At 34.2% G+C, this 68,086-nt stretch overlaps 5 protein-coding genes, 1 long non-coding RNA gene and 1 pseudogene across 9 annotated transcripts in view; 4 read left to right on the plus strand and 3 right to left on the minus strand.

The window, feature by feature from the left end:
• LOC127961760 (uncharacterized) overlaps positions 1 to 2,037 on the minus strand; it is a 2,208-nt gene extending 171 nt beyond the window's left edge. Inside the window, exons 1-6 of the mRNA XM_052561006.1 lie at positions 1,955 to 2,037; positions 1,523 to 1,870; positions 1,067 to 1,420; positions 878 to 988; positions 755 to 789; positions 1 to 654 (exon numbers count right to left, since the gene is read on the minus strand). The exon at positions 1 to 654 is cut by the window's left edge and continues 171 nt beyond it. Coding sequence (XP_052416966.1) covers positions 565 to 654; positions 755 to 789; positions 878 to 988; positions 1,067 to 1,420; positions 1,523 to 1,870; positions 1,955 to 1,997 — 981 coding nt within the window. The 5' untranslated portion in view covers positions 1,998 to 2,037 and the 3' untranslated portion in view covers positions 1 to 564. The remainder of the gene's footprint in view (positions 655 to 754; positions 790 to 877; positions 989 to 1,066; positions 1,421 to 1,522; positions 1,871 to 1,954) is intronic.
• Positions 2,038 to 5,966: 3,929 nt separating this feature from the next.
• LOC127961751 (uncharacterized) lies at positions 5,967 to 7,920 on the minus strand. The gene is made up of 7 exons (XM_052560993.1): positions 7,851 to 7,920; positions 7,568 to 7,646; positions 7,092 to 7,439; positions 6,652 to 7,005; positions 6,411 to 6,518; positions 6,293 to 6,327; positions 5,967 to 6,151 (listed from the first exon to the last, which is right to left on the minus strand). Exons 1-7 carry the CDS (start codon positions 7,854 to 7,856, stop codon positions 6,032 to 6,034), a joined length of 1,050 nt encoding a protein of 349 aa, XP_052416953.1. The 5' UTR covers positions 7,857 to 7,920; the 3' UTR covers positions 5,967 to 6,031.
• A 4,573-nt stretch (positions 7,921 to 12,493) lies between these two features.
• On the plus strand, positions 12,494 to 22,842 carry LOC127961756 (uncharacterized). Of its 2 annotated transcripts, none has more exons than XM_052561002.1 (7): positions 12,494 to 12,664; positions 12,862 to 12,928; positions 13,017 to 13,373; positions 13,475 to 13,828; positions 13,953 to 14,057; positions 14,174 to 14,208; positions 14,564 to 15,401. In XM_052561002.1, the coding sequence occupies exons 2-7, from the start codon at positions 12,883 to 12,885 to the stop codon at positions 14,624 to 14,626; spliced, it is 960 nt and encodes a 319-aa protein (XP_052416962.1). In that variant the 5' UTR covers positions 12,494 to 12,664; positions 12,862 to 12,882; the 3' UTR covers positions 14,627 to 15,401. The 2 variants fall into 2 exon arrangements, with proteins under 2 accessions (XP_052416962.1, XP_052416961.1); XM_052561001.1 differs by lacking the exons at positions 12,494 to 12,664; positions 12,862 to 12,928; positions 13,017 to 13,373; ... (2 more) ...; positions 14,174 to 14,208; positions 14,564 to 15,401 and adding exons at positions 18,867 to 19,382; positions 19,672 to 19,738; positions 19,831 to 20,187; ... (2 more) ...; positions 21,013 to 21,047; positions 21,769 to 22,842.
• An 86-nt stretch (positions 22,843 to 22,928) lies between these two features.
• Positions 22,929 to 50,029, plus strand: LOC127961838 (uncharacterized). The gene is made up of 9 exons (XM_052561107.1): positions 22,929 to 23,159; positions 24,276 to 24,380; positions 25,214 to 25,307; positions 26,994 to 27,980; positions 28,077 to 28,238; positions 29,428 to 29,520; positions 29,634 to 29,854; positions 49,125 to 49,387; positions 49,971 to 50,029. Exons 3-9 carry the CDS (start codon positions 25,305 to 25,307, stop codon positions 50,027 to 50,029), a joined length of 1,788 nt encoding a protein of 595 aa, XP_052417067.1. The 5' UTR covers positions 22,929 to 23,159; positions 24,276 to 24,380; positions 25,214 to 25,304.
• A 7,960-nt stretch (positions 50,030 to 57,989) lies between these two features.
• LOC127961757 (uncharacterized) lies at positions 57,990 to 60,283 on the plus strand. Of its 2 annotated transcripts, none has more exons than XM_052561003.1 (6): positions 57,990 to 58,066; positions 58,238 to 58,588; positions 58,710 to 59,066; positions 59,442 to 59,558; positions 59,641 to 59,681; positions 59,887 to 60,283. In XM_052561003.1, exons 1-6 carry the CDS (start codon positions 58,036 to 58,038, stop codon positions 60,010 to 60,012), a joined length of 1,023 nt encoding a protein of 340 aa, XP_052416963.1. In that variant the 5' UTR covers positions 57,990 to 58,035; the 3' UTR covers positions 60,013 to 60,283. The 2 variants fall into 2 exon arrangements, with proteins under 2 accessions (XP_052416963.1, XP_052416964.1); XM_052561004.1 differs by having other exon boundaries at positions 58,713 to 59,066.
• Positions 60,284 to 61,981: 1,698 nt separating this feature from the next.
• Positions 61,982 to 65,088, plus strand: LOC127961762 (uncharacterized). 2 transcript variants are annotated; one of them, XR_008154499.1, is made up of 5 exons: positions 61,982 to 62,098; positions 62,202 to 62,365; positions 63,150 to 63,278; positions 63,390 to 63,445; positions 63,685 to 65,088. It is a non-coding gene; the product is annotated as an uncharacterized LOC127961762 (long non-coding RNA). The 2 variants fall into 2 exon arrangements; XR_008154498.1 differs by having other exon boundaries at positions 62,202 to 62,384; positions 63,685 to 65,082.
• Positions 64,872 to 66,977, minus strand: LOC127961761 (uncharacterized; annotated as a pseudogene).
• Between the last annotated feature and the right edge of the window lie 1,109 nt (positions 66,978 to 68,086).

Genomic DNA, 68,086 nt, shown 5'->3' on the forward strand with positions numbered 1-68,086 from the left:
TGCCAAAATGGTCACAATTATCAAATTTCAGTACCACGGACAGGGATTTTAACTTCTCCACCTCTTCTCAGCCTAATACATTTTCATACAAATCAATAAATCTAAATATATGTATATATACACACACACACGCATGCACGCACACACACACACACACACACCCACACACACATACACACACACATTACATACATACATACATACATATATCTACACTGATATGCTGTGTTGATGCAGGAATCCAACAAACAGGGTTCAATGAAGGTAACTTAAAATGCCAGTTCAGTTTATTTTATAGAATAATGTAACTTTTTCTTTTTTTCCCCTTGTTTTTGTCCAGAAACAATTTATCTCTCAGAAATATGTTGTAAATTTCATAATTAATAGAAACAGCAAGTAAAACTTTGACTTGAATGTGAAATTGTTAAGTATTAAAATCTTAATTTTACTACTGTAGTAATCTAATAGCACTTGAGTAATCATTATCAGTTAAAGCACTTTTTGTAAACAACAGAGAATTTATTTCTAGTAAAATGCATAGATTTCTCATGTGCAAATATTCAGTTATCTTGTATGCTTTTCTCTGGGTCTTCTAGCGCTGGACTTTTGTTGAAAGCTCAAAGCAGCATAATTCAGTGCATCTCTTTCTTCATCCTAAAACAGCAATTATGATACATTCAGCCAGATATATTACCTATAAAGGCAACATAAGCAATATATGGCATAAAAGCACTTGAAATATTAAATTGCTTACCATTAAGTGACCAATCTGAATATTCTGAGTATTATCTTGAAAAGCAATAAGAATTAATGCACTTAACTCTGAAAGATGTGAGTTTTCTTACACATTAGAGACATTTTATGCAGTAATTCCTACCTTTTCGTCGCTGCATGTACAGCTGTGTGCACAGAAATATGATCACAATCACTGATAAACAGTTTAAAGTTCCTAAAATCAGGGCAATTATACTCCAAGGTGTCTGAAAACCTTAAATAAAAATGAAAGTGATTAAAAATAGCAACAAATCTTTGAGCAGACAGGATTTTTTATAACTTAAATGGACACCTGGCAGGTCCGGTTTTCTTGCATCTCCAAACAGTATCTCTTCACATGCGGCCACAGCGCAGTAGTAAATCCCAGCATCAGAGAGACTGAGGTTCCTCTTGGGCAGGCTGTAGATACATTTGTGTGCAGTAGAGTTCACATCAGATCTCCTCTCACATTGAGCGTTCCTGCGCTCCTGAGTGAATATAATTCCTGGAGGAGATTCTCCAGATTCACGTCTGAACCAGTAGACGTTGTGTTCTCCTGCACAGCTCTGAGTGAGGACGGTGCACTGCAGCGCCACTGCAGAGTCTTCTGGATGCACTGGATCTGTGGCAGGTGTCTGATGATCAGACTGCATGTTCAATCCTCTGTCTGAAAAAAAAATGAACCACAACGACATGATGGCAATTTGACCAGACACAATATGCTACAATACATGTGCCACAGTAAAATGTAAATGAACAATCTGCTAACCTTTAACAATGAGATCAGTAGCTTCCCCAAATATGAACTGATATATAAATTTAGCACAATAGTATGTTGCAGTGTCTGATTCTTTTGCATTGGTAATGCTCAGATTAAAACTGCTATCATCTTTTGCTACAAAAAAACGATTATGTTTGTCAAAGCCATTTTCAAACACGACAGCTAAAGCTTGATATGATGAAGCAATTGAAAGGGGTTTCTCTCCAGCTTTTTGTTTGACCCAAACAACAGTGGTTCTTAACTCTTTTGGATAAATACAGGTGAAGGTAACTTTGTCTCCAGCTTGAACAATCTTCAGATGATTCTGAGCAGCTGCATCTACATTTTCTGAGCTGCCTACAATGTCATGGATGAGAAAATGGTTAGTATTGCTTGCTGTTGAATTGCTTAATTATGCAGTACAGGTATATAAATACTTACATTTTAAAAGGTAAAGCAAAAGGATGAAAAAATGATTAATCATTTTTAGAAGATTCTAAATGGGTTGATTCAGAACATCTAGGGTGACTCATCTAGAAAAAAAATAACAATAGTAAAAAAAAAAAAAAAAGTTTTTTTTTTTAATTTTTTTATTTGCTTTATTTATTTGAGTAAAAAAAGCTTATTTTAGATTTTACTAATTTTAAAGTTACCTGACAGCAGTTTTACATTGAGTGGATTAGAAATATCCTTTTAAACAAATGTTTTAATACAGGACTACATATCATTCGTGGATATGTGTTAAACATTTTGCTTTGTGAAGCTGATTTTACACAACAGAAAAAAAAAAATCTAAAAACAGCTCTATTTTAAATCTGTACTTACAAATTTCATTTAAGATCAAGGTTGGTTTTCATGCAGAGTCTGTGACAGGTTTATCTTCCTTCTCAACACAGCCCAAAAGAGAAAGACACACAGAGACTCACCTTTTTATACTGTACCTCCCTTTACAAAAGAAAATGTACATGATCCTATTGGCTGATTCACCATAATGTTCATCTTAATGGCATGTTCACAGTTACAGCAGATTTAAAGTTTTCTAGCAGACTGACACATTTACAGCAGAATGCAAATTACACATGTACAAAATATTTATTGACATAAATGAATATATTAACTCATTCAAGTATTTATGTTGATTTAAGCATGTGGATGGCATATATTATAGTGATATTGGATATGTTTGTTTGTTGCTTTTCAGTAGAATATGTTGTATCTATATCAAATAATACTGTAATTCTGAAAGGTGTTTTGTGGAAACTTTTTTAACACAGCAGTTGGCTGTGAACATAACTGAAGTGTGTGTTTTTCTTCCTTTCTGCTTTCACTCTTTGACCACAGCTGGAGGATTCTGCACCACTGTTATGCAACAACAGAAATTCATGACCAGAACTGAGGTCGGTACCAGTGTAAAACCTTGACCTTTAAACCCTAAAAGTGGTTTGTCAGTGCTTAAGCATTATAACATGATGTGCAGAATTATATTTAATCAAACTAAATAAAGTATTTGGACCATGAGGCCACTAAATTATGAATAAAATAATGTGATATATATGGACAGAAGAAATCATTCATCTACATTATTCATTATTTGGCATTTATATTCTGCCTTTTCTCAGTTCATTATTATTAATTACTACTCATATCTGTTTGTTAGTCACATCAGGTATGGCTTACTCTTTATCTGTGCATGTATTGAAGCATCTTTTCAATGTCCTATGGAAAAAAAAATTGCAAAGTTTTTGGCAGTTGTTGAACTTGCTGTATAATTACTGTCAGAAAAACAACAACAACAAAAGAAACGTGCATGTAATGGAAAAGTGCAATGAAAATAATTTCCGCTGAAAATGGTGTTGGTGGGCTGTCAATGAGAGTGGGAGGTAAGAAAAAAAGAACAAGGTGGCTAAAAGGACTAAAAATAAATAGATCACATGAGCTCCCTGATATATAAATCATTGATTTATTCACTCATTTATAAACTCCTTTGCATAAATAATTCAGTAATTCCTCTATCTTTTGTAAACAATTAAATTGCTGTTGTGGAATAGTGTCATTTATTCCTCTAATCCACAGCAACATTAGCAAAAGGAAACAGCAGTAATAAAACTTGGTAAATTGTGTATTGTTCTAAAGCCATTTACTAGAGTGAAGTACCTGAAATCTGTTTTTACTGAAGTCTCCCTTAACAAGTATATAAGTAAACTGAACAACTTCACACTTACAATATCTTTTTTGTTGTTGTTTACTTTCTGTGTTGTATTTTTGTAGTTGGACTAAGCATGTACCACACTGTATATTGAGGTGTCTCAGTTTGAATGAGAAAGGTGGAATTAAAGGGCATGGGTGAAACAAAATAAGGACTAGAGTATATCGACCTGGTTCTTGCTGCTGCTGACTGCAAAGCAGACCTTACAGACTTATGTTTATGGCCTCAAGGTAGTTTTACTTTTACTGTTTTTCCACCAGAGGGAGTTAATCTGCATCCTTTGTCCATCATACAGTACTTACTGTATGCTCACATGTCTCTCAGGGCTGGCCATCATGCACTATTTGAGATTTGCTGCTATTTGTAAGGACCTGTAATTAGGTCAACTGGCAAACATGGCAAAATGCATCCAGCAAAAGTATAGTTATTTAATAGTTAGAATATTAAAAGGTCCAATCTAAAACAATCAAACAAAATCATACATTTAATAATAATAATAATAATAATAATAATAATAATAATAATAATAATAATAATAATAATAATAATAATAATGTGTGAGTTAATTATACATTAACCATTACCTTGTGCATAAAAAATAATCTCAGTCATCATCTTTTATATTTGCATGTAAAAAGACAATACAATGTTACAATATTCCTTATTAAAATTATAAAATAATTGCTGTACGCTTGTTATCTACAGTGTTTGAAATCAATAAAAAAAGACTATTTGTACAATCTGATACTGAATGAATTGGACATGGGAAATGCACATGCTTGTTATTAATTATTAATGTCATGTCATCTCTTTGTGAACAAGCATGTTATCAGTTTCTAGATAGATATACTAATGAAGTCATGCTATTACATTACAAAAGCAGTATAACAATTTTTTTTTTTTTTCAGTACCACGGACAGAGATTTAACACAATTTCAGCACATTTTGTTGATATAATGTGTCCTTTACACAACAGCTTCTACAATTTATACTGTTACTATAAATCAGAAATATATGTACCAATATATTCCACAGAAGTGTGTGTATTTATGTATACATAAAAAAAATAAGGCTAATAATAAAAAATTCACTTTGACATACTTTGCCTCTAAATTGTACACCAAGGAAAACAAAACTCTGCTATATATATATTAGGAGTGTCCCCGACCAAGGATTTTCATAGTCGAATCAGAATTTTCGAATCTTGCTGATATTCGACTGATAGTCTAATTATATTTTGGGGGTCGGGCTAAATACATTGAGTCAAGTCAGATATTCAAGAGCCATAATTACTGAAGTTAACACACAGGGAAAATGTGTAACAATGCCTCGCAGATACAAACAGGGTAAATAATGTTTTTATGTTTTGATTAAAAATAGTTAACACTAAACGTCAGTGAAACACTAACAATTCACAATTTTTAAAATAGTGCTCTCATTATAAAGTTAGCCTATATGGCAGTATTAATTTTTTGCATTTCTGTTTTGAGCTGAACGCGCTGAAGATGACCAATAGAGTGAGCATTTGAATGCAAGTTTTTAATCAATGGGATTAAATTTATAATTTAATGTAGAAAATGCTTAGTTATTTATACAACATAACGTTAATATTAGGACTTATAGGCTATCTGCAAAAAGAGCCCAAAGGCAAATGATAATATCTGCGGGGATCTGAATGCGAACTCCTTTTGTGGATGCGTTCTTCACAAAACAATGTGCAGAAACAGCGCCTAAACTCTAAAAATTCACAGCGTTTTATTATAATGGTGTTATCATTATAATGGTATGGGTGTGACAGTCCAGTCATAGTTATTAATATTCTGCTTTGCCGCCAAGATAATCCTCTGTCGGTCACTAGCTATTTATTCATTTATATATTTATTGGAAATGAATATACTTTAAAATATTTATATGAAGCTTTATTTCTTTTTCAGATTCTTATTCACGGCTTTTTCGTAATTGACTGCATATTAACTAATTGGGAGAAAACCGCAAGTTATATGTGAAATCAGACATTTGAGCGCTCACAGTCAGAATGGCATAATCATAACAGCCCACGAATATTCGACTGTGGGATTGGTAGTCGAATCAGGATCCTCGAATCAAAACATCGAATCGTCGACTATTTGGTATTTGGTGTCACCCCTAATATATATATATATATATATATATATATATATATATATATATATATATATATATACACACACACACACACACACACACACACACACACACATACACACATATACTCGTTTAAATCCGGTGGAAATAGAAACCTTTGAACACTTTTCAATTGCTAGCATATTTATTTATATCTCACGTGTATATATTGTATTGTCTTGTAATATTCTTTCTCTGGGTCTTCTTGCGGTTGAGGGCTTTTGTTGAAGGCTCAAAGCTGCATAATTCAAAACATCTGCTTCGTCAGCCTGACATAGAACAGTAATTATGAAATATTCAGTCTGATGGAGAACATATAATTTGTTGTAATATTTTGATTGTTAACAGTAATCAAATTTGTGCACTGCATTTGTTACTGCATAATATCAAGAAAAAAGCATTTATCTTACCATCAACTGACCATGCTGAGTGTTATGCATCTCATCTTAAAGGAAAAATATGAATTTGCATATATTATAGATTCACTGATATTAAACACTGTATTAAAACTTAAGATTGGTATGTTACCTTTTTGCTGGTACTTGTACAACTGTGCACCCATAATGATAATCACGATCACAGATAAAGTTGCTATAATCAATGCGGCTGTATTCCAGTGTGTCTGGAAGCATTTGTCTGTAGTAATGCAAATAAACAAAAAATATTTTCACAAATAAATCCCAGATATTTCAGGAAATTATTTTAACTGAAACTTAAATAAGCACCGGGTAAGTCAACAGGATTTTTTTTTTATAACTTAAATGGACACCTGGCATGTCCGGTTTTCTTGCATCTCCAAACAGTATCTCTCCACATGCGGCCACAGCGCAGTAGTAAATCCCAGCATCAGAGAGACTGAGGTTCCTCTTGGGCAGGCTGTAGATACATTTGTGTGCAGTAGAGTTCACATCAGATCTCCTCTCACATTGAGCGTTCCTGCGCTCCTGAGTGAATATAATTCCTGGAGGAGATTCTCCAGATTCACGTCTGAACCAGTAGACGTTGTGTTCTCCTGCACAGCTCTGAGTGAGGACGGTGCACTGCAGCGCCACTGCAGAGTCTTCTGGATGCACTGGATCTGTGGCAGGTGTCTGATGATCAGACTGCATGTTCAGTTGTGCATCTAAAAAAAAAAATATAAATAATATTCAGTTGTTATTTAAAAAAGAATATGGAACAAGTAATAAAGCTTTTGATTGCTCATCTTACCTTTAACAATAAGATCAGTTCCATCTCCAAAAGTAAACGTAAAAAGATTTTTAATGCAATAGTATGTTGCAGTGTCCGATTCTTCTGTATTTATGATGCTCAAATTAAAACTACTATCATCTTTTACAAAAAAAAAGCGCTTTTGTTGGTCAAAGTCATTTTCATATTGACCAGGTAAACCTTGATATGATGAAGCAATCGAAAGGGGCTTCTCTCCAGCTCTTTGTTTGACCCAAACAGCACTGTTTTTTAGCTCTTCTGGAAAAATACAGGTGAAATTAACACTGTCTCCAGCTTGAACAATCTTCAGATGATTCTGGACCACAATGTCTGCATTATCTAAGCTGCCTAAATGAAATCAGCAGATAGGAACAGGTGAGATACCATGTTTTTGCTTGCTTTTAAGAACAATCATTTAGCAAAGTCAAAAACAAGTATGAATTTAGTCTGAAGTGTAACAAAATATAGTTACTTACACTTTGAAATGTTAACCATTAGGATGAAAAAATGAAGCATTTTGTAGAGCTGGCTACGAAGAGGCTGAAATGAAAATTTCTGCCATGAGCAAGAAGAGTGAGAGAACACATATCCAGATTTATAAATAGTAATAAGAATAACATACTTTCAGGAAACTGTTAGTAAACTTCAAAACATCCATTACAGTGGTCCATTATTGTAGTCAAGCAGTTTGACATAGTAAAAAGCAAACCACTTACTCTATCTAAAAAACACAACTCTGTTTTAAAACTGTTTACTTACAGGCATGATTAAAGATAATGAGGTTGTGCCATATAAATCATCAGACAGGTTTCGTGCCCCTCCTTGATGGTGAGACTGAAAGAGAGAAACACAACGAGGTTTGCCTTTATATAGGCCACACTTCCCTATGCCAACGAACAACAACTTTAACATTAATCTAAGTGTGTGTATCTATGTGTGTGTACATAAACACCTACATAAAGACATACTGTACATTCATAAGTACATATATAAACAAAGGAAGTAGTAGAACTAATACCCCTAGAAATTTTGCACTGAATTCACAAAATACATACAAAATAGGAACAATGCAATGAAACGTTTTTTGAAAGTGCTTTGTTTTGTTTTCTTCTGGTTATGCTTATGTTAAATAACTAATTAAATGATAATCATATATTAGTTGAACATTTACTGTTATATCTGTAATGCCAATTTTAATGTTGGTTCTGACACATTAATTTTTTTGAATTATCCTCATTTAAGGCATTTCTCTGGTAACTACTGATATGTGATTAACATATTTCATCAATTTTATGTGGACATAGTCCCTTCATAAATAAATAAATTAATACTAAATAAAACCTTTTTTAGAAAGCCTAGATGTCACTTTGAATAGCAACCTTCTGTGTAGCGCTGCTGGCAGATCAAAAAGAAAATAACACCAATCACCAAGAGCTGTCTTGAAAATGGGTCTTGAGTGAAAAGGTTGGGTTTGATCAAAGAGTTGGAAGGGAAGCTCAGTGTTGTGGTCAGATTGCTTATTGTTGCAAACCATTTTTCCTGTTGTTCTGGGAAGTTAACCTCAGCAAGTTTAAAAGGGACCAATGGCAGGCAGCCGAGCATGCTCATTTTGCCAACTGATGCTCAGCCATAATGAATGTTGTTTTCGAAACACATCTGACCTATGTGCTTTGTTTTGTGTACTTAAAGGGATTATGCATATTTGAATGATGGGAAAGTTACTAGTGATACAACAGAATAAATAACATCATGCTATTTTTTTCTTTTTTTAATTTAAGAAATATAAAGGCCCATTTATTTTTCAGGAACCCCAGAAATAATGAATGTATAAGACATAGGAGATTAGAGATAAAGCCCTTTTACTACATCAGAGGTCTCTGCTAACTGATTGATCTTTCGGTATGAAATCAAGAGACCATTTGAGCCACGTTCACCACAAACATCCACGAGCAACATCACAAAAAGAATGTGATAAAAAAATAGTGACAATAAAGTACCAAACTGCTTGCCTTGACTGATGAGGTCTGTGGGCTATGACTGATAAAGATTGTTGTAGCAAGTAATACCTAAAATCACAACGTCATGCTTAAATAGAATCATCATTTGTCCATATAAGGAGAAGATACTAAACAGAGCTCCAGTCAGAGACCACAGTGTATGACATCATTTCCTGTAGAGTGACTAACAGGAAGAAGCTGCTCAGTACTGCCTGAAAACTGCTGTGGTGAACATCAGCGGAGAAACATTGAACTTCTTCACTGAATTGTAAACATATTCTATAATGTGTGAGAATGAAATATTAGAAATATTAATTTGGATGAATAAAAGACATTTTATCTAGACAAGAAATAGTTTTCCAAAATACATGTGCAGTGCATATTTACCTAAACCACCTGTTATGTGTGTGTGTGTGTGTATAAATAAATAAATAAATATATATATATATATATATATATATATATATATATATATATATATATATATATATATATATATATATACATACACACACACACACACACACACACACACACACACACGCAATTTGTACAAGTTACAAATAAGAACATGAGTGTTTGTTTGCACCTATGTGCATATATTTGCAAGCACGTTTTGCAAACATAACAGTTGTATCATTTTCCAACCACAGGACTGACCCACTGACATGTTTTCACACCTTCCTCTGAATCAAACCACATATGCACCATTCTTTAACTAAAAAAAATTACTTCCCTCCATTATAGGAGTCAAAAATAACCCTTCCATGTATACATTTTTGTCACAACTTATTCCTTAGTTTTAAATCTAGCAGAAAAGAAACAGTGCCGTGTGAAACCGAAAGTGTTGGTCAAGGTCTTATATACTGTAATAGTTATTAAACCAATACTGCAATAATACTTATCAGACTCAACTTTTACACCTTGAGAGCCCACTTCACACCTTACAACTGGGGTCAGGCCTGCTGATGTACTTGAGGAGAGAACATGTGTACTTATACCGTCTGCAACCATCCCTCAGATACACACAATGGACCTGGCCAAGTCTTAGACTGACAAAAACGTTATTTAATTTAGAGATATGATTACTATGAACATGCTACATTTATTCTGTTACATATATCTGAAAATGTGACGTCAGTGAAATGCTTCTATGCCATTTAGCTTCAGGCAACTGGCACAAAATAAACTGAATGCCTCTGAGCAAAAAGTCACACAGTGAATAAAGTGGGGAAAAAAAGTGAAAAAAAGGTGAAGAAGAAAAGAAAACCTAGAAACTATGCTATGAAAACATAAATCGACAAAGTACATAAATGAAATAAGTATTGGATTAGTATGATCACAAACTTTATTTGAAACAACAATAATGTATAAAATAATTATAATCACATTAATAACTTTTACATATTCAAAGTTTTAGAAATGTGTTTTATGGATATTGTAGATTGCCCTTTTATACAAATTTGGCAGTGAGTATTTAGCCTTTCCATTTGCAATAACATGCATTTGACCAGCAGATGTCTTCAGTGTGCATGTTTCTAATCAGTGTGCAAACTAAATTATTTTGAATGATTTTGAATGAAGAAGCTATATTTTTCCCTTAGCAGTGGAAAATTAAATAAAATTGCAAATTAAAGTAATCAATTGTTGGACTCAATAATAAGCTTGAAGTATGCCAAACAACTCATGAAAATTAGAGGAAGAGAGAGAGAGAGAGAGAGAGAGAGAGAGAGAGAGAGAGAGAGAGAGAGAGAGAGAGGGAGAAAGGTGAACAGGTGTCTGAGGGAACTCCCAACCCCCTTTGTGACCAAAATGGTAAATACTATCTCCATATTTTTTTCTGGAATTAATCCATAAAGACCTGATGGTATTGATATCAACAAATGTTAAACAAGCAAATACATCAGGACTTATTTGCATGAAAAGCAGAATATTAAAATGTATACAAAATATTATAATATTTATCAATAATTAATCTATAAATAGTCATAGTGAATGAAGGGGAATTAACATACATAATTTTTATGATTATGTTTGTTTATGAAAAATTATATATCCTGAGTGACAAAACAAAGATATTTGTGAATATTAAAAAATAAGTTATATTTGTGATGAATTTCCTCTGTTGAAATAAATATTTGAAATACAATGTGTTGCAATTGCACTTTTAGTATACTAAACTGGTACTGTATATTTAAAGAATGCTAAATTGGATCAACTAATTGTGTACTTAATGCGCTTAAACTGCGCAGAAGTAGTGCTGAAGTGTGATTAAATATATACTTAGTATATTTTATTGTGCTAAAGTGCAAGTATTGCAAGTATACTTTAGGTACATTGTAAATATTTTATGGTTTTATATCTTTTCATAAATTTGTCTATATTAATTGCTGTTTGGCTTTACAATGTGTTTGATCCCAATTTGAACATTTCTGGATGTGTTGTACTGTAGGTGCTAAATTAGCATTTTGCTGTTAATTGTATTTATCATGAGTTCCTACAGGCTTTACGTGAATCAGTTCACACTGTAACAGGCCACACACTTCTACTACCCATTTTGAGATTAATGTCCAGTCAAAAATGGTGTTTTACTTTACTGGCACTCCTGCACAGTTATTTGCAGTGTGTTTTAAGATACTGTTATGTTTGATAAAGTAAAATACTCACTCTGCATTGAAGCCAAATTCAGTTTTGTGTCAAATCCTTGAATCTTCCTCCAAAGGCTAGGTCAGCTCTGGAAGGCAGTGTGCCTCCAACAGACTATTGCTGATACTTTCTTTTGAGATGTTATTAAAATAATTATAAGAGTATTTAATAAAAACTGCATCATGCAAAACCTAAACCATACAAAACTTAAATTAAGCTATGATACTGTAAGTCATACTGAACACACTAAATGTATCTAATTGGAAGCTGACAATATTATTACAGACCATACTGGTGTCACATTTATGTTTTGTTTTAGTTTAAACAAATGTATTTTCAATGTATTTTTGTTCTGCTTTCCTGTGACCTAGTTTTCCAGTATTCCCTGATTAGTTCATTAGTTTCCACCTGTGTTGATAAATTGTCTCATTAGTTCCCTTTTTTTTTGGTTAATTCTTATAAGCCCTCAGTTCTCCCTTAGTCTGTTCTCCATCATATTTAGTTGTGTTATCACTGTCTCCTGGTTCCTGTGTTTATTAAAGTATTCCATGTTTGAGTCGCACTCTTGATTCTTCAGTCTCATTCCTGGTACACACCGTACACTGACAACTGGTCTGTAAAGATACTCTAAGAAAATTGTTCTGCCCCTTTTTTAAAACAACCAGTCAAACTTCAAAGTGTCAGTGTTTGATCTTTGAACATTGCCCTATATAAAAGAGGAAGCAGCCTTAAATGAGACATACTACCAAATTGACATATTCATCTTAACCAGGGCTCTTCTTTTAAATACATATTTTAATTTTATTTCATGATACCAATCTGAGCTTAGTACATATACCGTATTAATATCTATACTGGATCCGTTTTTGCTTCTGTGAGCCACAAGCGTTGTAGAGGACTGCAATATCAAATTAACATCTTCCTATTAAGGTTGTAGGTAATCCATTAAAACATTTTACCAAATTAATGATAGCAAAACTGTGTTTTTGATGTTGTTGTTTTAAAAAAAAAATTAAATCTGAGATTTGGATGTTAACAGGGTCAGTATGTTTAAATTGTTAGCAATTTTGTCAATTTATATAATTTTTGGCTTCTGACTTCTTTATACACGTTTATTTCTCTTTTAGATTAAGAACAGGTGCGACAAAATGAAGTTTAGAGTTTTGTCTACCTTTTTTCTCCTCACATTTGCAAGTATGTTTAATCTTGTGTTTTAAATTAACATTTTATTTCATATTTCTGTTTGTTACCATTTTGTCTTTTTTTTTTTTTTTGTTCTCAGATGGAACATGGGAATATGATCATTTTATTCACCAGGATTCTTTGATAGTAGCTGAACTTGGAAGTGTTGTGATTATACCCTGCTCTCATTCAGACGACTATATAAATACTGTTTTATGGTATAAACATTCTGTTGGAAAGAAACCACTTCTCATAGCGTATTCAGAACATGGCTCTAAAAGTGTTACATATGAAAATGGCTTTGACAATCCAAACCGATACTTTATCAGATCAGAAACTGACTCTATTAATTTGACCATTAAACACTTGGAAGAATATGATTTTGCAACCTACTATTGTGGTGTGAGTTTCTTGAACATAATTAAATTTGGAGAAGGCACGATTCTTCTACGTAAAGGTGAGTTTATGACAATATCCGAGCTTCACCCACAATCTGACTGCACATATGCGTGTGTTGTATGCGTGTAATGTATTTACAGAATGTTACATTTCTTTCAGATGGTGATGAAATGATAAGGACCACGGTTCTCCAGCAGCCTGTATCTGACAGACTTCATTCAGGAGATTCAGTGACTCTGCAGTGTTCAGTCATCGGTCAGATGTGTGCAGGAGAATACAGCGTCTACTGGTTCAGACATTCATCAGGACATTCTGATCCAGGAATCATTTACGCCCATGATAACAGCAGTGATCAATGCATGGAGAGATCAGAAAGCGCCTCTTCTACCCAGAGCTGTGTCTACAGTCTCTCTCAGACTGAACTCACACCAACTGATGCTGGAGTTTATTACTGTGCTGTTGCCACATGTGGGAAGATACACTTGGGAAATGGAACTAAGCTGATTATTGAAGGTTTTATTTGATTTTCTATAAATTATTTTTCAGTACCGCAATGTCTTCGGTCATAAGTTGAATGTTATGTATTTTATGCATTTATTGTAGTACATGAAACCTCACATCTATGTGACTATTTCAGATTTCATCTGGAATCCAATTACTTTAGTCCTGGCAACACTGAACATTGTGACCATGAGTGTGATTGTAACGCTTCTGATAATGATTCAAAAGATCCACATCAGAGGTATGCTTCTTAGTCTGTACTGTGTATCAACTTCTTTTTAGCTTCATCTTTCCACAGAGCCACATACTGTACTTCATCATATTTTTAATCATAAATGTTGATTTGTTTATATTAAGGTGCCTTGAATCATCCCAGAAATCCATGGAAGCAGGTAATTACTTTTTCTTTCTAACAAAATTAAATAAACAGTATGTGATTAAAATACAAATATAAACAATATAAAACTTTTAAAAATTATAAAACTTTCATTTTTAACTATGCAATACAAAATTACTTCAGCTTCCAAAGTAGTTGAAGTATTAAACAAAGTACCAAAGTAAAAAATGGGTTTAGGCTAGGATTACATTAAGATATCAAAATCAGTAAGTGTTAGTGATTTATTTATTTATTTTCCAGAATTAACATTGATTGAAGTGACTGAATTAACTTTTAACTTGTACAGCAGATTTGTAGCATAATAAAAAAATTAAGATTTTATTTCCTATATTTGTATTTTCCCTGGGCAGATCGTGGATATTGATAACTTACACCAAGAGGATACACGAGTCATTTATACGACCTCATCATGATCTAATTGAGAGTAATGATGGCTTTAACATCTCTGCAGGACAACTGCCCTCCAGGAACAGGATTGGACACCTGTGCCTTGCATGATGGGGACAAAATGTCTCCACAAACATCTAAAATCCTTGTCCTTGTGGGTGATTTTTTTTTTTTCTCATTGAGGAAAACAGCTTATAAATGCTTTTAAAAAAGAACGTTTTGTGTGAGAGGGATAGAAAATTTAAATTTATAATACAATAAAAAATACAAGTTTGAAATTTAAAAACAATTACATCTATGGAATATGCCCATAAACACGGAGACCCAGTGTGTGTGTTTAATTTCATTGCATAAGATTTGGCAAGCTTACAGTACTTGTTTTTATAAGTTATATGTGTTACAATGAGACTTTTAGTTATACTTTTTAGTTATATATTTTTTTTCACCACAGATTATCTATAAAATAAGCATTATCCAATTCAGTCATATCAAATAGATTTTTGTAATTCTCATAGTATTAACTAGTTTAACGCCGTTTAGGCTAGGGATACATTTCTATGTAAAAGAGAAGAATTACTTCTGAGGGTGAACTTCTACAGTCTTTTATAAATATTAGCCCTTCTCTTCCACCAGGCTCAGGTTGATTCCATATCAGTGGTCGGTTCTATTAATTAATTGTTTCTCCTGTTTGAGTTTGGTATAATTTTATGTCTTTTTGTGATTGTGTCAACCCTGTATTGTGTACAATCATCTAATTATCTCAGCTGAAGAGTATATTATAATAAAGGTTTGAGAACCACATTTATGTTGATGGAGTGTTTTTTCTAATCATCTTTTTGAAGATCTGAATAAGGGTCATTCTTGGGTAAATTATGTAAAAAATTGTGGTTTATTTCCTGGAGTTGAGGATCTCTTTGTTTTGGTCTGGGTATTCAAAGGAAATAATAAAAAATACAATTAAAATTAACTGGGAATCACTGGCAACTGGAAACTATCTGAAAGGTTTTGATTTTTTGAGTATTTGACACCATTTGGGATCATTTGGGAATTTATTTATTTCAATCTCATTCAAAAACTGGCACAATACAGTCAACTTGAAAAATTGAATAAAATAAAATTAACATTGGAGTCAAAATCTATTAAATAATTTAAAAGATATTTTACACCAGTACAAGAAAAAAAGTTACATAATCAGCAAACCATCACCCACTCTACTGAACCGGCACTGGGTTTGTAGGTGTTCCTTATACAATGCATTTTTATCTTCCTTAATTTCTCTTTACAGGCCCTTCCTGACTACAATATGATGGTAATATTTTTATCCTTATATTGCTGTTTTATCCCATTTATTGGAATGTTTTTTAATCATTTTTGTTTATATATATATATATACAAACCTGATTCCAAAAAAGTTGGGACACTGTACAAATTGAGAGTAAAAAAGGAATGGAATAATTTACAAATCTCATAAACTTATATTTTGTTCACAATAGAATATAGAAACATATCAAATGTTAAAAGTGAGACATTTTGTAATGCCATGCCAAATATTGGTTCATTTTGGATTTCATGAGAGCTACACATTGCAAAAAAGTTGGGACAGGTTGCAATAAGAGGCCGTAAATGTTAAATGTACTGCACATATAAGGAACAGCTGGAGGAACAATTAGCAACTAATTAGGTCAACTGGCAACATGATTGGGAATAAAAAGAGCCTGTCAGAGTGGCAGTATCTCTCAGAAGTCAAGATGGGCAGAGGATCATCAATTCCCCCAAAGCTGCATGGAAAAATAGTGGAGCTATATCAGAAAGGAATAAAAAATTATACATTTTCTCAGTTTAAACACATGATATGTCATCTATGTTGTATTCTGAATAAAATATTGAAATTTGAAACTTCCACATCATTACATTCTGTTTTTATTCACAATTTGTACAGTGTCCCAAATTTTGTGTGTAATATATATATATATATATATATATATATATATATATATATATATATATATATATATATACTTTTTTTTGGACAGGCATAATGCAAAAATGAATAAATAAATGCCAAAAAAAAAAAAAAAACCCCAAACATTATTTCATTATTTTATTTGTTTAATTGTTTATGCTTTTGTCAAGCCCAATTACTGTTCTGTGTGTTTTGTTTTGTTTGCCTTGTGTCCCATGTACCTTTTGATCTAGTTTCCCCTGGTGTTTTCCTATGCCCATATTTGGTCTTCCTGTTCCCTGATTGTGTTCTATTATTCCAGGTGTGTCTCGTTTTCCCCGACTGAGTTGTGTATTTAAGGATTGTTTTTTAAAGTTTTTGCCATCATCTGCTGTTGTATGTCATGCCTTGTTTGGCCTCCTGTGCACCCTTAGTTGTGGTTGTCTTGGGGCTATTATTAAAGACTGTTTCGTAAAAGTTTATTCTATTACTTGTGTCATATGTTACTGTAATGCTATCTCCACTGGTCTAAGTGTTTATTAAGAGGGAGCCATGAAAATGGCAGCACAAATATAAAATCAACTTAAAGGGGTAGTTCAACCAAAAATGAAAATTATGTCATTAATGACTCACCCTCATGTTGTTTCCAAAACCATAAGACCTGCGTTCATCTTCGGAACACAGATTAAGATAATTTAGATTTAGTCCGAGAGCTTTCTGTCCCTCCATTGAAAATGTATATACGGTATACTGTCCATGTCCAGAAAGTAGTCCATGTGACATCAGAGGGTCAGTTAGAATTTTTTGAAGCATCGAAAATACATTTTGAGTCAATCGTTCGTTCGTTATCTGGCTAGGCTTAGTGTTCATCTTCAGTTCTCTCTTCACATAAGTTCAGTCAGTGTACTGTTTTAGTAAATGACTTACTCCGGATATTGGTTTGTTTGAACTCAGAGGGAGTGTTAGCCACATTAAAAAAGTGAACAGCTTAAGTCATTTGTGGATTAATGCGTATTGGAGACGCGAACCGTTTCAATCGATTCAGTTCGATTTGGTGAACTGTTTCAGGAAGATCCGAGTGATTCGTTCGCAAACCGGATATCACTACACTGCAGTGTTCTGAATGCTCACAACAAACCCCGAAGAGAAAACAATGCTGAATAAGGTCGTAGTTTTTGCTATTTTTGGACCAGAATGTATTTTCGATGCTTCAAAAAAGTCTAACTGATCCTCTGATGTCACATGGACTACTTTGATGATGTTTTTATTATCTTTCTGGACATGGACAGTAGACCGTACATACAGTTTCAATGGAGGGACAGAGAGCTCTCGGACTAAATCTAAAATATCTTAAACTGTGTTCCGAAGATGAACGGAGCTTTTACAGGTTTGGAACGACATGAGGGTTAGTCATTAAGGACATAATTTTCATTTTTCGGTGAACTAACCCATTTAAATATACTAATTAATAATGGCAACTATATGCAGTTTTGTGTGTTTGTGTGACTTTGGTGCCCCCTACATTTAAGTGAGTGGAATTCATTGTCATAAATAAATCACTGTCATAATTACAGTGGATCACTGAATGCTTGCATTTGTGGCTGGCGTAAAGTAATCAGCCTTTTTTTGCAGGATTTTGTACTTGTCAGTGTATCATTAGAATGATTTTGAAACTGATATCTCATGTTAAAACACTTCCATTCAGTTACTTGTTAAATTGGAATATTCAATTAGAATATGATGACATGCCAATCAGCTAATCAACTCAAAACACCTGCAAAGGTTTCCTGAGCATTCAAAATGGTCTCTCAGTTTGGTTCACTAGGCTAAACAATCATGGGGAAGACAGTGGTCTTCAGCTGTCCAGAAGACAATCATTAACACCCTTCACAAGGAGGGTAAGCCACAAACATTCATTGCCAAAGAATTCATTTTCCAGCAGGATTTAGCACCTGCCCACACTGACAAAAGCACCAAAAGTTGGTTAAATGACCATGGTGTTGGTGTGCTTGACTGGCCAGCAAACTCACCAGACCTTAACCCCAAAGAGAATCTATGGGGTATAGTGAAGAGGAAAATAAGTAATAAGAGACCAAAAAATGCAGATGAGCTGAAGGCCACTGTCAAAGAAACCTGGGCTTCCATACCACCTCAGCAGTGCCACAAACTGATCACCTCCATGCCACAACGAATTGAGGCAGTAATTAAGGCAAAAGAAGCCCCTACCAAGTATTAAGTACATGTGCAATAAATTAACATACTTTCCAGAAGGCCAGCAATTAAATAAAACTTTTTTTGGTCTTATGGAGTATTGTACATTTTTTTAGATTAATAGGTTTTTGTTAAAATGTGAGCCAAAATCATCACAATTAAAAGAACCAAAGACTAAAACTACTTCAGTCTGTGTGCATTGAATTTGTTTAATACACAAGTTTCAAAATTGAAGTACAGTTACTGAAATAAATGAACTTTTTTTTATAAAATTTTAATTTATTGAGATGCACCTGTAGAAAGTGTTTGGTCACCAGCTCTGCTAGTGAATATCCACATCTGTAAAGGAAATTTCGTTCAGCCCCTTTTTCTAAAACAACCAGTCAAACATCAGCATGTCAGTGTTTGATCTTTGAACATTGCCCTATATAGAAGAGGAAGCAGCCTTAAATGAGACATACTACCAAATTGACACTTTCATCCACATAACCAGGACCCTTTAGTTCTCACATATTTAAATTGTATTTTATGACAGTCATCTGAGCTGAATATACTGGATCTGTTTTACTTCTGTGCGCATCAATCATTATTACAGGACTAAATCAATTTAGCATCTTTATCATAATACTGTAAGTAATCTCTTTAAACATTCAGGGACTTTACTAAATTAATAATACCGGAATATATACATTTTTCAATATTCTTAGGCTATATTGTGTTCTTTTATTAACAAAATTAGGTAAATAAGGGTTATTCTATTTATTTATTTATTTTATCTTAGTAACATACTTGGGTTTGGATGTTAACAGTGTGAGTATGTTTCCATTTTTAGTGATTTAAAAATATTTCATTTCATACATTTAAACACATTTGCATGTTTGAGACTTCTCTATACTTTTGTGTTTATTTCTCTTTCAGATTAAGAACAGGTGCTAAACAATGAAGTTCAGAGTTTTGTCAACCCTTTTTCTCCTCACATTTGCAAGTATGTTTAAACTTGTGTTTTAACTGAACATTTTATTTCATAATTCTGTTTGTTACCATTTTGTCTTTTTTTTTTGTTGTTGTTGTTCTCAGATGGAACATGGGAATATGATCATTTTATTCACCAGGATTCTTTGATATTTGCTGAACTTGGAAGTGTTGTGATTATACCCTGCTCTCATTCAGACGACTTTATAAATACTGTTTTATGGTATAAACATTCTGTTGGAAAGAAACCACTTCTCATAGCGTATTCAGAACATGGCTCTGAAAGTGTTACATATGAAGATGGCTTTGACAATCCAAACCGATACTTTATCAGATCAGAAACTGACTCTATTAATTTGACCATCAAACACTTGGAAGAATATGATTTTGCAACCTACTATTGTGGTGTGAGTTTCTTGAACATAATTAAATTTGGAGAAGGCACGATTCTTCTACGTAAAGGTGAGTTTATGACAATATCCCAGCTTCACCCACAATCTGACTGCACATATGCGTGTGTTGTATGCGTGTAATGTATTTACAGAATGTTACATTTCTTTCAGATGGTGATGAAATGATAAGGACCACGGTTCTCCAGCAGCCTGTATCTGACAGACTTCATTCAGGAGATTCAGTGACTCTGCAGTGTTCAGTCATCGGTCAGATCTGTGCAGGAGAATACAGCGTCTACTGGTTCAGACATTCATCAGGACATTCTGATCCAGGAATCATTTACACCCACGATAACAGCAGTGATCAGTGCATGGAGAGATCAGAGAGTGCCTCTTCTACCCAGAGCTGTGTCTACAGTCTCTCTCAGACTGAACTCACACCAACTGATGCTGGAGTTTATTACTGTGCTGTTGCCACGTGTGGGAAGATACACTTGGGAAATGGAACTAAGCTGATTATTGAAGGTACAGATATGGTTTTGATAAAGAACATATGGTACTACACTATCTTCAGTCGACAAATTGATCAAATCTTTCTTTATATTTATGTTTGGACATGAACTCTATGTTGATCTATGTTATCATTTCAACTTCTTCAGCTTTCACTTTCAGGAATCCAGTTGTTTTAACCCTGTTCATAATCAGTCTAATAGCCGTTATTGTGAACATATTTCTGGTGAAATTGATTCACAAGATGCACAAAAAAGGTAAATATATTACAATATGTTTATAACAAAATTAATTTAGGTTCTAACATTGAACATTTAAATAAATAAATTAATTAATTCAGATCAGTGTAATTAATGTTTTATTATTTTGTTATTACTATCAAAAGAGACTTCAAAACAACCCAGAAATCAAAGGAATCAGGTAATCCTTTTATATTGTATTTGCCCTGTAAATTATAGAGAAAGAAAATGAGTTCAAATGTTGTTTTCACAAAGCATTTTCACAAAACTATTTAATTCACATTTTGTCTTCTTCAAATTAATCAACAAATAACCTATTCTTTCATACATGACGGTACAGTAAGATTTGTAATGTTTTTAAAAGAAGTCTCTTAGGTTCACCAAGGCTACAGTTATTTGATCAAAAATACAGTAAAAACATGAAATATATAACAAATATTTTAACCATTTAAAATGTAATTAAATTAAAATTTTGATAATAATGAATAATTGTTTTCTATGTTTTAAAATGTAATTTATTCCTTTGATTGCAAAAAACACATTTTCAGCATACAGTCTACAATGTTAAATGATCATTCAGAAATCATTTGAGTTCAAAAGAGAAACATTTTATTTATTTATTTATGCAAGATTGTACATTTCTTTACTGTCCTGATGTCCTTGATGTTTCCTTGCTGGATAAAATTAATAACTTCTAAAAATGAAAAATAAAAATACCAAACTTTTGAATAGTGGTATATATAATAAATATACTGCACTTTACTCAAAATGTAAACTTGTAGTGCTGGTATTTTTATTAAAAGCAGCATGCATTACACTACTGTTGAAGTACTGTTGTGGCTTTAATTTAATGCTAAAGGTGAAAGTCCAGTTATGTTATTTGATCTTTTTTCCTTCTGCAGACTGAGGAAACAGATGCCTTAAATTATGCAGCCTTGAGTCTTTCCAAAAAGCCTACAACCTCAAAAAGATCTTCAGGGAAAACCAGCCAAGAAGAAACTGTTTATTCATCGATTACAGTGCGATAGTTTAGATAATTATACTGATGCTAAAAAACTGATTGACATGTTTCTCCACTGAAATGGGTGTTATCTGTATACTGTTAACGGAGGCCATATAAGCACTTCATAGGCAAGAAATGGATTGCAGCTTTTACGACATGGCATTGTAATACGAGAGGGCGCCAGCAAAAATCTCTCATCTTGCAGCAGGCTTGTTCTTCCAAACAGTGATCACTGGTCTGCACTCGTTCAGATATTATGTGTGCGCCCTCAAACTTTCTCCTGTGTACTTGCAAAAAAGTGCTTATTGTAACAGGTATTTATAAAAAAGAATTGCATTTAGTTAAACACAACCCTTATAGAAGGAATTTTATGTATTATTTGATTGGTAATGCATTTGCAGTCCGTGCGTTTCAATTCTCAAGATACATTTTGTGTAGTGAATTCATCAAGCGCACCATTGAACGGAGAAGGACTACTCTAGAAAAAACGAAATCCCTTTTTGTTATTACTGGTGAGAATGTTAAAATATTTTAAGCATTTTTTGCTATATGTTTGATATTTAAGACCAGTTATCATTTACTTGTGGAAACAATGGTTAAAACGAAAGGGGACATGTGATGCGTTTCCATGTTTTCCTTTTTCTTTATTGTGTAATGTAGTTGTTTATGCATATATATAAAATCTCCAAAGTTACACAGCTAAGATTAAAGTCTCCCAGAAAATGATTTTTTATTTATTTTTTATCTAAAAGAAAAGGCTGAGCGAGGCTGACTGCAAAATGCTTCAATCTGATTCTCCCTTTATCTATGTCACTATGTGGAAATATTTGCATAATGCTGCCCAAAAAGTTGTGGTTTCAGGTATCACAGTAGTGTTGTTGCCGCCATGTCGTGAAGATACGAGTATCATCCACTTTCCACTTTTTTGAAGATAATAGGGTATGTAACCTAAAAATGAGAATAAACCCATGCTCCTCAACACTGTAAAAAATTACTGATGCAAAAAGTTGTACAAATGAGGAAATAAATGTTGGCTCAACATAATGGTTGTGTCAAAAAAGAAAAATATGTTTGGTCAATGAATGCATGATTTCCATGACTGTACTAAAAAATGTTCATCAAGAGAAAATAAATAATTGTGCTGGCAGAACTTTTAACGTTGCACAAAAAATATTATGTTGGCCGAGCAAGAGGGAGCGTCAATCGTCTGAGCATGCGCAAAGGAGTTCTACCAGGCGCCTCCTGGAATTTCCCCCACCACCACGAGTCACGACTCACGACATTGCAGCGGTGAGTGCTTTTTGCTGTGAGGTAATGAGCAAATTTAGGTTAAGAATACTCAATTGTCTATCAACAAAGTTTGAAATCGCTTTATTGTGAGTACCTACAGTGATTAGCAGTCCTGGAAAATCACATGTTTAACTCATAAAGCTTAGCGTTCCTTTCCAACTGGCATGTGATTTTAACGTTGACCCTGACGGTTAAGCATGACATGTTCCCATTTAATATTTTTAATTGTCTATTTTCAAATTCCATTTGCATTTTTGGCTTATGATATGTATGATAATTGACTGTAATAACAGACAGTTAGTCCTGACAACTTGCGCTTTTGCTATTACAGAGTGACTGATAAGTTAGTTAGGCTGACGTTAGTTCTAACAGTTAGTCGGCATTCAAAGCACGTGTGCCTTCGTATTAGCAGGTAGTACTTTGCACAAAGCTTCCTTTTGCAAGAGTGAAATATTTCAGTCCTATAAAAATAAATACAAAGTTGTGCTAACACGAAAACGAATAGCTGCTAATGTTACCGGAGTTGTAAGCTGTTTAACGTTATCAGTTTGCCAACGGTTAACGTTAAGCATTAATTACATATTTCCGTTGAATATTTTTAATGGTCAGTATTTTCAAATTCCATTTGCATTTTGGCTTATGATATATATGATAATAGACTGTAACAGACAGCTAGTCTTGACAACTTGTGCATTTGCTATCACAGAGAGACTGATAAATTAGGCTAGTTTTAACAGTTAGTTGGCATTCAAAGCACGTGTTCCCTTATGTTAGCAGCTAACGTGTTACTTTGCACAAAGCCTCCTTTTGCAAGAGTGAAATAACATTTTAGTCTGAAAAAAAAAAAAAAAACAGTTTACACTGTTAAACAGTGTTAACATGAAAAAAAAAATAGTTGTTAACCTCACCATAGTTGTAAGCTGTTAAACCTTATCAGTTTGCCTCACCAAACCCCGTTAGCCTGGTACTCAGCTATATTTAGCCTACATTTGCTATATATTTAGCTATATTTGCGCCATTGTTAGGTTTAAGAAAAGCCTAAAAAATACTTAAGTATGGTCGTTCTGTGTATAGAACTATGAGTTATTTATGCACTTGTCTTTGTTTGTATTTCAGGTATTTTTTTCAGGCTTAAAGCTATGCAGTGCCGCTATTGTAAATTTTCACATCTGCATCAAGACATTCTCCTTAAGCACTACAGGCTTCATCATTGGCAAGCAGGTAAAGGTTCTTTCCCCTGCATTCATCCAAACTGTGTTTGTATTTTTACAACAACAGGGGCCTTAAAAACCCATTTATGGAGAGCACACCCTAAAATAGACAGGCCCACTCAGGCAGATACTGACCATGCCAGTTTTCGGTGTGAATTATGTGAATTCTCAGATATTTGCTCACTTACTCAATTTCTGAAACATTTAGGAAGACATTTGCAAAACCATGAGCGAGTTCACTGTCCATTCTCCAACTGTGATTTTAGCAGCAACAACGACACAACTTTCAGAGCTCACAAGTCCAAGAAACACAGAAAACAAACCTTGAATGACCTCTGCACATCTGTTTGTACAGTAGAGAGTGCAGGCAATGAGTTTGACACAGTCTCAGTTTCAAGTCCATCAGATCAAGCTGATGACATGCAGGCAGATTCTCATATTTCAGATTCAAACCTTGAGGAATGTCAGCCAGTACTTGAACACAAACTTGCTGCCTTATTCTTGTGTATGCAGTCACAGTTGCATGTGTCCCAAAGTGCCTCTCAACAGATTATTGATAATGTAAATGACATTCTGTCAATTGCTAATTCGAATACACTGTGTGCAATTCAGAATATTCTGCTGAAGCACAATTGCAATGTTAATGAGTCAGTTGTTGCTGACATTACTGACACATTACAAAAAACAAACCCGTTTCTGAGTGCCACCACTGACAAAGGTCCCCTTTCAACTAATCACAAGCGGAACATCTACTTCAAAAACAATTTTGGCATAATTGAACCTGTTGAATATGTGTTCAATAGGGTACAGAATCACTCATTTGTTTATGTTCCTCTTTTGAAGACTTTGAAGTCTTTGTTGGAGAGACCTGACGTACTTGAGAAGACATTTCCCATAAAGCAGGGTACACCAGGATTTTACACCTCACCTTTTGATGGTCAGTATTTCAAAATAAACAAGCTTGTTAATGATCAAGATTTCAGACTTTCACTTGGGTTTTATATTGATGATTTTGAAATTGCCAATCCATTGGGAACTTCTAGAAAGAAGCATAAAATTACAGCAGTCTATTGGGTCATTTTGAATTGGGAATCACAGTACAGATCGAGTCTCCACTCTATCCAATTGGCACTGCTTGGGAAAAGTTCTGAAGTGAGACAGTATGGTTATGAATCATTTTTTGAACCACTTTTATGTGACTTAAGGAGCCTAGAACAGGAAGGCTTGTATGTTGAACAGATAGGTGAGAATGTCAGGGGAACTGTGCTTAATGTGTCTGCAGACAATCTTGGTGCGCATGGACTTGCAGGTTTTCAGGAAAGTTTTCGTGTGGAAAAATTCTGCAGATTTTGCTTGGCATCTTTGAAAGACATTCAGACCACAGAAGTTAAGCAGGGACTCTTTCCACTCAGGAGCACGGAGCAACATGATCAATGCATTGCTGAGTTGAAGAGCAATGAGTTTGTAACAAATGTGCATGGTGTGAAAGCTGAATGTGTTCTTCAGAAACACCTATCCTTCTTTCATGTCATCACTGGTTTTCCTCCAGATGTTTTGCATGATCTGTTTGAAGGGGTTATACCTAGGGAATTGGCTCTGTGTCTGCAGAAACTGATTGGTGCCAAGTACTTTACATTTGATCAGCTCAATAACATTATCCAAACATTTCAATATTCATATTCAGATAAAGTGAATCGTCCTCAAAGAATTCCAAAGACCTTTCACTTGAAAAAAACAGTTGGAGGAAATGCACATGAAAATTGGGCCTTAATTAGACTGCTCCCTCTCATGGTAGGTGGTATGGTGTCTGAGGATGAAAAAGCATGGCAACTTTTAATGGACTTAAAAGACATTGTGGAATTAGTGGTTAGTCCAAAGCTATCAGAAGAAGCTCTCTGTTATCTAGAGAGTAAAATTTCTGATCATCGCCAGTTGTTCATTGATGTTTTTCCCAATGAAAGCTTGCTACCTAAACACCATTACCTTGAGCATTATCCAAAGCTGATCCGCTGTTTTGGCCCTTTGGCTGATTTGTGGACAATGCGGTATGAAGCGAAGCATAGCTTTTTCAAGAGGGTGGTGCACGACACCCGCAATTTCAAAAATCCCCTCAAAATGTTGGCAAGTAGGCATCAATCAATGATTGCTTTTGCTTTGGACGCCCAAAATTTCTTCAAAGCACCATTACATGTTGAAAAATTGAAAGTGGTCAAATTGTCAGCTGTTGAACCGCGGCTGCGGATAGCTGTTGAAAACAAATATCCAAATCTGAGTTCCTTGTCCCTGGCAACAAATGCCACATTGCTTGGGACTTTGTATAGTAAAGGAATGATTCTTCCAGTTGGACTTAGTGATGGCTTTCCAGAGTTTGGTCGAATTCACAGCATTCTGGTTGTTGGCACAGAGGTCTCATTCATAGTGGAACAACTGTCTTCATGGTACTTCGAACATTTTAGAGCATATGAAATTGTTGGAAGTACTTACTGCAATGTAGCCATTGTCAACCCACAAGATCTCATTGATTTCTACCCTCTGGCATCATACAACGTAGGTGGAAAGACTATGGTGTCTGCTAAGAGATTTTTACTTTGCTAAAATTGAATCTCTTCATTTTCTTTCCCAGGAAACAATGTTACTTCGAGTCATTCTCTCACCTGACAACATCAGGAAGTTATCAATACCCACACCATCATCAATTGAAGAACTCTCTGCAGTTCTCTGTGAAAAAATGCAGATAATGGGAAATTTTGTTATCCAGTATGAAGACCCTGACTTCAACAATGAACTTTGTACTTTACATGACATCACAGAGCTTCCAAAAGACAAGGCTACTTTGAGGATCCACTGGGAAGTAGTTGTAAGCCCAGTGGTGGACGATGTTCACATTTCAGATTTCACTGTGGATACAGCAAGCATGACATCCACTCAGTCATCAGCTTTATCACCCCAATCAGTTTCTCCTCTATCTACATCCAGATCTGAGCAGTGGCCAAGCATGTTTCCAGTGCCTTCATTTTCATATGATGTGGAGTTGAGGCTGAAAAAAGCTAATGAGGATCTTCAAGCAAATGGAACAGCCCTGATTGTTCCAAGAGACATGAAAATGCATATCTTGGAGAAATTGGCTGAAACTGTGTACTCTTACAAAGCCTACCCAAAAGACTCTGAAATAGAGAAAGTTGCATCTGCTCTGGTAGAAAAACACCCCAGTCTCAAAGACCCAGGATCTGGCACAAGTGGATGTGAAGCATGGAAAATTAGCCTGAAGTTTAAAATGGCTAATTATCGTCAGAAACTCCGCAATGCAGGATGCAGTGAGATGATTGTAAATACCCACTCTAGACAAGGTTCATCTCGAGGATCTCTCAAGAGACCCAGAAGATCTGAACTAAACTTTCTTCCCGACCATCCTGTTGGTTTGGATGAAGAAGAATTGGAGAAGGAAAGGTCATTGGTGGAGAAAGAAGTGAAAAAGAGAAATTTGAGCTTGACCGTTTTGAATGCAAAAATGGAGACAACATTTTCCTTGAGGAGAAAGGAAATTGTGCAGGATCAGCCGCTGGTGTCAACAATCAAGCAAAGATGGCCAGGACTGTTTTTTGAGGAGGAGGTTAGTAATTTTTTCCTGTCACCATTGGAATTGAATGTCTTGAAATCATTTGCTTTGCTTTTAATTGTTTGCTTCTGAATCTTTAATTACCCACAGGTTTGTGCTGAATTCTTCCGCATCAACCGTATTGACCTGAAGTCAACATTCCTGACATCGCTGGACAATCACACCCAGGGGTTGCTAAAGATGTACAGAGCCAAAGCAAGACAGGGAAGGTGGAACAACTTGGATGAACTTCTGGAACAACTGGATGCCCAGGTATGTTATTCATTTCTTTGTATAAAATATAACAGTGTTCAACAGTGTAACATAATTTACTGAAACCTGTGTAAGAGAAGAAACTGCCTACAGCTCACTGCTCCACAAAAACTTAACTGCAAAACTCAACATTTTAATTTCAAGGTCTTTGTCAGTTGAGTTGATACTTTGTCTTATGACATTTATCCATTGCTCATAATGTGAGCAATAGAATTACATTTATATGATCAGAATTTGTCAAAAATGTTCCATGTATACTTGATGTTGATGATCTACAATACATGTAAAAATCCCGCAAATACATAATATAATCTATGCCATAAATGTTCAGAGATGATGGCTTATTTTTTGTATGTGGGATGTCACATGTATTGTTTGTTATCTTATTTACATAGGGTGTACATGGAACCTCAGTGAGATTTTGATTATGTTGCTATTTTGTTTTAATTGGTATGGATAACAAAATAGGCAAAGCAGCCAGCTTCCCTGATTTAGACCTTGAGATCAACATGGATGCATTAGAGAGAAATATTTTGGTGTAGTATTAAGCTGTTTTTCTTCTATCATATAGCTCCATTTGACCAGCACCTACATACTGTGCAAAATCGACCAATTTCACCATTGGTTAATCTTCACCAACCTCATGAAAGTCACCTGACATGCTTGTGGTCAATATGACTGAACAAAAAACAGCCAACGAGCGCACAGCATGTTTGAGATCTGTTTTAGGACTGTTAGAAAAACCACTCTCAGTATCTAACCAAAGTAGACTCTGTGAAAGTTATTCCAACAGTCTTAAAGGGATACCCCACCGAAAAATGAAAATTGTCATCATATACTCACCCTTATGTCGTTTCAAACCTGTATGAATTTATTTCTTCTGCTGAACAGAAGAAAGAAATTCATACAGGTTTGAAACGACATGAGGGTGAGTATATGACGACAATTTTCATTTTTCGGTGGAGTCTCTCTTTAAGGGATCTGTAGACTTGCTGCACTTGTTAGCTGATTATCCCTCGCAGATTGTAATCTTAATGTATTTCAGGTAACTATTTCATGAAGTTGGTTGTAATGAAGCCCAATTGTGAAAAGAGTAGGTGATCCTAAACTGTTGGTAAAATAGATGTGTAACCTCTTTGTTAATTAAGTGACTTAATAATGTCTTATTAATGACCTGTCTTTTTGGCAGACAACAGATCTAACTACTCATAGAAGGTCTGCTGTTCTTCGTGGTCTTCCCCTGTACTTGAGAGAGCCAGCTTCAATTTCAAAGACTATTAAGGTAATTAATTTGAATATCTTTATTATGGTATTACTGTTTGTGATGCAGTAGTGATTGCATAAGACCATTATGCTTTCAGTCTGACACTAAAAATCATTTATTTTGTTTCACAGGATACTGAGGCACTGGGGCCACACACAAAGGCCATGAAAATGGGGATCCTGGAAGTGACTGACAGTTCTACCAACTTAGGACCATATCCCGCAGTAGTCAATGTGGCTGTAGTACTGGAGGAGGAAGTTGTCATGGACAATCTGGGAGACTTCACAAATGCCCTCATGATGCTCTTTGGTCTGCTGTATGCTGTAAATATGGAGTACCCTAAGGACTTAAGGTACACATTCGAGGCAGTCCAGAAGATTTTCTTAAATCTGGGAAAAGAGTGCACAGCAAGGATACATTCCTTGAAAAACAAGTTATTACAGGTGTAATGGTCATGACATGTCAGTCATTAAGGTATTTTGAGGTATCAAAAGTTTCATGCAAAAGTTTCTGTAAATGCCAGTGACTTTTTTTGTTGTTGAATTTTTGTAACTGCTCAGGAACTTGATTACTTTTCCCCCACACAGTTTATTTGTGGGTAAATAGAATTTCAGTTCAAAAGTTTGTTTCAGCAATACCTGAGTGTATGCTGATATTTTATTTGTAAAGCAGTCATCCCTGAGAAATCGCAGAATATTTAATTTAAGCAGAGATTTTTTTTTTTTTTTTGCCAATAGAATTGTTAAATAGTGACCATTGTAACCTGACAGTAGTGGGCAGTTCTGTGTATTTTATTTTTATTTATTTTTTTACATGTAATTGCACTTAGTCTTAGACTAACAGACAAAAAATTTCAAATGTTTACAGGCAAAGCCGTTGTCATGTTTTACATAGTTTCATTTTGTAAAGCAGATTTTTTTTTTTTTTTTTTTTTTTTCCAGTACAGCAATTGACTAAAAGTGATATGTCATGCTTTCTTGAACTCTCAGATCTTGTTTCGGCACTGGTTGAATATTGTGTAATATTTTACTTGAGCCTAACAGGCAATTTCATATGTATTTAAATAAATGCATAAAATGTTCTTTATCAAAGCAAAGTGTGTAATTTATTTGAAATAATGAAAAATAGACTATTTTGACCAACGTTAATTAAAAATAGACTTATTGGCCAACATTAAATATTTCATACAACATTTTATTTCAATTTGAGTCTGCTTGTTGGCCCAAAAAGCTATGTTTAGTCAACAGAAAATATTTAATTGACACAACATTCTATTTCAAGTTCCGTCTACATGCAGGGGTTGTCAGCCCAACACAAAAAAGTTGGTTTCCGCAACTTAAGTTGGGCCAACTAAAAATTTTAGGTGCAACGGGTCACTAGAAATTTTTATGTTGGAGAGGCATATTTTTTTTTACAGTGAAGGCATCCTAGGTGTGTATAACTTTTTTCTTTCCGACAAATCCAGTCGGAGTTATATTAAAATTTTTCCTGAATAAGGATTTCATCCAGCAATTTTCTGATTTTCTCTCTAGTTTGCTGTCTTACTGTGTTAAACTTTTGGACTGCAAACCTAATTTCAGAGTTTCATCTATCTCATGTTACAGACAAAGTCTTTGGAGAGGACACTGAAGTGCAGGTTGAGGTTTTTACTAAGTTATGTACTTTGGCTTTAGATTCTGATGCCCTTCTTAAACTAAAGAAACACAAGGGAACAGCTCAACCTTGGCTAAATAATGTAACTCACACTCTTAAACAAGAATGTAGAAAAGCTGAACAGAAGTGGAAGAGAGATAAGCTTCAAATTTTGTCTGAGATGTAAAAAAATTATTTGGCTAACTATCAGAAAGTAGTAAAGGAGGAAAACAATGAAAATTTCCTCTACGGTAATATCAGATAATGCAGATACCAAATGCAAGTACCAAAAGAACTGTTTGATACAATTGATTCCATTTTAAATCCCTCAAGGAATATTATGAGAGAAGCCACACAAGAGACTTGTGAAGAATTTTTATTGTCTTTTACTCAGAAAATTGAGAAGCTCTGAAGTTAAATTGTACCTTAACATTCCTGTTCATCAATTAATCCTGCGCTATCTAACATCTTTTCTAACTCTGAACCAGTTTCATCAGCACAGCTGGCAGATATTGTCTCTAAATTGATCTGAGGTAGCTGCAGACTGGATGTTCTACCTACTCTACCTAATCTTTTTAAAGAAGTTTTTTTCTACTGTGAGTTCTAGTCCAACAGCTATAATTAACGGTTCTTTGATGAGTGGAGTAGTACCTAACAGTTACAAACATGCAATTCTTCATCCCTTGTTAAAAAAAAACCTAATTTGCATCATATAGTCTTTAACAACTATAGGCCAATTTCTAAATTGCCACTTATTTCCAAAATTTTAGAGTAAGTAGTTTATTCACAGCTACATTCATATCTGAAAATTCATGATATTTTAGATACATTCCAGTCGGGTTTAGGACCTGTCACAGCACAAAATCTGCACTGCTCATGGTTACTAATGATATATTATTATCGCTGGACTCTGGATCACATGTTGTTCTGGTTTTGTCGGATCTAAGTGCTGCCTTCAATATGATAGACCATGAAATTCTTCTTAATCGTCTAGAGTGTTTGGTTGATGTCCAGGCTATAGCTCTACAGTGGTTTGCATCGTATTTAAAAGACAGGACAGTTGCTGTGAATCTGGGAGACTTCTCTTCCACATTGTCCCCTTTAGTTTGTGGTGTCCCTCAGGGATCGATTTTGGGACCATTGCTGTTTTTTCTTTACATGCTTCCTCTATGCACTATTATTCGGAAGTATAGTATTTCATATTACTATTATGCAGATGATCTCCAGTTTTACTTTCCTGTGATCTTAGATAAAACCTGTTCGCTGGACAAAGCACAGGAATGTTACAGTGACATTAAAATCTAGCAACTTTCTCCAATTAAATGAGTAAAACTAAGGTTTTGATTGTAGGCTCTTCTGTCTCACCTACCGTTCCTGCTCATTTAGGCTCCTTATCCCTAAAGACTGTGAATCATGTAAAGAGTTTGGGGGTTATCATGGACTCATCAATTAACTTTACGAAACAGATTGGTGTCGTTGTTAAAGCTAGCTTTTTTAACATAAGATCAATTGCTAAAGTAAAGTATTTTGTATCCAGTAAGGATTTGGAAATTGTGGTTCACTCCTTTATCACATCTGAGCTTGACTATTGTAATTCTTTATATATTGGTCTACCCCAGACTCTGCTTGTCCGTTTACAGTAAGTGCAGAAAGCAGTGGCAAGGCTTTTAACGTGGGTGGGAAAGAGAGACCATATTACTCCTGTACTGCAATCCTTACATTGGCTTCCGGTCAAATTCAGGATTGATTTTAAAATTCTCCTGTTTTTCTAAGTCCCTGTCAGACCTTGTCCCCCAGTACATAAGTGATCTTATTGTTCCTTACTCTCCTTCTAGAGTCCTTAGGTCCACCAATCAACAGCTTTTAAAGGTCCCTCATTGTAATTTAAAATCAAAAGGAGATTGTGCTTTTTCTGTGGTACTGTAGGTCCCAAACTCTGGAATATTCTCCCTTTCCATGTGAGGTCAGCTCCATCGATTATAACATTTAAGTCTTAATTAAAAACGTACCTGTATGTTGTCTTTAGCTTTTGAATAAGGTATGTTTGTTTTGTTGTATGATTTTAATGCAATTATTATTGTAAAGCACTTTGGGACAGCGTCTGTTTAAAAAATGTGCTATATAATAAAAATTGCTAGCTTGCTTGTAGTTGACACCTTAATGAACACATTAGTTATTTTTATGACTGTAAGTCTTTCTCCTCAAATGCTATTGAGCTTTAAATTTGCATTTGAGCCCATTCCATTGTGAAAAAGCATCATAATTTACATAGGATTTACAGTTTATTTTAATAAATATCAAAAATGTAAAAGGTGTGCATTATAGATGACACCTAGATGAACAGTTTACAGTTGTTTTTATGGTTGGAAGTCATTCTCCTCAAATTGTATTTACGTTAGAAAAGTGTATACAAATATTGTATGTAACTTTAGAGACTTGAGGTGCGAGCGTTTGCGAGTACGGTTGGTGGAAAGGAGCTTGTTTTTTTTGTTAGCAACTGGAATGGTGCCCACCTGGGAGTTATTGCCCTATGTAAACTGCATACTCTGTGTATAGGGAGTGGCAGTACTGTCCATTTGCTTGGTAACAGCCCAAATGACTTTTTATTTTAATTGACTGATTCAGTTTAAGAATTTGACTAAAAGATGATGTACACTTATAAAAATTGCTTTATAAAGGTAAAAATGCCCAAAAGGTAAAACAATTATGAAAACGTAAATTTTTTTTATTTTATTTCTATCACTGCTGTGAACTGATCACCACACAGAATATGAAAAATATTAAAACCTTCAGGAGTCACGTTACAGGGTAGTCCTTAAAGGAGTCATATGATGTTGTTAAAAAGAACAATATTTTTCTGCATTACATACTGCATTATTGTTTGTCCTCTATGCCTTACCTTTCTGAAACGTGTCATTTTTTTACAAAGATCATTGGTCTGAAAAGCAAGGTGTGCTCTGCATCCAGTGGTGACATATTTCCAGATTGTAATGACTTATACTGTGTTTTTACACACTGTGTTGCACCGCACTGCATAAACATAAAACCATTGTCTGCATTTTTGATCGGAAAAACGACAAACAACAAGTGCTACTCTACACCAGCGGTTCTCCGTTCCAGTCCTCGCACACCCAGCTCTGTATATTTTGCATGTTTCTCTTTGTTAACACACCTAATTCAGAAAATCATCTCGTTAGAAGTGAGCTCCATGCATAAACTTTGTTCCCATTGATATGGTCTCTACACAGTGTTCATTGCTCCTTACTCCCCAAGCAGGGGAAAACTGTTGAAGTTTACCTCACTTTGGAAAATTCATGTAATGTCTTCACACACCTCTGTAAATAAATACAATTTAAATGTACATCTCGAAAAGGCCGTGCTGCTGTTCAACCTTGTACAAGCTGCATGTACAAGCTTAATGGCAGACTCGGATGTCTCACTTGTCACTTACATTGCCAAATCTTGTGGAAGTCTTACAACATTCACAAAACTAAAGGTCAAGATCAGCCGATAGGTGGAGACATTTCTGTCATAGTAACATGAATCATTTTTTACCTTTATGTTGTAGGCCATCAGAGCTGCAACCAGGTAGGTCTATTTAAACAGCAAAATGACAAAGAAGGTTTTTATTATTATTTTTTTTTATTATTATTGTGTATACAATGTTTATTCAACTTAAATTCTAAAATACACAAAAGGAGTGCAATTGCTGTAATTAAAATATGTATCTAGGCTAGCTAAATAAAGTTGTGAACATTAAGAGAAGTATGTGAATACATAATTTAGAGAATCATTAAATAAGTTGTGTGTAGCTTATTTACCTATATATACATATCTGAGTATAGTGATTGTAGACCAACCTCGCCTCAAACCGCATGGCTGTGTTCGAGCAAAATCAGTCTCTCATCAGATAAAGTGGCAGGGGTTGAAAACAAAAGAACCATTTCCTGTAAGGAAAGACAGGAAGTGGCAGTTCAGTTCAGAACAATCCCCAGTGAGGTGAACCTAAGCAGACCAACACACACTTACTGAGCTTTAGTTTAGTTTTAGATTAGCAATAGTTGTTTAATTTTATTATTTACCACTACATTCGTGATAACTGTTACATACAAATCTACACATCAATAGTGATTATGATTGATTAATTTATAGTCTCACAGGTGCATAGAAAATTAAAAGGCTGCAAATAAATTATTTTTGTATTCTTAATTCAGAATAATTTGGACATTAACTTCATTATATTTTGCTTGAGTGTATAATTAAGCAGAAATACTTCAAACATGAAAACCATATAAACAGTTTTTTTGTGACATTTGTTTCCAAATGTTTTTTTGTTTTTGTTTTTTTTTTCACAAAAAAAAAAAAAAAACAACAAAAACAGGCAGTCGTATCAAGTTGTACAATCCCATCTGATTTTTAAAAAAATAAATAAAAAAAGCACAGTGTCTGAATTCATTTAGCATAACCTTTTTTTAATATTTAAGTTGAAAACTTTGTTTTCAGGAAAGTAAATGTCTATACTTTTATTGTATATATAATGCACTATATTCTGTATATGGTGCACTATGTTTTGTGTATATATAGTGCATTGTTTAATATTTTTTAAATTAAATTTTTTAAAAATTTTAATTGTGAAAAATTAATATTTAAATGTACATATATTCAAGTGACCTCAATTAATATAAAAATCATAAGGCATGTGCATAATGATTATAAATGCTAAATGATATGTAAAATAGCTTCTCCTTTTTGTCCCCCATTGTTGGTAGAAGCAGCAGCATGACACATTATACATAGACTTGTGGTTTTGGACTAAGAGCCCAGACCACCACACACACACACAAAAAAACAACCCAACACCACCTGCATTCACCGAGTAAGATCGAGAATGGAAAGAATGAGATCCCCCCATCAGTTCTCGCACCTCTGCAGCTAAAACTTTCCATTGAACCACTTATCATTAAAGTGTGAGAATGGCTGACGAAACTACAACTTGAGTGATGTTTGACCTCCTGTTTCATGCTGATGACATTAAAGGCCTACAATGTAGTGTGACAATTTCACACTCAGGAATATTATTGTATATTTAGAAAAGACTGATTATTTACAAATAAGGATATAATTTATTACTCTAATTAAAGGCAGGTGGAGGTGTTCTGCTGCAACACACCTCTTCATAACTATTCTGACTTCCACACACTTTTCTGAAATTGTCTCTTCTCTTCTTAGTCCACCTCAACCTCTTCCTCCAACAACTATTATCATAAATGTCATAAGAATGATTTCAGCACCATGGACAGAGACACATTGTATTCGTTAGATTTCACATTTTATACTTTCATTTGTAAAGGGATAGTTCAACCAAAAAAAATATTTGCACCACAGTGTACCACAAAGTCTTTAAATGCTAATATCCAAATGCCAATTTGCATTTTTACCCAGCAGATTTGGTTAGTTTACACACTGTTTCCTGCATTTCACATGAAAACCCCTTAATTAGTAAACAATTAGCTAGTAATCCATTTTTTGATTCATCTTAGTATTGTTATTAACCACATGGGGAATTTGCCCATTACTTTGAAGACTGGTTTATTTTCAGAAAGCAAATGGCTATGATGTCAAACTTATACTTTTATCTTGTTTGACATACTTATTTGACTCAGTTACACATGCAAGATTAAGCCTTTAATGTTTTTTAAGCCTCAAAAGTGCTTACATGTAAAATCATCAGCCCCTAGAACAGCTCAGTTAGTCATGTATCTGATAACTTCTTATTTGTTTGAAAAATGTCAATTTTATCACAAACCACAAGTTTTTTCACAAGAAATGCATAAGCAGAGGATGTGACAGCAACTGAGGCTCCAACCAAAAGACAGTTTGTTAGCAGCATCACTTCCTGTTGAGGAGTTTGACAAAGAGAAGCAGCTCAGTACAGAGAGAGAAGTGCTGATGTGAACTTCAGCGGACCAGCTATAGCATTCACCTGAATAAACTGTATAAATATTTGATATAATCATATTTTAATGCAGTCAGCATCGATATACTTGACACTTTTAAATTAAATTAATACAGTACTTCACAAGTTAAGTTAATGTACAAATGTAAGGCAGCACAAATATTTTAAAGCATTTAGAAAAATTTTGAAAGAAACAATCTCTTAAATAGTTTCTAAAAGAAAAAAAGTGTATTACCGGTAATTATTGTTTAGTTAAATATTTGTTGCAATTATGATTGAAATAAAAGTAAAAAGATGAAAGAGATCATGAGATGTTTGCTTGCACTTGTGTGTGCACCTTTGTGCATGCATTGCTTGCGCACATTGTGGTTTGATCATTTTCCAACCACAGGACTGACCTCTTGCTTCAGTTTTGAAGCCCCTTTCTGAATTAAAACCACAAAAACATCTTTTTCAACAGACAAACAGTTATATGTAATTGAAGAAAAAAAACACACACATATATATATATATATATATATATATATATATATATATATATATATATATATATATATATATATATATATATATATATATGTGTGTGTGTGTGTGTGTGTGTGTGTGTGTGTGTGTTTTTCAATTTCACATGTCAATATTTTCACTACATTTCATTACATGTGGGTATTTAAACATAATGTACACAGTACACACACATATATTATTTAAACAAAAACTTTTATTTTGGATATGATTAATTCTCTCTCTCTCTCTCTCTCTCTCTCTCTCTCTCTCTCTATATATATATATATATATATATATATATATATATATATATACAGTATATATGTATATATATATATACATATATAAACGTAGATTTCCATGCTTATGATTGAAATGTGTGTATTTCACTGTAAATGCATCCCATTAAACTTATGACATTTAGAACATTAAACTTCATAAGAGTTGTTTGAGAATTGTTTTATAATGATATTATAGATACTGGACATGCAACAATGCAATGTGCATTAGCAGTATAGAGTTTAGATTTTAAAGTAAAGATTGTTGTTTTTATAACATAAAAACAGCTATGAATAAAATGTTTTTGAGGCATACAATTAAAAGAATATTATTATTATTATTATTATTATTATTATTATTGAGTGTTTATTACAGACCACTGTTATTTGTACAACTAAATACTTTCAAATGCTGACCTTTTATAGACCACAAAAAAAGATGCCTCTCTGTATTACAGCCCTATGGTAGAACATCGCCTCATCATTTCTCACACTGTGCAGAATGGCTTCTTCCTGTCTCAGTTTCTGCAGGAAATGATGTTCTTCTTTGGTCGGTGTCTGACTGGAGTCCCACTGTTGCAAAGTCACACTTTTGTGGTTGAGAACAGACCTCTCAATCAAAAACATTCTAACTTCAATGGTGAGATTATCAAAAACAATATAATCTTTATCGCAGTGAACTAGGAAACTAAAATAGCTTAGATATTTTCCTATGTTACAGACCAAGGGTAAAATAAAACATAGGTGTAAATTTCTGTCTATAATGGTCTGTGAGTTTTCACATTCAGATATGATTTTTAACTCTGAGAATATGACCTCAAGAAGTTCATAATGGATTGATGCACAATGCGTTGCAATTTTGTGGAGTTATCAAAAAGCAGAATAGGGAAAATACACTGAACACAACACTTTTGTTTTTGCCCCCATTTTTCATGAGCTGAACTCAAATATCTAAGACTTTTTCTATGTACACAAAATGCCAATTTGTCTCAAATATTGTTAACAAATCTGGGTAAATCTGTGTTAGTGAGCACTTCTCCTTTACCCAAGATAATCCATCCCCCTCACAGGTGTAGTATATCAATATGCTGATTAGACGGCAGGACTATTGCACAGTGTACCTTAGGCTGGCCACAATAAAAGACCACTCTAAAATGTGCAGTTTTACTGTATTGGGTGGTCCAATGGGGTCCGAAAACCAGTCATTATCTGGTCAAGTCGTATACGATGACGAACTGCAGTCAAGTCGAGACCCCGATGAGGATGACGAGCATGCAGATGAGCTTCCCTGAGACGGTTTCTGACAGTTTGTGCAGAAATTATTTGGTTATGCAAACCGATTATTGCAGCAGCTGTCCAGGTGGCTGGTCTCAGATGATCTTGGAGGATGATGCTGGATGTGGAGGTCCTGGGCATGTGTGGTTACACATGGTCTGCAGTTCTGAGGCCGATTGTACATACCGCCAAATTCTCTGAAATGCCTTTGGAGATGGCTCATGGTAGAGAAATGAACATTAAATTCACAGCTCTGGTGGACATCACATTCCTGCAGTCAAAATGCCGACTGCACGCTCCCTCAAAACTTGCATCATCTGTCGCATTGTGTTTTGTGATAAATCTGCTTATTTTATGGTGGCCTTTTATTGTGGCCAGCCTAAGATACACCTGTGCAATAGTCCTGCTGTCTAATCAGCATCTTGATATGCAACACCTGTGAGGTGGACTGATTGTCTCAGCAAAGGAGAAGTGCTCACTAACAGATTTAGACAGATTTGTGAACAACATTTGAGAGAAATAGGTCTTTTGTGTACATAGAAAGAGTCTTAGACCTGTGAGTTACGCTCATGAAAAACGGGGGCAAAAACAAAAGTGTTACGTTTATAATTTTGTTCTGTGTATTATCACATACTGCCCCCTAATGGTACTGACTGTCTCTTACCGTCAATATTCTCACCTACAGCATACCAAGCAGAAAAAAATGCGTTTTCCTTTCATGAACATTATTTCTGATGATTGTTTCCCCGCATTTTATATACTGTATTATATGCTGTAATAAAACAATTATTATAGATTTGTAATTCTGAAATCATGATTTTGGCTACCATTTTGCTGGCTGAAATAGACTATAACCAGAATTCTTTTTATCTTAAAGAGCTTTTCTACCTTATTTAATCCATAAAATGTTATTTTGTTGTGATAGATTATTTTATTTAGGTTCATTATGCAATTTAACATTTCTTTCTTTCTTTGTTTATTTAGGTAACAGTTGATTTAGATGTTACAATGTTCAAGTTACCATTTTATTTCAGTGCAGTAAATATAACAGTTATATTTATAAATATACACACACAAACCCGGTTCCAAAAAAGTTGGGACACTGTACAAATTTTAAGTAAAAAAGAAATGGAATAATTTACAAATCTCATAAACTTATATTTTATTCACAATAGACTATAGATAATATGTCAAATGTTGAAAGTGAGACATTTTGAAATGTTGGATTTCAGATGAGCTTGGTATGCTGTAGGTGACAATATTGACGGTAAGAGACAAGCAGTACCATTAGGGGGCAGTATGTGATAATACACAGAACAAAATTATAAACGTAACACTTTTGTTTTTTCCCCCATTTTTCATGAGAGCTAAACATTCCAAAAAAGTTGGGACAGGTAGCAATAATAGGTCGGAAAAGTTAAATGTACATATAAGGAACAGCTGGAGGAACAATTAGCAACTTTTACTGTAGGTCAATCGACAACATGATTGGGTATAAAAAGAGCCTCTCAGAGTGGTAGTGTCAGAAGTCAAGATGGGCAGAGGATCACCAGTTCCCCTAATGCTGTGGCGAACAATATTGGAGCTATATCAGAAAGGAGTTTTTTCAGAGAAAAAATTGCACAGAGTTTGAAGTTATCATCATCTACAGTGCATAATATCATCCAAAGATTCAGAGAATGTCTCTGTGCGTAAGGGTCCAGGCCGGAACACCATACTGGATGCCCGTGATCTTTGGGGCATTAGACGGCCCTGCATCACATACAGGAATGTGCAATGTCATCCGGACTAAAGAGGACAAAGACAACCCAAGTTGTTATCAGCGCTCAGTTCAGAAGCCTGCATCTCTGATGGTATGGGGTTGCATGAGTGTGTGTGACATGGGCAGCTTACACATCTGGAAAGGCACCATCAATGCTGAAAGATATATCCAAGTTCCTGGATATATTGAAAATTATATACCTGTCTGTTCTACTCATTTCAACTGACTTGTGAAAACTGAAAAAAAAAAAAAAAGTACAAATTCTCTGACATGTAGTAAATTTTTTTTTTTTTCTTTTTTTTTTTTTACAGTAACGCAAATAGTTACTTTCCCTGGTAACGAGTTACTTTTATTATAGAGTAATTCAGTTACTAACTCAGTTACTTTTTGGAACAAGTAGTGAGTAACTATAACTAATTACTTTTTTTAAAGTAACGTTCCCAACACTGTTTATAATTACACTGTTGACCCATACTTTACACCTTAACCCACCCTTAAACTTACCCATACCTCCAAACCTTACCCCTATCCCACCTCAATCGCAGCAAAAGTGTTTTACAATACAATATGAACACAATAAGTACATTGTACTTATTTTTTTATGTAAGTACATAGTAGTTAAGGCCACCTAATATAAAGTGGGACCGCAGACTGTTATAAAAAAGAAGAGGGGATGCCACACAGTGGTAAACATGGCCCCGTCCAACTTTTTTGAGATGTGTTAATGCCATGAAATTTAAAATCAACTAATTCTACTTAAATTTTAACTTTTACTTTCTGAGTTTATACATTTGATATGTCATCTATGTTGTATTCTGAATAAAATATTGAAATTTGAAACTTCCACATCATTGCATTCTGTTTTTATTCACAATTTGTACAGTGTCCCAACTTTTTTTGGAATCAGTTTTGTAAATAAAGTTAAAATATAAAAGTGAAATGGGAGCTTGAGTGCTACTATATGACTATCACTTATGAGTGAGGTTTTATTTAAAATAATGCCTTGATGGTTTATGTCAAGCTTTGCTTGCATTTTAAAAAGGAAAAAGTTTTAATGAGGTAGCTGAAACTTAAGTGTGGTTTCATATGACTTTACACTTTGGTTAATTTACAATTATAGCCAAATTTAAAACTAACTTAAAAATGAAAATGAGCAATTTGAATTTACTTTAAAATAAAAGCAGCAATTGTGGGTGAGATAAACAGTCTAAAGATGGTGACTTCTTAAAGGGATAGTTCACCCAAAAATTAAAATTATGTCATAAATGACTCACCCTCATGTCGTTCCAAACCTGTAAGACCTTCTTTCATCTTCAGAACACAGTTTAAGATATTTTAGATTTCGTAAGAGATTTTTCTGTCTCTCCATTGAAACGGTGCGTACGGTATACTGTCCATGTCCAGAAAGGTAAGAAAAACATAATTTAAGCAGTCAATGTGACATCAGAGGGTCAGTAAGAATTTGTTGAAGCAGCGAAAATACATTTTGGTCCAAAAATAACAAAAACTATGATTTTATTCAGCACTGTCTTCGCTTCCGGATCTGTTGTGAGCGCGTTCACAGCACTGCAGTGTAATGATTAGTGATGTGTCGTTCTTGAACGATTTGTTCATTTAGAATGTGATTCGTTCAGTCTCGCATACGCAATATTCTAAAGGTTCTGTTCCGCTAGTAGTAATTCACCTGTGTCAGTCAATGCAGTCTTGAGCCGGAAAGAGAATTGATTAGTTCATAGTTTGGGTCTATCGGGTTTTTGACTCATTCCTTAATCACGTGACAGCCCCGTACGCTAAACCCAATGCAGTATTGAGCCGAAAAGAGAATTGATTAGTTCATCTTTCAGGTCTTCGGGTTGTTCGTTTTTTTGTCATATGACGTGACAACATTGGCTAGAGTAAATAGTTAATTTTGGGGGTTAAATTTTTTTCTTTTTTTACAGTAATCTTAAAAAATGACCTTGTTGTATGATGTCTTTTGCGTTCACCCCTCAGAATAGACTAATGTTATTTGCTTTTAATTTATGTCATTGTGTCCTTTTTTAGCAATCTTCTTGTACATATATTAGACCAAAATATCAAGTTTGCCTAGGAAAAGCAATTATTATACTAGCAAACTCAAAATTGGATTAAAAATGAACAAACTAGGCTATAAATACTTTGTATTGTAAAGGCTTGGATTATTATATTATTATATAGCCTAGTGTTTATTTACTGATAGACAATCAAAAAGACAAATTCATCAATATTTTATTTATAACAGTGTTTTATTTATTAAATAATAACACACCACAGATCCTGAAGAAACTGTAACAAAAACACAATGACAGAAATGTCATAAATAGCGCATGGGTCTGTCCCGTGATTAAGGAACGAGTCAAACTTGACCCGAAGACCCGAAAGATGAATTAATCAATTCTCTTTCTGCATCGGACTGCATGGTTTAGCGTATGGGTCTGTCACGTGATTAAGGAACGACTCGACCAGAAGACTTGTCACACAAGAGGTGAGGTTTCGCTAATCACAGACTGAAGAAAGAATGAATTAATCTTTTCTGTATCTTATAGCATTTTAGTTTTGTGTTGTTTGTAGTGTGATCAACGTTTGCGTAAGTACAAGATGTGTTGGGGAAGTAACACGTAACATTTTAACTACATTTTGCTAAAATGAATTAAATGACTCGAAAAAAGATTCTTTCACTTTGCTGAACGAGACTCAAAAGTTTGAGTCTGTAAAACGATCCAAACTTCCCATCACCCGAAAAACTGATGCAACCGATTCTTGACTCGAGAACGAGTCAATCTTTTGTTCGTTATCTGGCTTGGCGTCCTTGTTCAGTTCTCTCTTCACAGCAGTTCAGTCAGTGTACTGTTTAAGTAAATGAATTACTTCGGGATATTTGAACTCAGAGGGAGTGTCAGCCACATTAAAAAAGTTAACAGCTTAAGTCTTTTGTGGATTAATGCGTATTGGAGACGAGAACCGTTCGTTAGTGAACCGGATATCACTACACTGCAGTGAACACGCTCACAACAGACACGGAAGAGAAGACAATGCTGAATAAAGTCATCGTTTTTGTTACTTTTGGACAAAAAATTATTTTCGATGCTTCAACAAATTCATAGTACTGACCCTCTGATGTCACATGGACTACTTTGAAGATGATTTTCTTATCTTTCTGGACATAGACAGTATACCATCAACATTTTCAATGGAGGAACAGAAAGCTCTCGGACTAAAACTAAAATATCTTAAACCATGTTCCGAAGATGAACAGAGGTCTTATGGGTTTTGAACGACATGAGGGTAAGTCATTAATGACATAATTTTCATTTTTGGGTGAACTATCCTTTTAAGTATTAAGTATGAACTGGCTCTGTATGCGGCCAGCTGAGGTCAACCTTAGGTCATCAAAAATAGCAGTAATGTGTTGTTTGTTTTTATGCAGCATTCAGGCTTTTTGCAGTTTGTATAATTTGCATAAATATGGTAATCATAGTTTGAGTCTTTCCAACCAACAACAATGACCTCTTTTCATGCCTTTGTTTAAAAACCACACAAATAGTATTGTTAGCAAAATATTTTCCATTACCAAAAGAAACTGACTGCATCAGGGAAGATTAGAAAAATAGAAATAAGTTTTAACAGCGGTCAGTACATGTAACTTTAGTGTGTGTGTGTGTGTGTGTGTGTGTGCGCGTGCGCGCACGTGCGTGCGTGTGTTGACTTTGTAAATTCATTGCTATTTTTATTCCATTGTCTTTATTTCACTATTTGTTTGGGGAACAAAACATATGATCAGCCTTTTTGTTTGATGCTTGATGTTTGCAGAGAGATGTGCTGCTACATGCAGTTTCGCTTTTGTTCTATGATCTTAGGCCACAAAGCTCAACCTGCAAAAGTGAAAATAAACCAAACCTCAGAAAAGCCCCATTAGAGCGTACATTTATGTGGTCAGACATTTCATGAGAAAGTGTTCACACTGTACTATTAATATATAATTAATAAATTATTCCAATAATAAAGTTCACACTACACTAAAACCCCAGGGGTGTTTGTAAATGTAAAATAAAGAAGTAAATGGATCTCATATAGATCCTTGAAGCTAACATGTTGTTTTTCAACCATTAATAAAATAATTTATGTAATAAAATAAGAATGTAATTTACAATAAATATTTATCATGTATGCATTCAGTACCATGGACAAGGATTTGCATCCTTATACTGTACCACTTAGACACTGCTTTACATACAAACATTGAATTCAACTTCTGAAAATGTACACAGAGTATTTTTGTGGCTAATATGGCATATTTGCCATGAATAATATGGCCTGTGCTATTAAAATAAATTAAATTATGTGGCGTTAAGTTACACAAAGGTGTATACATTTGACACATGGGTTTATTTTATTTTTTTAAGATAACCTAATACTTATCTGACATGCACTAATTAATTCATATGTCATTTAAAAATGCAATTAAATATGTATATATTCAAATTAGGTAATTGGCATAGTTTGGTGCCAATGTTAAAAAATCTGAACAAAAAACATACAAAATGAAATAATATTCTAAACATAAACATTGAAATAATATATAGCTAGTTTGACATTAATTATGACTAAATATTGTCCTTAATATGTCTGTGAACCAACACTGTCATCAAACCCACACCTGTGCACTTTGCTCTCCTTGATGTACACAACTCTGTATACTGTATGTCGTCCTATATAAAGCACAGCTCAAAGCTGCACTCTTTACAGCACTGTGTGATGAGTTCTTAGTCTTTGGCACTCAAGTTAATAGATGCGTAAGTCAGATTTACTACTTAACCTGAGATAAGTAGGTATTTACTAAACATTTTAAATTTTAAATGTTGTGTTAAACAAGTCTATGTTATGTCTCTCTGTTTTAGGTGACAAAATGGCTGGTAATATTTCTATAATATCTGCATGTGCAAATTGTCTCTCAAGTTGCTGTAATTTACAAATACATACTGACTTTAATATTACAGTTGCAATTTCCATAAACTACAATGCTTGTTGAGTGCAAATTACAACTTACTGGTGTGGAATTATTTAATTATTTATGTGTAAAATATTAAGAGAACTGAAAATAACTTGATTGCAATAGAAATCGCATTTGGATTCGGATAAAAGCATCTGGCATCATTTATTATTATTATTATTATTATTATTATTATTATTATTTACAATAATAACACAATTCTGAAGTAACTTGCTTATGGAAATCAATATTCCATATATTTTTACTGATATCATAATTAGTAATTTGCTAAATATCTGTCTGATAACTTTTTCTTTTGCAGTGATAATGTATAGAACAATTGCATTTTTGATGGATACATTTATTTTCATTTATTTATTATTATTATTATTTTGTAAATGCTACACTTTTACTAATTATAGGCCTTTGTATTTTCTTTAGGCTAATTAAACATTCAAAAACTTTATAATTTAATAATAATAATAATAATAATAATAATAATACACATTACTTTATTATCATTAAAATTATTATACATCTTATAGATTATATATTTATAAATAATGTTTGCATTTTTTCTGTAATAATTTAGAACAGTAAAAGAATAATAGAATAACGACACACATTCTTACATAACTTGCCCTTACATTCTTAAAAATAAAAGTGCTTAAAAGGTTCTTGCCATTGATTAACCAATTTTGATTCTAAAAGGACCATTCAGGCAAAGGTTCTTTAAAGTAACATCTTTTTATAATCTGAAGAACCTTCTTTTAACCACAAAGAAACTTTTGTGAAACCGAAGTTTCTTCAGATTTTAAAAGTTCTTTAAGGAACCATTTAGACAAAAAAAAGTTTATTCTATGGCATCGCGAAGCGCCTTTATTTTTATGAGTGTATGATACAATTTTCCACCCAGGAATAGAATAATAATACATTTCCTTTCAATTTTGCGCAAAAGAGGAATTCAGGAATGTAACAACTAATGCTAATTGTATATACATATAACTCTGTATACTGTATGTCGTCCTATATAAAGCACAGATCAAAGCTGCACTGTTTAACAACTAATTTGACAAATAATGCTAATTATAATGGATATATATATATATTTCCATAAAGATAATTTTCATCTTTCTTTCTTTTTTTCTTTCTTTCTTTACTTCAGATTGTTCAGCACTCTTCCATGTGGTGTTTGTCTGCAATATTGTGATTTTGCTTTTCAGTGGAGTACTGAACATAATTCTTTGTGACAGACTGAGGAGAAAAAAATGTGAACTTTGCACTGGTAAGGTACATTTTAATTTTGTTTTATGTTTGTTTCCTGAAATGCTGAATAAAACCAATTTTGTAATATAGTGAAAATTTTTGTAATATTATGCAACAGATGTTACATTTTTATGAAGGATTTAATAATTATTAAATTATGTATTTATTGACTGATTTATTTAGTTTTGTTCTATTTATTTATTTATTTATTGAGCGAGAGAGAGAGAGAGAGAGAGAGAGAGAGAGAGAGAGAGAGAAAGCGAGAGAGAATTCAGCAGTGGTCATTCATTCATTATTTTATTTGATCTATTTTATTTTGATTCTTGTAGATCATCGGAGGAGGCTTCATCTCGCTGTCCCTCCTCAACCAAACTCAGCATCTGATGTCAGTAGTAATAGTATATGTGATAAGATCTAACTTATTTGATTGAAAATTTGGTACTCAGGTTAAATCTTCATGCATTTTTTGAGAAAAAACGTATTCACTTTTTCCTCATCACAGGATCAAGAGAGTATGGACCTTGACTACACAATGCTACAGTTCCCTGAAGACAACACACAAACAGAGAGCTCAGAGAACGAGCAGAGAGAGAAGAGCAGAAACATCACAGTATATTCCAGCCTTAAATTTCAAATATCAGACATCACTGAGGAAAACTCAAAGTCAGAATTTTCAAGTGACTGCTAGAGCTGTGGGCATAAATTACATGACATAAATCACACATATAGTTATGATGTTAGTTGATATGTCCACAAACACCAGACACATCTTAATATGATGAAGGGCTAACTTATAATATATGGCCATGTACGATCACAGCATGAAAAATAAACAGACTTGTAAAATCAACGTAACCTTATTTACATTTTGATATTAAAGGTCCCATATTGTCAAAACTGAAATTCCCTGGCATTTTTCATGATAACTGAGGTCTAGACGCTATGTAACTACCCAATAATTTGCAAAACAGTCAATCCACAGACAAATGCACTCAGCAATCATAAAGTAGCAGTGCTTTTTCACAAGCCATGTAAAAAATGTGACGTCAGAATTACTCAGTCACTGCCTTCAGTCACCACCACGAGCACTGCCCACCGTCCCACCAGACATGACATTGCTGAGCAACAACAACACAGAAACATGTAGAGAAAACGCTGTTCAGTTGATGGATGTTAACAAACTTCAATATTGCACAACATTACGTAAACCATTAATATAAAACACCAGTGGCTAATGTTCATTTATTTGAAATAGCACAGCAAATAAGTTCAAACTTATCCCTCTTTTCTGCACATTTCACAAGTGACTGTTTCGTCAGTCAAGCTCAGTTCAATGCTGGTTTTTCAAATAAGCTACTCATCAAAGATGCTGGAGTCCCTACATTGTTGGGTCCGACCTCAAATCTGCAACCCGTAAGTAAACTTCTCACACATTTTATGTTACATTATGTTATAATCTGAAATGATAGTTTGTAAACGTTTATGCAACGGTAACGTGATGCTAATGTCAACTTACTGTATCCGTAGAAAAGCAATAGTACGTAGCTTACTGGACAACATTTTCCTCATCAGTGACCATCATTACTGGTGTTACTGGTGCTATTTACCTTTCTTGTGAGTATCCCCAAGCCACAGCAGGCTACAGCATTCATGACCTTAGTTACCTGTGGTTGGCATGGCCATGCATCACTCAGAAAACAACAGGTAAATCAGAAGAGAGGGCCATGAATATTAATAAGACAGGCCAAAATTGACCACTTCTTAGCAAAGCTCCCGAGAGAGAGAGAGAGAGAGAGAGAGAGTGAGAGAGAGAGAGATTTCTCAATGCCCCTGTGTCCAAGACCAGCCTCTTTGATGAAGCAGTCAAGAGCTTTGCCCAGCAGTTCTCGGCTGCTCAGAGGCAGACTGAGGCAATCCGACACATCTTACCCCACTGGGCAGCTGCTGCCTCCACCCGTCTGCCGGCCGCAGTGCCAGCCTGCTTTTCACCAAGGGCGGCCCCCTGCATCCACTCCAGCGCCGCATCCGCAGCAACTATCTAGACGATTGGCTGATACTAGCACAATCTCAGGATCATATGTGTGAGGACAGGGACTTGGTGCTCCAGCACCTGAGCCTGTCGGGCCTTCGGATCTCTTTTCTCAGTATGGAGTTGGATTCAGTCGAACAGACAGCAACGGTGGCGTACATAAACCGACAAGGTGGTCTGTGCTCCCATCGCATGTCGCAACTCGCCTGCCACCTCCTCCTTTGGAGTCAGAAGTTTCTGAGGTCACTTCATCCTGTTCACATTCTGGGCCTGCTCAACCATACAGCCGACAAGCTGTCTCGAGCAATGCTCCTGGGAGAATGGCGACTCCATCCCCTTAAGGTCCAGCTGATTTGGAGACTGTTCGGAGCCACTCAGGTAGACCTGTTTGCTTTTCTAGAGACCACTCACTGCCAGCTGTTCTACTCCCCGACTGAGGGAACACTGTATTGTAACACCGTATTGGCACACTCAGACATGGTTCCCCGAACTAGTGCTCCTTGTGACAGCCCCTCCTTGGCTGAGTCCTCTGAGGAAGGATCTACTAACTTAGAGATTGGGCACCATTTGGCATCCGCGTCCAGACCTTTGGAAACTCCATGTCTGGTCCCTGGATGGGACGTGGAGGTTCTAGGTGAGGTTCTAGGTGAGCTACCCCAGGAGGTAGTGCACACCATCACTTCGGCAAGAGCACCATCTATGAGACATGCTTATGCCTTGAAGTGGAACGTGTTCATTGAGTGGTGTTCTTCTCGCAGAGAAGACCCCTGAAAATGCCGATTGTGGCCATGCTTTCCGTTCTGCAGCAAGGGCTTGAGCGAATGCTGTCTCCCTCCACCCTCAAAGTCCAGGTTGCTGCTATTGCTGCGTATCATGACCCCGTGAATGGGAAGTCTTTAGGTAAACATGACCTCGTCATCAGGTTCCTTAGAGGCTTTGCTCTGTCTTGTCCGAGCATTGATATACTATGTAGACCAGACACAAAGCTTCAGGACCTCAGACCAACTCTCTGTCTGTTACTGAGGCCGGCAGAAGGGAAATGCCCTCTCTAAGCAGAGGATGGCCCACTAAATTGTGGATGCCAGAACCTTGGCTTATCAGGCAAAGGGTGTGCCCTGCCCATTCAGGTTGAGAGCTCACTGAACTAGAAGTGTTGCATCCTCCTCTGGGCGCTGGCTCGTGGCGCCTCGCTGACAGATATTTGGGTAACACTTTATAATAACTCCACACTATTAATCATTAATTAAGCATTAGTAAACAGATAATTAATAATTTATAAAGCATTAATAGACAGTAATAAGCAGTTTATAAATATAGATATAAATGCTTTATTCTTGATTTAAAAGCATATCTAAAATGTGTTTAATAATTGTATTTTCATACTTTATTCATGATCAATTTATAATTTCTCAATGAAGTATAGCATTATTTACAAACCAGTTATTTAGGAGTTAGGAGTTGTTAAGAAATGTAGTAAATTCAGGTAGTTATAAAAAATGTAGTATTGGTCAGTTAACTATTTATGTGAGCTCATCTAAAGTTAGTCTAGTTATGCCTTGTAAAGCATTTATAAAGAATATTTAAAGGCTCAGTTATCTTCTAAACAAAAAAACTGAAACAAACACCACACAGTGATACAGAACATAGAAATATTAACAGCCTTTAAATCTCATTTGTAAAAGCTTTACAAGGCATAAATAGTCCTCACTTTAGATGAGCTCACAAAAATAGTTAACTAACAACTACATATGTTTTATAACTACCTGAATTAACCCTGAATTACAGTAGAAATACATGTTAATAAACCATTTATTAACACTATAAGTAACTATTACTATATGTCTGAATAAAAACATGTATGAATGCACAATTAAATAGTTTATTAATCATTTACTTACAATTTCTAACTGATCTTATGAACCACTGACAACTCCTTAATAACTGGTGTGTAAATAATGCTATACTTCATTTAGAAATGATAAATTTAGTGTCGGCTTGCTTAAACTGCTCCAGAATGTCCGTACTGTAGACCCTATTGAGATCCTCCATCACCCTAGGCAGCTGTATGCAGTGGAACATCCAGCACCAGGCCTTCATGAGGAATCCTTGAGAACCATGGAAGGCTGGGTTCCATATTGAGACTTAAGCGGTACTCGTATGTGTATAGTCCACGGTATGGCTTTAGAGCCTGTGTTTCCGCAGCAGACTTTGAAGCAGTGTCCCAATTTCGTCGGTCACCAACGTGACGTCTCCGTTCCCTCCTTCAGGGAACTAAGTTTACCATACTGTACGTAACTCAAACGTTCTTTATTCACTTAATTTTACTGCGGTTTTGTTTACAAACAATGCACAATTCGACGCAAGATTTTCAGAAAGACTGAAACTAAAAGACAATGCTGTGTTGAATAAATTTAATCCGATGTAACACCACATAAGTGTGTGTGATCACTTTTGCTATTTCTGTTATTACAGATCGTTTGATATTTATTTGTGCGTTTTAAACCTAGATCGCAGCAGCATCCTTCTATGAAGGATGTAAGCTGTCAAAAATACACAACTGTTAGCCAGTTACAGCAGTGGATGTTTACATCAGAGTCTACAATCAGCCTATTTGAACAGAGCATTCCGATGAGGGCGGTCGAAACAGTACGAAAATATCATATTACTTCTAAATTATTATTGTATATTTTTCTTGAAAACATTATAAGTGGACCTCAGAGAATAGTAAAATATTTTTTTTTTTTTATGTAAGCATACGTGAGAGGATATAATTTACAGTACAGGTTTTCAAATAGATTTTCTTCATATTTCTCAAATAAAATCTTGCACTAGCAGTTTCATGTGATCATAAAACTAGTACATCAGGAGTACCATAAAAATATTTCTTACAAATGTTATGCATACATTAACAACAGTATATCTACTGAAGTAACAAAATTAAACCCTATAATGCTAACAAAATTATGCCATTATCTCGAAATATGCCTGTGTAAATCCTATTTTACTCCAAATAAAACAATAAATGCATAAACTTACGAATTTAAGTCTTGTTGACCCCAGAAAAGATTTGTTTAATTAATATATTTTTAAATAAGGCAAATGATATGATGATTCTGTGGCTAATGTGTCAGTTTGAAAACTATTATATAGTATATGTATGAACAAAAATATATTTTGTAATTGCAAAACACTGAAGATTGGTTCAAATCAACTGAGCATACATATATACCAAACTGTCTGTGAAAGTTTACATATCAGAATACACATATTTAAAGAACTTTTATGGCTTCTCAAGGCAAAGAAAATTATGTATTTCCTCACAGTGTGTGGGTCACAGTCTTTTCCTTTTACTTTTTTTTTTTTTTTTTGTAAATAAGAGACCAATGAAAAAGCTGTAAGGGAACTGGCCAATCAGATGTTCACACCAGTATTTGTGTAACAAATGTTTAAAGAAATCATGCATCAAATATTCTAGACACTATACAACTATACAGGTCAAGCAAAGTAATGAGCACAACAATATTCTGGTTTGACACTGTAAGAATATAATAAAATAAAAAATAAAAATAGTAGACCTATGTAATATTTTTTAGTAATGGGAACTGTAGGGAATTTAATAGTTAATTCTGCTTTCTTGATGGTTCTATTACCACTTGTTTTACATTTTAAAGAAAGAAATACATTTGGAAATAGGCAATGGAATTATTATTACATTTTATAATCCTCATCAGTTTGTTACCACATGATGATAATTTTATATATGAAAAACATAATACATGTTTACACAGACTTTTAATGACTTGACCGTTTATTATAATGAAATACTGTAAATGCAGCCTAGTAACTTTATACTGAAATGACCAAATATTTAATGATGACATGCTTCATTCATATGGCATCTTAAGGCAGAGAAAATTAAGGTTTTCCTCACAGTTTGTAGGTTTTTCTTTGAGGCATCGGCTCATTTGTAACTCTAGATTCACTAAAAAGAGCAGACATTTGATTTACTGAACTAAATGGGTGTGTGTCATTTGTTTGGGAAAAGGAATCGCTTCATGATGTTTGTTTCCCTCTGTAGAATCAGGCACTTTGTCAACATTTAGTGGTTTTTAATCCACATTGCATTCCTTCCAAAAAGTATGTTCAAGAAGAAAACTTAATGAAAATGATTTGGTTCCAGTAGATTACCTTTAAAAATGTTTCAGTTGTTATTTGAAAATGTAATGCATGCACCAACAAACAAGCATGCTGTGTTTACAGGCCCATGGTGTGTTGTTGTGTATGCTTACTGTTTCGATAGCCTACTCTTTTGGTAAATTAATATAATTTATGTGTCATTCAGTGGCTCCACAGGTATGTTTTGGACTTAAGAATACTTGTATACCGTACCTATTGTCAAGGAGGATCTTACAGTTTTGTTTTAATTATTAATTATGCTTTCTAAGTGTTCTATCGGTTGTATAGCATTACTATTTTACTGTGTGGTTAACCTTTCCAAGCGATTCAGTAGGTGACCTCTCCAATTGAAACCGAACACTTTGCTAACCCATTTGTTATACCCAGGTTATTACGAAACACGTGACCAGGCTTTATACTGAAGATTATCACCACTGACCCAGAAACAAATATTCAACCATAAAGCACAGAACAGTCCACAAATAAGCTGTCTAGGATGTTATAGTGTTATTTATAACACTAACACTATATTTATATTATTTATAATAACTTCCATATTTATTTGAGAACTTAGGCTCACCAGGTCAATATAGTTTTGCCTACAGTAGTTCAGAGTGTCATCCCATGTCTTATTCTGATGCACCAGAATGGGCTTAAACACCTCCATACATTAGAATGGAAAATAATTCATGCACATAGCATTGTGCAGTTTAGCAGTATGTCTGCTTGTGCATCCACACCGTTCAACAGCATTGTTCGGTTCCTTAATGTCCCAGTAGTCATTTTTTGATCCTTACCCCCAGACCAACTCCAGATTTTTAGGTTGTTAAAAATCATGTGCAGTCCAATCCAAAAATATACTTTTTTTTTTTTTTTTCTGGATTACCGGAAAGCTGCCGTGACTCTTCTTTATTGAAAGTGCTCTCTGTAGTATTTCTTTGCATTTTCCAGGTCATTATTTCTTTCACAAAGATGTGCTTCCTATAGAGACTAAAGTTCAGTCCAAAGAGACTCACAAAAATGAACACAGTGACTGTAGCATTCATTACTATACAGATGATATACACTCTGCAGCCTTTGCGTGTGCTCAGCAATAAAGGTCTATTTTTTTTATATAAGACATGACAAAACAGAAAGGCACTGACCAACCAGCCTTTCAAGTTCTTCAGTTATTTGTTTTGCAAATGTCTAAACCAAATGTTATGTATCCAGACCAGATGGTGGATCAGCACCTAGAAAGGACCTCTACTGCCCAGAAAGACAGCGGAGACCAGGACAACTAGAGCCCCAGATACAGATCCCCTGTAAAGACCTTGTCTCAGAGGAGCACCAGGACAAGACCACAGGAAACAGTTGATTCTTCTGCACAATCTGACTTTGCTGCAGTCTGGAATTGAACTACTGGTTTCGTCGGGTCAGAGGAGAACTGGCCCCCCAACTGAGCCTGGTTTCTCCCAAGGTTTTTTTCTCCATTCTGTCACCGATGGAGTTTGGGTTCCGTGCCACTGTCACCTCTGGCTTGCTTAGTTGGGGAAACTTAATCTACAGCGAAATCATTGACTTGATTGCAAATAAATGCACAGACAGTATTTAACTGAACAGAAATGACATGAACTGAATTCAATGATGAACTGCCTTTAACCATCATTTTGCATCGACACACTGTTTTCCTAATTAATGTTGTTCAGTTGCTTTGACGCAATGTATTTTGTTTAAAGCGCTATATAAATAAAGGTGACTTGACTTGACTTATGCAAACAAAACATGTTAAATTAAGTAAAGCCTTGCTTTAAATTAAGTAAAGCCATGAGTAATAAATAATGTGATAAAAGATTGTCACAGTGGAGCACTGAAGCAGAAAGATTTCTAAGAAATACAATTTGAAAGTTTCTTAGGTATAGCTTAGTTTTACATTTTAGCTAAGGTGTTCAGTCAAGAGACTTAAAGTAATAAAGAAAAATACATTTAGCAGCACTAACCATGAGCCTCAAAGAAGAGGAGTTATTTTGTGCATGAAGAAATGATGTGAGACCTAATACAGTAGGCGGAGACAATTGAAGCATTTCCTGTAGAGTCAATAGGAGGAAGTAGTTGTTCAGAGCAGACTGAGCTTTGCTACGGTGAACATCAGCGGATCAACATATGCAATGAGCTTTGCATGTCATTAGTAATACTAATAATTTGTTAAATAAAAAAATGCAGTACAAAAGTATCAAATTTAGGAAACAGAAAATGCTCAAAACAAGTGTTTTGATTAGTATAAAATGTATTTATACATTTACTGTTACGTGTATTTTTTTTTTTTTTTGACATATTTCAGATTCAGAACAAAGTTTTGACTATGCTTTAGACTTTAGACTAAAACAATGGCATGTGTTGTTTGCTTTTGAATGTTTGTGAATCAATGTTTAGATGTTTTCCAACCACAAGATTTACTCTCTTTCACAGCAACAAAACCACATGGTTTACCAAGCAGTATTCTCACGAGACACTTCTCTTACTGCAACAAATGCCCCTCCTTCTTCATAACGGTCATGACTGCAGAAATAACACATCTGAATAAATGTGATAAATAACTGATGTTAAACAAAATTGTACTTGAGATTTGTGTACATTAACAATGTTAATTGTGTATATTGTACAATAACAATAACAAACATTACAATAACAAACATGCACAATAACAAACATTACAGATAAATTATACATTTAGTTTAAGAGTTTGTATTTGTCTCTGGACAAATTAAAAATGTGCTTTTGTATAACTTTTTGCAGGTGAAAAGCATTAAAAGTAAAAGCAAAAAGTTACAAATATACTGTGTCAATTGAAAGATCAAAACTGTTAAAGCAAGGGGGGAATTTGATATTTGGATTGCATTTATAATAATAAACTTACATTACATTTAGAGGAAACAATCCTTTCAGGTACAAAAGAAATGTGAGCAACCATTCTGTTGTTGTTTGTTGTTTGCACAGGCTGTAGCTTTGATGCAACATGCACTTGTGGTTTTGGACTTTGAGCCCAACCTACTGCTCAGTTTGCAGCCAAACTGTAAGAATGAGTAGTCAGAAAGCCCCCAGCACACACAGCTCACATTGCTGTGGTCAGAAGTTTCCATACCAGCTTAAGTGTAATGTAAAAGCTGTTACTTTCAGAAATATGACAGTTGTCATCATGACCTGAAGGTGGAATGTCAACAAATGATCTGTTTTACAGTAAAAAAACAACAACATCAAAACCATGCACCAAAACAATATAAATAAATTAATTGCATGTACAAGATAAACTGAATAACTGTCTTTATGCTAATTTTATAAATCCACAATTCCCACAAAAAAATCGCATCCAGCTTTTTCCCTTTAATTGCACACATTACAACCTTTTTTAGTAACTTTTTTAAGGAATACTAGGGTCAGATATGTCTTACTAATACTTATCAGTACAATAACAGTTTAAACCAAAACATAAAAAGCAAGCATATATGTACAGTATAAATGCTGTTAAATATGTGACACAGGACCACAGACGATCTAACTAAGGATTTTCAAGAATGTGAGATGAAAAAGCCACATCATATTAAAAATATAAGCCAAATAATAAGTTAATCTGTCAATCAATAAAAAGATACATTTTGGGCTTCTATTATATCGTCTTAAATAGGTTCACTTTAGATATGCAGTCAATTGTAAAGAAAAACAGCAACAATTAGCTCATTTCATTTGGCTATTCTTTAAAATATTATATCTTAATTAAAATATAATGTGCAAGGATACATAATTCATAATGAATGTTATAAAAAAATAGGAATTGTCAAGTTTGATCTCATAGTGAGTATAAGGCCCATTGATTCAGTCTCTCTCTCAATATTTTTGAGAATAGAATCTCCTTCATTAGATCCCAGCTTCTGTATTGGTTTTATTTTCTGTTACTGGATTGATAACATTGTGGTCATCACTGTATTGAACATACCTACTGAAGCATTATTTTGTTGAATCCATGAACTCAGCTGACATGATTCAGCACCATGGACAAGGACAAGTGGCACAATAGGGCACTCCAGCTCTACTTATTGTGTAAATGTAAATAGAAAAAATAAATAAAATGAGATTTAAAAACAAGTTTGATTAAGCTCTGCTCAGCCTACACAGCCTAGTAACCCATCTGCACAGGCCAAGCAACACCCCCTCACATGGAGCTGTTGTGGTCTTAAAGACCAGTGAAGGCACATTTATTTCATTTGTTTTCCTCCAAGGTCATTTAAATTAATTTAAAATTCACAATTAAATAGAAAAAAAAATGTAAATTAAAATGGAACAAAATGATTGTGTCTGTACAATTAGTCTGAAATAATAAAAATTATAATCATTGCTTAAAGCGGTCATTTTAATTTTCTATTTTAAGTGACTTTTTTTAATATAATATTGATAATATTGTGTTTTCATTACTGGTGTTCATAAGAAGAACATTTTCCTTTGGTTGTGAGAATGTCACCTTACACCCAAAACCTACAGCCAATGAAATGTGACTTTGTCATATGAGAATATGCGAGAATAACCAATCACGTGTAGGAACAGTTTCCATTTGATTTAGTTACTTCGACTTTGCACCTCGCCATCTCTTATTCTTTCTTAGCGAATCAAAGCAACATGAGCACATTTTTTTTCCTCACCTTTGTTTGTAAGTATGATTGATAGATTGAATTATCTGTTTAATGAATAGAATTATCCAGTTATGACATATGACATTTTTGAACAGATATTATCAGACATTCATTCAACGCAACTAAGATCCTAAAATTAATTTTAAATAAAATATTTGTATAACACATTTACTGCTTTTTCAATCCAGGTTGCATTGGAGCACAAAACATTCAGCAGCCAAGACTTTTGCAAACCTCTAAACTGGGTGATAACGTCACTATTGAGTGCTACTTGCCCAAGAAAGATTTTAACAACATAGTGTGGTACAAGCAGGAGATGGGAAAGCAGCTTCAGCTCATTTCAAAAAGTTACATTTACCTGACAAAGGTTGATTTTGCTGATGGATATAATGATGGGCGTTTTAATGTAACAATAAGCACAGGCATTTATCATTTACGCATTTCCTTGACAAAAAAGGAAGATATAGCAACATACTTTTGTGGACTGATATCTTTAGGAGAACTGGATTTTGGACCTGGAACATTTTTTATGCTTAACGGTATGTTTAACTGATGTTGATGTTAAAAATAATAAATATTGGTTATAATTATGGGACTATAAAAGTTATAATAGCATAATGAAAATATTTGTTTTAAATGGCTTTTTGATTTGATTTAAAGAAGAGCACACCACAACAACAGTTCTTCAGGAGCCTATTTCAGATAAAGTTCACATAGGGGACAACATTACTCTCATGTGTAGAGTCCAAACGGTGGATAAGAAATGTAAAGGAGCACGCCAAGCTTACTGGTTCAGAGAGGCTGCAGAAGAATCCAGTCCTAGCATCATTTACACTGATGATGTAAAGAAACATGAAGAGATCTGTGAGGATTACTCTACTGCACAAACCTGCATTTACACCCTCACAAAGAGGAACCTCAGCCTTTCTGATGCTGGGACTTACTACTGTGCTGTACTCGCATGCGACAAGATCGTGTTTGGAAATGGAACTTCTTTGAAAATCAGCTCAATAACTGGTAAAGTGTTCAATTATATTAAGTGAAATACAATTTGTTTATAAATATTTTCACTTTGTTTCATAATAATGTTATCATGTCAGTATAATTTTTATGACGTATGAAATTATGACAAAACATTACAAATAACAAAACATTACAAGTTACATTTAACATAATAAATGTTTATGTAAAGCCTACTACTGCATCACACAAGTAGTTTGTATACAACTTTGGTAAAAAAAAAAAAAGAAAGAAATACAAATGTGTCTTTAATACAGTTTTTCAAACTAAATAGCTGTTGTTGTTTTTTTAAACTAAGTTATCAAGAATTATTACCAATAAGATTTTCAAAGTATTTTCATGTTTAAAACATCTATGTTTATTTTATTGCAGATAGCGAGTTGACAACAAATCCTTTGTTTCTCATACTGGTCTTAACAAACATAATTTCTGTGATCATAATGATCTTACTCGTGGCTGTTCAATGTGAAGACCAAGGCAGCTCATCAGGTATCATATTTTTCTTTTAATCCAATCCCTAGTTTTATTTGCAAAAATTTAAAGCATTTTTGACTCGGTTACTCTGTGTCAGTCAACAGATATTGTAATCAAGAGACATCTGAAGGTACTCAGGTAAATCCTCACAACTTTATTTATTTATAATGATAAATTTGATGTAATTTTAATGTTATTTCAGAAGTTTCTTGAACACATTGAACAACATGATTGTTTCATGTTTGTTTATTATGTTTGTAACATTTTCATTTTTGTGTAAGATTATAAAGAGCTGGCTTTCCAACAGAAATGTTTGAAATGATCAAGAATCTTTCTTTATTAGGTTGGAGATGCAGATGCCTTGACTTACACATCTGTGAGTTTCAGCAGTAAATCAAGGCCCTCTAGAGGTGCTAAGCAACACAACATTTCCCAGCATACTGATGTCTATTCACAGATCCGGTGCTAACAGAGGAACCACTGGAAAATCTAAAAATGTCTTTTGTACCTTAGTGATCCAAATGTGCCAAAGTATAAAGCATGATGGAATAAACAGTGCAAGATACAATCAAATTGATTATAAAATATACTATAAAATATCTGTTGCAAAATAGCTGTTATCTGAAGATGGCAATCATTCATTTTGGAACAAATAATAACAATTCTTGCTATAAAATATTTTACTTTAGAAATTTCTTCCCTTGCTTGACTCCTTTTTTTTAAATAAAAGAATAAATAAAAAATCTACAAAATGTATATAACCTTAGATATTTTACTATTACAGTCACTTTGTTTTTGTCCACAAGAGCTTTCACCAACTGATGATTTATATTAAAATTATCATTTAAAGGACCCATTCTTCATGATCCCATGTTTCAAACTTCAGTTAGTGTGTAATATTGTTGTTAGAGTATAAATAATATCTGTAAAATCCTAAAGCTCAAAGTTCAATGCCAACCGAGATAATTTAGTTAACAGAATTTGCCTACAAAAAACAACCCATTTGGACTACATCCCTCTAGTTCCTGCAGTAATGACGTCACTAAAACAGTTTTTTGACAAACCACCTCCCAGGAATACACAAAAAAGTGGGCGTGGTCTTCTTGCGCTCGCATGGAGAAGGAGGAAGAGCTGCGTTTGTGTTTGTAGCCATGTCATCGAAACGAGTCCAATCATCTTTTTTTGGCCTTCCCAGGAACCCTGTAGTTAGAGATAAACGGTTACAATTTATGTTTAATTATAATCCACATGTAAAACTATGTGCAGCACATTTTGCTGAGGACAACTTCCTCAATCTCAATCAGTTTAATGCCGGATTCGCACAAAGATTATTCTTGAAAGATGGAGCAGTTCCCTCTTTGTCTGGAGAAGGCGTTGTTTATGGACCACATAAACAGTAAGTGTATTTTATTATTTAAGCTGGTGCGTTTAACAGTTTCTGTAACTTATTACACAAAGGGCAACGCTGTTTATCTTTGTTAACTAGATGTTAGGGCTGTGCAAAAAAATCTAATGCGATTTTCATGCGCATCTCGTCAGTAAAAACGCTCCTATGATTATAAGTACATCTCCAGCACGTGCGTTCAGATCAGGATTGCCAGGTTTTCAAAACAAATCCTGCCCACTTGCTTCTCAAAACTATTCCAAAACTAGCCCAATCGCGTTTCCAGGAGGTCAGCCTGCACTCAGCTGCTGTCGAATCACAACACAGGAACCGCTGGCCCAATCAGAACACGTTATGTATTTCTGAAGGACGGACTTCATAGAACAAGGTAATCAGCCCATTTTTATGACAGTGAAAACAGCAGTATACAGATAAGTAAATTGTGTGAATAATACTTTGTTTTTTTACACGCGAAACATGAACACGTTATATTGCACACTGTAAACACAATCAAAGCTTCAAAAAAACACGTGACCTTTAAATTCACAGACTGACCTCAAAAGACTTCAAAGTAACATCTTTACAGTGTTGTGGAAAAGTGGAGCACCAATTCCAAATTTTTGCAGATAATTTTTATTTGAATGTTTATTTAAATCAGAAGCTCTAGAATGTGACATCATGTCCTGTGACCACCATATTGTGGTGTCTATAGAAGTTCTTCCCAAGTGCAGGGTTTGCACAGTATTTATAGCCATCAATGGAGAAAGACGCAATTACTGGTAAAAAACTTAAACATCACCTTTAAGCAAGCTATCAAATTAATATTCTAATTGGGTAATTCAGTTGTCTAACAAACAGCATGTAATGTTTTTTTTTTCTTTAAATACATAATTAGTGAATTCAGTACATTTTTTGAAGGTATTTTACTCACTGATATGAGAGGACCACACCAGTGATTTTCTAGGTCATACACTATATCATTTATTAGGTGTGGGCGTTTGTATCCTCACCACAGTGTTAAAACCAAACTGACATTCAAACTCTAATGACAACTCCTCTTGAGGTGAAAGGTTGTCTATATGGTGGTCTATATAAGGCACTGCTCAAAGCCTGTCCCTCTGAGATCTCTGAGAGCTCAGATCATGTGAGACACTCTTCACACCCAACATGTGTAAGTTGATTTCATCTTGTATAATATCAAATTGGCAGTACTTGAGTGTGTTTCAGGTATATTTATTAACATTAACAGACACATTTTGTGGTTTCTTCTATAGGTGAAAAAAATTATGCAAATTTTTACAACACATGTATAGTTGAAAAAAGTGATGTAAACTTTCATAATATACATGAACATAAATGCTTAACTTTAAGTATTGAAAGTTCACAAGGACCCTTACATTATCAGTGCGCATGGAGTAACCAAACCATCTTTGCAAATGTAAGTCTCTCTTTTAAAGGTAAGATCTACTTAAAAATTTTACTACTAAAATAAAAGTTTTGCTTTTCAAGAATTTAGCAAAAGAAAAGTGCCATATGTATATATAACAACAATGTATACAACACAGATTCAAAAGTATTTTACACTATATATATATATATATATATATATATATATATATATACATATATATCCCTTTAACTGCCTGCTCAACCAAATGGTTGATTTGTCACTTTATGGTAAACGTAGAAAAGCTAAGCTAATGTTTTCAGATAATCCTTTCTGCTGTCAGAATGTACTATTTGCTGAGAAATATAACTTTCTGATCATTCATTATAGTTCATATTTTCTGATTTCCATAGTATGTGTATGAATTCCGGTACTTTTGCCATAAAGTGACATATCAACCATTTGGTAGAGGCCGATATTTTAAAAATTATGGGACGTGTTGAAAAAAAAATACATTGAGTGTGGTAACTAATGACATAAAGAGATAAGAAATGCAAACAAAAAAATTTTCAAATGCTTTTTTCTTGGTGGGGCAGTTAAAGGGATATATATATATATATATATATATATATATATATATATATATATATATATATATATATATATATATATATATATATATATATATATATATATATATATATATATATATATATATATATATATATATATATATTCACTAAAAATAGATTTTTTTTCCCCATTGGTTTCTTGTACATCACTGATACACCAGCGTATTCATTTGCATAACCTACATTTTTTTCCCATGTTTTAGAGAATCAAGATCAAAACTTGCCTTACCTTGGGGTGTTTGTTTTCAATACACTAATTTTGCTCTTGAGTGGAATAATCAACATATTGCTGTGTAAAAGACTGATAAGAATGAGAAGTGAATTGCATGCAGGTACATTTCAGTTGTGAAATAAAGATCTCAGAAGTTTTAACCCCATAATTTCTTTTTCACTTCCTTGTTTTACTTTCCCGGCTCTACAAAGCACATTTTAATATGTTTCAGAAGTTTCTGACCCATCTCCATCAGACACACCAGAGCTTGATATCATTTCTTCTCTGGTAAGTCAGAATCCCTTAGTATTTTGACACTGTAGTATTTACATCCATGTACATATCTAAATCTTACATTTCTTTCAAAGTATACTTTTTATCAGTTCATGCACTCGAACATTAGTGCTACTACCACTATGATCAACTAATTAAGCGTCAGGAATCCAGCAGATCAAGTTGCTGTGATAAAAGTTGGTACAGTATTTACATTCATTGAGCAACTGCCTTCCCATTTTCTCTCCTCACAGAATCAAGATAGTCTGAACACAAACTACACAACCCTACAATTCCCTGAAAACAATGCCAGTAGAGAGAGTTCAGAGACTGAACCAAGAATAATGAGAAAGGATACAATCTACTCCAGCCTTAAATGTCAAATGTCAATGTCAGACATCACTGAAGAAAGCTAATATATTTATTATACGCCGCATATTGCTTTGAACTGCTGCACGGTTGTTATTGCCTTTTTTTTTAATGAGGATAAAACCTTATGCTTTACTATGGATGTTTTTAGCTTCTTTTTGCAACATTATTATTTAACTACTTTAAAGTTGCTGCAGTGGTTGTTTCATCTTATAGTCCTTGATCAGTATTTAACTGATATTATTAAGACTGGACATAATCAATATTAAAACTGATATGCACTCGCACTAAAACTAAGCACAACTTGGAATCATTTAAGAATTAATATGTCAAAGCTGAAGGGCTCAGAACATACTTTCCTTGTTTGCCTTCTTTGTGTCTTGTAATGGGGTCAGAGGAAAATATGCATACATATTTAATGAGCTGTTGAGACCGTTGTACATGCCCACAAAAACCAGAAACTAAGAGAGGAGCATCTTGTGGTTTCAAAGACAGGAAGGAACACAAAGTGGCCTATATAAGTTTACTTAATGTTAATTGTTGTAGCATATCAATACAGAACAAAAAGGCCACCATAAAATCAAAACTAAATGTAAAAATTAAGAATCCATATGTAATGCAAAATTTGCTAAATATCATTATTCAGATTAGTTCAGATTATTCGGATTAGATTTATATTATTCAGATGAGGTTTGTCTGTCACTTTTATTCCACCTAAGTATGTCTGGCCTTTTTTTAAATAACCTTTTGTTTTCCTATTTGTAAAATAAATGTTAGTATTTTACATTGACCTAAAAAATGTAGGCTACCTTGTTTACTGATAGTCCCACTTTTTGAGCATAATCCTGAATATTGGCATTTCCATCTCAGATTGTTGTAAATTTTACACACAGATAAGGTTGATGCCTTTTTTTCAAAGAAGACCCTTGGCAAATGTATTTATCTGTTTAGCCATTGGTGTAATTTAATTTATCAAACTTGTTTGTGTATGTCCTGAAGAGCATCTATACAATCTGTTTTAAGAGCATTTTAATCTCTTTTAAATGTGTAAGCAGTTCTCATTTCTGCATAATTCAGGCATTAAATTAAATTTAATTAATTTGCAAGACATGAAAACATGTTTGAAAAAAGGAAAAGCCATGGTAGTCATGTACTTCTCCCATAAACCATAAATAAACACGGCTTAACATTATTCTAATAAGAAGACAGTCATGAAAGAACATTGTTACATGAAACAAAAGTTAGAAGGTGCAGATTATGTCATTGCTTATTCCATATCATAAATGAATTACATATTACAGATGATCAGAAGCAGATTTCATCAAAAGACCTGGTCTTTCTTCTGGTCGGGATGGTCTATCTTGAAGAGTAATGGCAGGTGGAGAAGACCCATGGTGTGAAATTCTTTTTGAATTCATGCAGTACCAAAAAGTAATTGTGGCAATTGTAATTAAAATAAGTAATGTTCTTACAATGGAAAGAATTACAAAAGTCATCATCTGTTCTGTTGAATCAGCACCTGAAAAAGTCAAAATGGTAGATATAATGTTAACACACCTACTAAGTCCTACTTTTTTACCAGTTACTTCTTGAAGAACATACCTTTAATGTCCAGTTTGAGGTCATTCCAAAACAGTATCTCCCCACATGCAGCAACAGTGCAGTTAAGCCTCAGAATCAGAAAGTTTGAGGTCTTTCTTAGAGAAGCTGTAGACACATCGACGTGCTCTAAGACCAGCTTCAGAGCTCCACTCACACCGACCAACACTCGTTCCATGTGCGCCAATTAATCTTGGGTGAGATTTTTTTGATTCCTGTATAATCCAGTACACACTGTTGTTTCCCACACAGTTCTGATTTAAAACTGTGCAGGTAAGTCTCACTGAATCCCCATGATGTGATGGAATTAATGCAGGTTGTTTTACAACAGTGTAGCTTTTCACCCCTGTATGGAAATGTAATTATTGAGTGAGTTTTGTGACACTGCATTAAAATATTGTACTTTGTTTTTAAAAGTTAGCATAACCTTATTACCACTATATAGGTTCACTCTATACACACTCTTTAAATAAGGTTCTTTATTGGTATTGATGGTTCCATTAAGAACCTTTTTTATCCTAAGGACTTTTTCATTCCACAAAAGGTTCTGTATGTATTTTTTTATGATTGTTTAAGCACTGTTCACTGAAAGATCCTGGTGGGAACTCAGCATGGTTTTCTACTGCATTGCTTGATGGAACTCAAAATAATTATAAAGAACTCAAAATTATTTAAAACAAAAATATATAATTACCTTCAACTATCAACTCTGTCCCTTCGACAAATTCCATTACATTGGAATAAGCGCTTCCACAATAGTATGTTGCAGAGTCTGAGAGCTGTATGTTTCTTATCACCAAACGATGCACGCCCTTGTCATTCTGCACAAAGAAGCGTGAACTATTTTCAAATTTATGGTGAAACCGAGCTTTGTTGTCATACTTGTATATGGTGGAGATGAGCCTGGGATTCTTTCCAAGTTCATGTTTGTACCATGAGAAGTGCATTGCCATTTGGCTCTGGTAAAAGCAAGACATATGAATAGTTTCTCCCAGTTTGGCAAACACAGGTGGATTATTCAGGTGTGATGCAGTAATGCCTAAATAATAATAATAAAAATAAATAAATAAATACATAAAAAAAAATTAAAAGTAACAAGCAAACTTTTATCTTAAATTAATGTAAATATAGTTTAGTTCTGACATAAAATACAGTTCAACTCACCAATGAGAAAGAGAAGCAAATATCCAAAGTTCATCATATTGCTGACAGATTTTTCCTAAACTAGTAAGAAACAGGTGAGCGATGACAAAACGAGCATCACCAAAGATGCAATGAATGATGTGAGCAACCAGTAGGATGTGCTTATGTCAAAAAGTGCTGTACCAGATTTTTTTCCCCACTGATCTTTTCTTTAAGAGATGATATCATAATTTACTTTTAATTTCTCACACAAATAATTGCATGAGTAACAGCAGCAGCCACCATCAGTAAAGACCTTTATATACATATATATGCCATTTTTACAAGAAGTATGTTTAGGGGAAATGATTTCTAAAACTCAAAGACATAAAGGCAGTGTGCTAGTTGTGGTTTTCTGCTGGTCATGTGGTAACTTGACCTTAATTTCAAAGTGCTTCTTGACTGCATAGCAGATGAAGGGAAATCTAATCTTATCACAAAACTGTGCAGTCATCAAAATTGCAGTCTTATTTTTGTGTGAAGACAGCAGGCAGTGTGAATGTGTCTAAAATATCTCTCATCAGATGAGCCTGATATTAATTTAGAATCTTTTTAATAGGCTACATTAAAAGATTATCAAAGGCTGGACTGTAATGAAATCTGTGATGAACACAACAAAATCACAATGACATGCTCAAGACCTTATAGCCTTGTGGCTTCACAGGCACAAATCGCATCAGCTTCAGTACAAACTGTGAAAGTCTATATAATATGATCATGTGGAAGGTCTGTATGTCCCAAAAAGTTTCCTGTTTTAAACAAATAGTGTCTTCATGTCTCTTCTGATTTTTTTTTTCTGTTCCTTTTTTAATGATCATTAATAGACATATTAACAATTTAAGCCGAAAGATTAATGTTTTTTTTTTTTTTTTTTATTAGTGTCCAGTTTTATTCATTAGTGCCCTGTTACACAGAACTCCTAACAATAAAATTAAGAAACCCATTAATGACATACATGTATAATTATAACAAACATTTGTGGTGTCAAGACTTCATGTCATGTCAACTTAGGCCAACCCAAAGTGTTTTGAAGATAAAAGTTGGTTCTGGCTATGATTCTGAAAACCACTAGAGGGCTGTAGTGAAGTATGCCAATTATTCAAATTGGCTAATTAGATATTTTAACTTTAAATTGCATATGAGAAAGATTTAATACAGTGTAACATAATAAATATGTATACTTCACTTGACTTATTAGGAAGCATTGTACATGATTAGGATAGGTCCAATGCACAACATCAAAAGTTTAACATTATATTTATCCCAGCAGATGTGGAACCAGTTTTAGAAGATATTTCTCTAAGCAAATGTATATTTTTTTATTATTATTATTTTTTATAAGTTTGATGTAAAATGTACACACACACATACACAACCAAAAAAGAAAAAAAAAAATATTAGTTGTACTGATATTGTTAATATGTGATAGTAATTTCAAGATATATCAGATAATGCCTTCATTTACTAATCTTATTCATTCGTAAAATATCAAACATTTTCAGAGAA

The sequence above is a fragment of the Carassius gibelio genome, chromosome B7 (assembly GCF_023724105.1).
Source record: "Carassius gibelio isolate Cgi1373 ecotype wild population from Czech Republic chromosome B7, carGib1.2-hapl.c, whole genome shotgun sequence".
Lineage (NCBI taxonomy): Eukaryota > Metazoa > Chordata > Actinopteri > Cypriniformes > Cyprinidae > Carassius > Carassius gibelio.

Coding starts and splice junctions, on each gene's coding strand:
- LOC127961751 (XM_052560993.1), bottom strand. Junction 7,440..7,567: donor AATGGTTAACATTTCAAAGT/GTAAGTAACTAT, acceptor GATTTCATTTAG/GCAGCTTAGATAATGCAGAC. Junction 6,328..6,410: donor GTACAAGTACCAGCAAAAAG/GTAACATACCAA, acceptor TTTTCCTTTAAG/ATGAGATGCATAACACTCAG.
- LOC127961756 (XM_052561001.1), top strand. CDS start 19,693: ATGAAGTTCAGAGTTTTGTCAACCCTTTTTCTCCTCACATTTGCAA. Junction 19,739..19,830: donor TTTTCTCCTCACATTTGCAA/GTATGTTTAAAC, acceptor TGTTGTTCTCAG/ATGGAACATGGGAATATGAT. Junction 20,643..20,776: donor AACTAAGCTGATTATTGAAG/GTACAGATATGG, acceptor CAACTTCTTCAG/CTTTCACTTTCAGGAATCCA.
- LOC127961838 (XM_052561107.1), top strand. Junction 27,981..28,076: donor GACTGTTTTTTGAGGAGGAG/GTTAGTAATTTT, acceptor AATTACCCACAG/GTTTGTGCTGAATTCTTCCG. Junction 28,239..29,427: donor TGGAACAACTGGATGCCCAG/GTATGTTATTCA, acceptor TCTTTTTGGCAG/ACAACAGATCTAACTACTCA.
- LOC127961757 (XM_052561003.1), top strand. CDS start 58,036: ATGAGCACATTTTTTTTCCTCACCTTTGTTT. Junction 58,067..58,237: donor TTTTTTCCTCACCTTTGTTT/GTAAGTATGATT, acceptor TTTTCAATCCAG/GTTGCATTGGAGCACAAAAC. Junction 59,067..59,441: donor GAAAATCAGCTCAATAACTG/GTAAAGTGTTCA, acceptor ATTTTATTGCAG/ATAGCGAGTTGACAACAAAT.